We start from the raw sequence: 72,089 nt of genomic DNA, 5'->3' as shown, positions 1-72,089 counted from the left end.
GAAAGCCAAATGGCGCTCCTCTCCTTCTGAGTCCTACCACGCGGCCAAGGAACCATATATGGCCAAAGCGGGGGTATTTCCGAACATGGGACAAGCAGCTAAATAAAATATAGGGTGCATTTCTTTCAATATCAGAAGTGATGTACAAAAAATATGCCCCCCAAATGATGCATTTGTGAAAAATTGCAATTTGTAATAATTCCTGCCAAAAAACTATGGTATTAAAATACTCACTGTACCCCCTAGCGAATACCTTGAGGGGTCTAGTTTTTAAGATGGGGTCATTTGGGGGGGGTGTTCCTATGTTCTACTACCTTTTAATTTCTGCAAACCTTGCATAGCACATAAAAAAAAGATGTACTTTTCAAATTTTCAAAATTTTCTAAATTTAAAGTTAAATTGTTAGGCTTCTAACTAATTAAAAATGTTAATTAAAAACTAAAAAATGACGTCAAAATAAAGTAGACATCTGAAAGTATAAGTTTCATAAACTATTTGGTCAGTAAGTATAAATATATGCAACCAATTAGTGTTAAAATAGCAAAAAATCGTAATTTTTTGTAAAAATTTCATGATTTTTTGCATTGTAAAAAAAAAACTACAAATGATACCGACTTACTTTTACTATGTACACGAAGGACAACTTGTGACAAAAAAACAATGTCAGAATTATCGTGATTGGCAAAACGTTACCAGAGTTATTCTCTAATAAAGACAGACATCCCCCATTTGAAAAAACAGGCCTGGTCTTTCAGGGGCGTACAGGTTTATTTGCATTGGTCCTTAAGGGGTTAAACTTGTATCTTGTCTATACAGGTGGCTTACTACCTGCCACCCAACACAAGAGTCAACAAATGTGTTACTCACACAGGTTATAATGTCCCCTTGTGAGGCTGCAAAGTTCCAACTCCCATCAGTGGTGCATGTTCCTCACAGGACTTATGAAAAGTCCATAGAAAGCTAATTCTTGAGAGGAATTTATTATTGGATTTACAATATCATACCCAGCTTTCCCTGAATAAACACTTTCTGAAATCTGGTATCCACATGCTACAGGTACCTTGGGGAAATACAGTGATCTACGATGAGCATTCCTGTCACTTTCACTGTCAATTGTATGGGACCATTGGAGTACGCTGGCAACCTTTTTTTTGACTGATTGCTGACATAGGGCAAAAACCAGATGGAGACATAGCCGTATAATTCATTTATTTATATATCGTCAACATGTTTCACTGCACTGTACAGAGCTTGTCATTCCTGTCCCCATTGCATCTCACAATCCAAATTCACCTATCATTATATATACAAACTCCTTACCGATGTTGTCCTTGGTGGGATTTGAACCCAGGACACACAAGGGGGATGAGGTAACATAGTTCATAAGGTTGAAAAAAAAGACCAGAGTCCATAAAGTTCAACCTATATCCCTAATAAGTCCCTACTGAGTTGAGTTGATCCAGAGGAAGGCAAAAAAAACCTCATACTAGAGTTAAAAATTCCTTCCTGTCTCCAAAAATGGCATCAGAATAAATCCCAGGATCAACGTTCTGTCCCTATAAATCTAGAATCCATAACCAGCGATGTTATTATTCTCCAAAAATGCATCCAGACCCCTTTTATATTCTTTTACAGAGTTCACCATGACCACCTCCTCCGGGAGAGAATTCCACAGTCTCACTGCTCTTACAGTAAAGAACCACCGTCTGTGCTGGTGTGGAAACCTTCTTTCCTCTAAACATAGAGGATGCCCCCTTGTTATAGATATAGTCCTGGGTATAAATAGATCATGGAAAAGATCTCTGTACTGTCCCCTGATATATTTATACATAGTTATTAGGTCTCCCCTAAGCCTTCTTTTTTCTAAACTAAATAACCCTAATTCTGATAATCTTTCTGGGTACTGTAGTTCTCCCATTCCCCGTATTACCCTGCTTGCCCGTTTTTGAACCCTCTCCAGCTCCACTATATCTTTCTTGTACACTGGTGCCCAGTACTGTACACAGTATTCTATGTGGGGTCTGACATGTGCAGTGGTAGAATTATTTCCTTGTCGTGGGCATCTATGCCCCTATTGATGCACCCCAGGATTTTATTTGCCTTGGCAGCAGCTGCCCGACACTGGTCACTACAGCTAATTTTACTGTTAACTAAGACTCCTAAGTCCTTTTCCACTTCAGTCGTCCCAAGTGTGCTACCATTTAATACATAACCCCAGCCCGTATTTTTCTTCCCCATGTGCATTACCTTACATTTATCAGTGTTGAACCTCATCTGCCATTTCCCAGCTTCCCAGCCCAAACCTCCAACCTATCCAGATCCTTTTGTAACAGTTCACTGTCCTCTATTGTGTTTACCGCTTCTGCAAAGATTGCTACTTTACTATTCAACCCCTCTACAAGGTCATTAATGAATATATTAAATAGAACAGGACCCAAGACTGACCCCTGTGGTACCCCACTAGTAACAGTCACCCAATCAGAATAAGTACCATTAATAACCACCCTCTGTTTCCTATCACTGAGCCAGTTACTTACACACCCACTTACACACATTCTCCCCCAGCCCAATCCCTCTAATTTTATACACCAACCTTTTATGTGGAACCGTATCAAATGCTTTGGAAAAATCCAGATATACGACATCCAGCGATTGCCCCTGGTCCAGTCTGGAGCTAAACTCTTCATAAAAGCTGATCAGGTTAGTTTAACATCAGCAGTAAGGACTGTGACACACAGGGGAGATGAGGGGACGTTAATGGCTGTGACACACGGGGTAGATGAGAAGACAGTGATGACTGTGAAATATGGGAGAGATGAGGGGACAGTTATGACTGATACACAGGGGATGATGGGAGAGTAATAACTGACACATGGGGGTGATGAAGGGACATCAATGATTGACAAACAGGAGGGAGCAGGGGTGGACTGATAACACTTAGGGTTCCTGGACCAAAAAAGCAAGGGCCCCTTGGGAGGCTCCACCACTGGTCACACTTTTGCCATGCCCCTATTCCACCAAAATCCCTCCACCACTCCACATCAAAGGACTCACAATTACATATTTTCTGATTAGCTGCGTCCTCTTTCCTTTTCTTCTCCATCCGGATCAGACCGCCATGTCAATCTCTTAACATCTGCAGTCTGAAAGAGAAGAAGGTAGAAGGTGCTCTGTGTGTAGAACCTCAGGGTCAGATGGAGGGGGGGAAGGGAACAATCCACTGCCGCTTACCAGATTAGGTTGTGTGACACACACAACAATGGGTAGCATATGAAGATAGGAACCAAGTCGTCCGCAGCCTTCCTGGAAAGTAGTGAGCAATTGGGTGACTGGAGATACAGGAATGAATCCGGCGCTGGACAAGTAATTGCAGGGAAGTAGCAGGTAATAAAAGCCAGTTAAGTTTATTCAACAAGGATGCAATGCGTTTGCATTCTTGTTGAATAAACCTACCTGGGTTTTAATACCTGCAGCTTCCCTGCAATTACTTGTCCAGGGCCGGATTCATTCCTGTATCTCCAGTCACCCAATTGCTCATTAACATCTGCAGGACAAACATGTTAGACTCAGCATTTTTCCAGTGCCCTCCCCTTCTCTAAAAAATCTTCCCATTTATAGGCCCACAAACTGTAATAAGGTAAAAGGGCAAGTAGGTAGGTAGCCAGGTAGGTAGGTAGCTAGGTGGGTTGATCAGGAACCCAGATAGGTAGCCAGGTAATTAGTCAAGTAGGTAGCCAGCACCCTCTCCACCCAGTTGAAGATCCAGAGTGTTGTCTTGGAGGGGCACTATTAGAATAGTTTATGTTAGCGGACAAAAAATAAGGTGTTGCTTAGGGAAGTTACAGCTAGGTAATGCCCCCAGGTAGGTAGTGTCCTCAGGAGTTAGTGACCCCTAGTAGATCAGGCCCCCAGGTAGTTAATGTTGTCCAGGTAGGTAGTCATTCTCCCTGTAGGTAAATCTTCCACATAGTTGCCCCCTGTATGAAAACCCCCTATGTAGGTAGTAGCTACCCCCCTATTAGTTTGGTCATTTGTGCCCATATTAGCTAGGCAGGAACATAGTAGATAGTACCCCACATTTGGTAGGCAGCAGAGTTCCCCCACAGTAGGTGTAGGCAGCTGAGTTCCCCTACAATAGGTGTGGCAGCAGAGTTCCCCCACAGTAGGTGTAGGCAGCAGAGTTCCCCCACAGTGGGTGTAGGCAGCAGAGTTACCCTCCCCCTTCCCTCCCCAGGATGGAAAATTTTGCTCATCTGATTATGTCCCGTGCAGCGATCTCCTCTGGAGCGCAGCAGGGAACCGCGTCTTTCATCCTCCACAGCGCAGGCGGAGGTCAGGTCTCCTCTCAGTGTAAGCCGCAAATGTGGCTAACACATAGATGAGGCTTTCTGCTGTATGTGTGTGAGCCGTGCATACAGCAGAAAGCAGCGCTGTATGCCTGGGGATCCAGGACAAGTGTCCTGTGTAACACTCACGTTTCAGAAGACAGGAACCCCGGTAGATGTGGATCCACTGGACCTGTGTGGCAGATAACTCAGACCGTACCAGGGAGCGGAGTCTAAGGTGCAGCTGGTTTTCACCAGAGCCTGCTGCAAAGCGGGATGGACTTGCTGCAGCAGGCAGCACCCAGGTTGCTAGCCCTAGCACGGCTCGACCACACAGGCAGCTGAGGAGATGCGAGGGACAGGAGGGATAAGGCAGCTCGTAGTCAGGATGGCAGAAGGTCAGGGAGGCGGCACAGTAGTGTAGTCCGGAACGTAGCAAATGATCAGTAGGCGGGCGGCTAGAAGCAAGGTCAGGTCATGGAGCAAAGGATCAGATGCACAGCAAGGCAAAAACAGGAATGCTTTCTCTGAGGCTGAAGGCAACAAAGATCCAGCAGGGAAGTGAGGAGGGTGGAGGACTTTATCAATGAGCCACAGGTGAATTACACTAATGAGCGCACTGGCCCTTTAAATCTTAAAGCTCTGGCGCCCGCGTGCCCTAGGGGACGGGGACACGCGCGCCGGAGCAGAGAGGCAGGGGCAGGAGAAACACCCGGTGAGTGACGGACTGGGGCTTGCATGCGGGCGCGTGATGCGAGTCCCAGCCCCATCAGCAGCAGCAGGTAAGGGACCATACGCTCGCGGCCAGAGTCTGTCGCCGGAGCGCATAACATAACATCCTGGATTCTCAGTAGCAGCAGCAGTGGCGGGCCCTTTACTCGACCGGGCCCTTGGACCATGTTCTAACCGTCCGGTCAGTCCGCCCCGTGAGAGAGATGTATTGCTTGTGATACACGGGGGAGGTTAAGGGACAATAATGAGTGTGACACACAGTGGGGGTGGGGGGACAGTAGTAACTGACACACGGGGGAGATGAGGGCATAATAATGACTGTAACACAAAGGGGAGATGAAGGGACACTAATGATTGATCAAATGATGTCACAATATTCTATGCTCCTTTTTTTGCTGGCTAGATTCATAACAAATTTGTCAAGCCCTGCTTTAATGGTCTTGTGGAGTCCATGGCCCAAATTTTTCTGAGGAAAAAACTCAGCAGGCAGTTACAGCTCAGCTTTCATTTCATGATCACTACATTTGGTAACTTTTTTGTTGTGTTCCTCCAAACACTCCCTAGTGATCCAAGTCTAAGGACAAGGAGCATTATCCTGTTAAAGGTTGGCACTGTGTTTGGGGAAGACCTCCTAAAGATATGGGTGCAGATGGTCAGCTAAGGCTCCTTTCACACTATACTGTTGCTCCGTTTTAAAAACCCGTTTACAATGCCCTGTTTAGAAAACGGACGTTAAACAATCCCATTCAAGTCTATAGGATTTTTTGATTATCAGTTCTCACCCATTATAGCCCGTTATGAATGACGGACGTTATTTGTGGCGGGAGAAAAATTAGTGCACGTGACGTTTTTTCTCCCGTCACAATTAACGTTTGTTAGTCATAAAGGGCTATAACGAGTGAGAATGGATAATCAAAAAAATCCCAAAGACTTGAATGGGATTTTTTAATGGCCGTTTTTAGGGTTTTCTAAATGGGACATTGTAACGGGTCTTTAAAACGGAGCAACAGTATAGTGTGAAAGGAGCCTAACCAGTTCCTATAATGTTCATCATTCAAGAGTTGTGTTATGATGACAACAGGCCTAGGGTATGTCAGGAAAATGTCTCCCAGATCATGACACCAGCGGTCTGTTTAATCCCAATGGTACACTGTTTTACATTCCATTGCATGCGTTTAGACTGTAGACCACCAAGCTCCACTTGGTGCACCTATGTTTTTAATTGTTTATAAATGGGTTTAAATAGTTGACTTTGTACAATAAAAATTAAATATACACATATTAGTTGCGTCATAAATTTTGTCTAATTGGTGTGTTGCATGAAGCAAGCATTTTGATCTGCATCCCAATTCATCTTTTAGTTACTAGTATTGTTGAGCACGAATATTAGTAATGCAAATTTTTATAGCGAATATTGGCACTTCGCGATTTCGTGAATATTTAGAATATATTGCTATATATTCGTAATGACGAACATTCGTTTTTTTTTTCTTGCACATGCAAATTTTTATGCAAATTTCCCATGCAAATTTTCATGTTTTTTTCACATGCAAATTTTTATGCGAAAAAAAGGTGAATGAACATAGCATATATGCAAATTTTGCGAATATAGGATGAATAATTATCAATATATTTGCAAAATATCGCAAATTCTAATGTGGCTCCTGCTGCTCATCACTAGTTACTAGTATGCCAGTATAAGAGATACAATGTAAATACACCAACACAGGTGGGCTCAGCACTAAATGCCACGGGGTGCAACCAAGTGCATCTCTAATCAACATATGAACACAAGAAAGAAAAAGAGGACACACTATTTGATGCACACCCAAATAAATAAATCACATAATTTTATTGAATCATTAGACATGAAAAGGACATAAGCAATTAAAAACATCTAAAAAGACCCACTGGCCAGCACACAACATGCGGGGACCACTCAAGGCCCCACACAGGACACCTCCGATTGCACAGATATAATTACACTATACCACTGGCCTAATACATATCACAGCACTAAAAATTCATGGTAACGCTGCATCCCTAACAATATTTTACATACAACCTGATCCCAGGATCTAGTATACAGAGAGAGAGAGCGCAGGAACAGTGGTACAAGATAAGTGATAATCAGGCAGGTGTCCCCCTAGACCCCACGCGTTCCGTCGCCTGAGGAAGTTGCCGATGGGCGACGGAACGCGTGGGGTCTAGGGGGACACCTGCCTGATTATCACTTATCTTGTACCACTGTTCCTGCGCTCTCTCTCTGTATACTAGATCCTGTTATCAGGTTGTATGTTAAATATTGTTAGGGATGCAGCGTTACCATGAATTTTTAGTGCTGTTATATGTATTAGGCCAGTGGTATAGTGTAATTATATCTGTGCAATCGGAGGTGTCCTGGGAGGGGCCTTGAGTGGTCCCCACCTGTTGTGTGCTGGCCAGTGGGCCTTTTTAGATGTTTTTAATTGCTTATGTCCTTTTCATGTCTAATGATTCAATAAAATGATGTGATTTATTTATTTGGGTGTGCATCAAATAGTGTGTCCTTTTTTTTCTTTCTTGTGTTCATAGTATAAGAGATACATGCATTATTATAAATATGACAGACACAGCGAGTACTTACACTTCATTCTAATTCTTTTTTGGGCCCAGTACAATATTATACAATGAACAACTTGAGATTTGTACTTATACATATTAGATCACACTTGAATGGGGAATTGTATTATCTTTGTATTAAGTGTATTTGTTATACTTGGACATGCAACAACGTTATACTAGAATGAGTGCAGCTGCAAGTGTGATGTTGGCAGCTCACTAATGATATACCCTGTACTAAGAATCCACATAAAAGCTTGTGAAAAATGATACCCCAGTCACAGAGTGGTAATTAAAAGCTAGGAGCCATAGTCTTACTTGACGATTTAGAGGGGACCAGAGAAAGCTCTGCCTGGTCAACGAAAAAGCCAAAAATCCATGCCAGTAAAAGAATTACCCCTTGGGTCCTGAAAAAATCAGAGAGCAGATGTGCAGAATCTTAATTATAAAAATGAAACAATATAGAAGAGAAAGGAAGCTCAAGAGTAGAGATGAGCGAATTTACAGTAAATTCAATTCATCACAAACTTCTCGGCTCGGTAGTTGATGTCTTATCCTGCATAAATTAGTTCAGCTTTCAGGTGCTACGGTGGGCTGGAAAGGGGGATACAGTCCTAGAAAAGAGTCTCCTAGGACTGTATCCACCTTTTCCAGCCCACGGGAGCACCTGAAAGCTGAACTCATTTATGCAGGATAAGCCATCAACTGCCGAGCCGAGAAATTCGTGACGAATCGAATGTACTGTAAATTTGCTCATCTCTACTCAAGAGCTTTATCTTTAGACTTGTGTTTTTCAAAAGCAGGATGTAGTGATTTTAGTAATTTTGTGTTGTAATCCAATGACAGGCTGAGTTAGGCTATGTTTTCTATTCATCATCCCAACAGCCCCACATGAGATTGCCCCCATTCATCCTATAGGAACAGGAAGCACAGAAGAGGTTAAAAAGGCCCCTCCCCGGATAACCCCTCAGTGTTTCCTGTTCTTATAGGAAGCATAGAGGTCCTGGTCTCGTGGCTGGTGATGGGATCAGCATTTTCTTTGTATGCCAGGCGGTGCAGCGCAGCATCTTTCAAGGTCTCCCTCCTGCGGTTTCCGCTCTGGGTCACCTCATAGTTATGTGCCTCCCGGACCTGGTTTCCCTGCCGCGGCGCTCCGAGAGTTTTGCGGTAGGGTTCATGTTGCAGGGGTCTCGGGCACACCCTTGTGCTTTCCCTGACTTCTTCCGGCCTCTGTGCGTCCCTAGGCTGCGGGTGACGTCAGCATTGTGCACGGCAGTACAGGATTGCCGGAAGTCCTTCCTCCTGTGGCGTGATTTTTAAAATTCTGGGTTTCCAAGGGCGGCGCTGCGTTCCAGCATGGGATTCCTGGCAAGTTCAAATCTTTGGTCACATAAGGTAAGCTTTCGCATATCTCTGTCTGCTTGTCAGTATGGATTCTTCTGCATCCCGCTCTGAGTCTGAGGAGCAGGTTAAGATGTCCAACCCAGTAAGTAGCTGTCCCTTAGGAGTCACTTGCTTATAAAGGGGGGGGGGGGGTTGTTAAGGTTTCCCTTACTTGAAGTTTCTCTCACTTTTAGGGAGACAAGGAGACCGTTAAAAAGCCTAAAGAAGTGTAAAATGTGTACTATGCTCAGAAAAACTGCCGGAAGGATATGTTAGACCCCTGTGTTCCTCCTGCACGGCAACAATTGTCTAGCAGCAAAAACCTTCATTTATGGATGAATTAAAAAATATCATAAATCAGCAAGTTCAGGCATCAGTGGCGGCCACCTTACCTCTCGCCAATAGTGTTTGAACCTCCTCCTGCAAAAAAATCCAGGTGGTTGTGGAAGATTCAGACCCTGACTCGGATCTGCATTTTTCCTCTGATCAAGAGTCCGAGATTGAATTACCCACTGTTTCTGCAAAAACTGCTGAAAAAAAAATAATTTTTTTTTCTGCACAGCATACGGATATTCTCTTGGGTGCAGTTAAGTCCACCATGAATATTGTGGATTCTCCAGTCGCTCAAACCATTCAAGATGAAATGTTTGCGGGACCAAAACCTAAGAAAAAACTGTTTTTCCCTATTCATAAAAATGTAAAGAGTCTCATTTTTGATGAGTGGCAGGAGCCTGAAAAAAAGTTATCCTTATCCAAAGAGTTCAGATCCATATTTCCTTTAATCTGAAGGACATTGAACTGTGAGGAGAAATTCATAAAATAGATATACAAGTAGCGAAAGTTATAAGAAAAAAACATCCATTCCTTTTGAAGATGCCTCCCAATTGAAGGATCCCTTGGATAGGAAAATGGATGGCCTTCTTCGTAAGGATTGGGATTCTTCTACTGCCTTGTTGAATCGTAACATAGCAGCAACCAGCATTGCTAGATCTCTTTTTATGTGGTTAGTTCAGCTGGAAAATCACTTAGAAAATAATACTCCCTATCCCCTATTCCTATGTTGAAGTTGGCTACTGCTTTCCTGGTTGACTTTTCTGTGGAATCGGTCAGAATGGCTGCTAAATCTGCTGCTCTATCAGGCTAAAGAACTGGCATGAACACAACTTCAAAAACAAAATTGTGTGCAATCCCCTTTGAAGGTAAAATGGTATTTGGGAAGTTTCTGGATAATATCCTAGAAAAAGCAGCAAATAGGAAGGAAGCATTCCCTGAAGAAAAATCCCAAAAATACTAAAAATTATTTTTGTCCCTTTAAAAACAAACAGAAAGAATACAAGGGAAAAGGAAAAAATGACCAGGTGGAGCTATCCCAAAGGAGGTAAAGGGAGAGAGTTTTTGCTCAATCTCAATACCTCTGATAAAAAAAACAGCGACAACCCAGTGGAGGTGGGGGGAGACTATCTCTCTTCCTCAATGAATGGAAAGAGATAACCTGCAACCCCTTTATTCTAAATACCATAAAAGTGGAGTACAAAGTGGAGTTTCTCTCTCCCCCCCTCCAAAATTCACCATCACAAATCTCAGTATGGACTGTTTAAATCTACAACTTTTTCAGGGTGTGAAAAATCTTCTTTCTCTAGGAGCTGTGCTTCCAGTTCCGGTGGAGGAACGAGAACGGCCATTACTCCTGCCTTTTTCTCGTTCCCAAGCCAAATGGGACTTTCAGAAGAATAAAAAATCTGAAACATCTCAATCATTTCATTGTGTACAAATGCTTCAAAATGAAGACCCTGAAAACAGCCATTCCGTTAATTCCACAAAATGCCTGGATGGCGACAATAGACTTAAAGGATGCCTTCTTTAATCTTCCTATATTCCCTCTTCATCAATACTTGAGATTTGCAATTTTTCAAAACAACCAATTATTCCATTTTCAATTCACAGCACTGCCTTTTGGGATCGCATCAGCTTCAAGAATTTTCACCAAAGTTATGGTGGAGGTGTTGGCGTATCTCAGAAAGAAAGATATCACCATTATTTCTCATCTAGACGATCTTTTGATTGTGGCCCCAACAAAGGACCTCCTTTCCCGACATGTTCATCTAACAATTCTTTCACCATACCTGGTCAAGACCAGTATATGGAGTGTTAATTTTACAATTTTGTTTTCCTATTGATTGCCCCTAAGGTTAATCCAGTAATACCCTATTTTTCTATATACTTTAAAATCCCATATGCTTTATTGTTTCAATTCTACACACAAATAAAAAAAAAACGATCTTGCTGTCATCCTTCTTATCTGTGATTGACATACACTGTCTATATAGAAATAGACATAGACTGGGAATTGCACTTAAAAAGTTATTTATCTCCAAAGTTATCCATGTACACAACAGTAAAGAGATATACAGAACATAATCACCCGTGGTCTGATTATGTTGAGAAGGGGATACGTGACATACACTGTCTCCATGAGAGCTCACTTTGTTAGTATTGTTGTGCTATGTTCCGTACCAGTGTGCCTGCAGGTCACACTGAAGACAGTCTTGGGTGCAGCTTAGATCTATTTAAAATTTTCCTACTCAGCCCCCCTCGACATGTTTCGCTACGTCAGTAGCTTTATCAAGAGTTTTAGCGGGCATCTGAGCGTGGACGCTAGAGATGAGCAAACTTTTCAAAATTTGAAGTGGCCGATTCGCTGGATTTTCTGAAAAAGTTAGTTTCGATACAAATTTTTTCGTGACTAATCTATATTAAAAAAGGCTATTTCTAGATTACAGACAACCTCAATAGGGGTATAGAACACTTTGCTGTGTTATAAAACGCATATGGAGTGTGCTGGGGTAGTAAAATAATACTGTTATTCAGAATAGCATGCAGATTACCGGCATCGCTTTTAGAATCACTGCTGCACAGCAGCACAATGACAGAGCCTGGTGGTGGCATCAGTGTGAGGAGACCATATAGTGGCTGAATGACACAGCGTGGAGGTGTTGGCAGCATGAGGAGACCACATACTGGCTGAATGACACAGCGTCGAGGTGTTGACAACATTTTTTAAATTTTTGAAGAAGATTTTGGATAGTGCTACCTATGATAAAATTTTAATTCCCAGACCCAGGCCCAGCAGCAGCATCAGTAAACCATATATTGCCTGAATGACACAGCCTGGAGTTGGCTGATGCATGAGGAGGCCATTGAAATGTCGGATTTTTTTATTAGAAATTTAAATCAAACTTTGAGTGTCCCGGATCCCAGCGTGTGGGTACAAAGGACCAAATCCAACAAGCCCCCACAGGGCTCATGTGGCCGTGAGATGTAGGCGCAACGTCTCCATTGCCCTGACCGACCATTGTTTCCAAGACTTTTCGCCAAGGCAAACCATGTGAAGAACAGCTTGACACCGCCGTGCCCTGCACACATGGTATGCTGAAGGGCCACTGAGACTTGTCCGGGCAGTGGAGGCTTAGGACACAGTGGAGGACGTGGAGGCGGAGTCGCACACTGTCACAGGACCAAAGGGCTGACAGAGTGGAGCAGGAAGCAGCATGAGTACAAAAGAGGGGTTCACAACCCCTAAAATTAAAAGGTGAACTTTGAAATATCTATTGAAGATACATGTTAAGTAGTTCTACCATCCAAAAATTTAAGGCCCAACCCAGAAGCATCAGTAAGCCAAGTAATTCCTGAAAGACACAGGTGCAGGCATGAGCAGTACACCCAAGGGTTTCATAACCCCTTTACATTGCAAGATCACTGTTTAAATTTCAATTAAGCTAGTGGTAAATATCACAAAATTTGAGGGCCAAGGCCAGAAGCAGCATTAAGTAAATTAGTTCTGGATAAAAACAGTCAGGAAAAGGCATCTGCAGTACACCGGGGGATTTAATAAGCAAGTCATTTGAGCATTTTAATTATTTAACTCAAGATCACCTGATATCAGATTCTAGACTATACGGTGTCTGCATGCCACATCCTTGAGGTGGCAGAAGCAATAGGAAGCCATTATGGCTCACACACATAGGAAATAGGTCCATCCAAAGAAGCAAAAAGTAAATCCTTTGAGGATTTTAATTATTTAACTCGAGATCATCAGATAGCAGATTCTATCTCAGAAATTCAGAAAGACACTCCAATTTAAATAGAAAGTAAATATGAAAACCTTTAGACACTCTCATTAAAAGTGGATAACAGTGTTGAGTCACATGACACAGCAGTCAGCTGTAGCCCAGTTCCATCAAATAAAGGCTTGCACACACAATTGAGATTCCCCATAGTAAAGAATAGACTGAATAAAAAAAGGCTAACTTCAGTGTTTATTAAAAGGTGTACTAGAAGAATTCAATAGTTCTCTCAGTCAGAAGAAAATATTAAAGTTGTTTTAGTTATGTTGTCTTACGAAATACCTTTGTGTTAGAACAAGTGCATATCCAAGAGTCCAGAAGTCTCTATAATGCATGACGTTGGACCACAAAAAGACATTCTTCTCTAAAGTAATGTGTTCTGACATAAAGAAGCAGAGTTCATCCCTCACCGTGTTATTTTGGGAAAAGTTTAATTAAAATCACACACAACAAGCATTCCATGGTGTCATGGTTAGTACTCTGGAAAATTCAAGTTTACTTCTGAGAAAATTATCAGAAAATTTGAAAAAAACAGAACCCAAGAGGGTTTAATACCCCATACATTGCACCATAAATTTTGAAATTTAAATTAAGCATGTATGTATCTAGTCCAAAAATCCAAAAATGTAAGGCCCAAGCCCAGAAGCATCAGTAATCCAAGTAGTTCCTGAAAGACATAGTCAGGAAAAAGGCATCAACAGTACACAAGAAGATTTCATAACACCTAAGATTGAAAGATCAATGTTGAAATTTCAATTAAGCATGTATGTAAGCTAGTGCAAAACATCCAAATTTAAGGCCCAAGCCCAGAAGCATCAATAAGCCAAGAAGTTTCTGAAACACAGTCAGGAGCAGGCATCAGCAGTACACAAGAGGGTTTCATAACCCCTTACATTGAAAGATCAAAGTTGAAATTTGCATTAAGCATGTATTTAGCTACTGCTAAACATCCAAAAATTAAAGGCCCGAAGCATCATTGAGGCAAGTAGTTCCTGAAAGAGACACAGGATGAGTCAGGAGCAGGCATTCGCAGTACCCAAGAGGGTTTCATAACCCCTTACATTTAAAGATCAATGTTGAAATTTGCACTAAGCATGTATTTAGCTACTGCTAAACTTCCAAAAATTAAAGGCACAAGACCCGAAGTATCAGTGAGGCAAGCAGTTCCTGAAAGAAATGCAGGATGAGTCAGGAGCAGGCATTCGCAGTACCCAAGAGGGTTTCATAACCCTAATTGATAACCCAAGAGGGTTTCATAACCAAAATTGGGAATTGTTGGTGTAGGAGCATGATCAATCTACTCTGAGGCATCTGGCATTGGTGGCTGGAAATCCTAACTGATCCATCCCTGATTCATCTTGACAAAGGTCAGTCACTCCACATTTTTCGTGGATAGACGAGTTTGCCTTGGGGTGACTATGGCCCCGACCGCACTAAATACCCGCTCTGATGGCAAACTACTCTCCGGGCAGGACAGCTTTTACAGGGCAAACTCTGCTAGTTGCGGCCACAAATCAAGTTTGGCTGCCCAGAAGTCCAGCTGATCTTCAATGTTTGTTGACATGGCCATGTCAAAATATGCCACCACCTGCTGGTTCAGGTCCTGCTCCATGCCTACCTGCTGCTGATGAGTTGCTTCACTATGTGGGTGAATAAAGCTACTCATCAGCGACTGTAGACTCAGGCTGCTGCTGATGGAGCGGGTACTGCTCCTGCCACCCCTCCCCTCCCCAGCAGCCATGGCAGTGGAAGGTGAGCGCAGAGGGCCCCCCAAGTCAGACCTGCGAGTGGATGGACCATGTCGCCGATAGGCATCGGCCAACTGACTACGTAGGATCTCTCTGTAGTAGGTCAGTTTGTCCTCCCTCTCAGTGGGTGTAAAAAAGGCCCCCATTCTGGAACGGTAGTGAGGGTCCATTAAGGTTGAGAGCCAGAAGTCAACCCGCTGACTAATTTTGACAATTCGGGGGTCACTACGCAAGCAACTGAGCATGCATCGTGCCATTTGCGCCAGTGACTCGGAGGGATTACCTGCCTCCGTCTCCACTGCATACTGCTACGGTGTGTCTGGGTCCTCTGTCTCGCCTTCCTCATAACCCTCTAGCTCTTTTAGCTGCTCCTGCTCCTCCTGTTCAATTACTAGAAACACTGGCCATCTCAGCCAACCTAAACTGTTCTCCACTCTGACCCGCGTGCCCAGCTGCGGGACTCTCGCGATCAGGCATCTTATCCCCTATCCTTTGGATAGGGGATAAGATGTGTAAGCATCGGAGTACCCCTTTAATAGGAATAGGCTTCATAGGAAAATAAAACTTACACCCTTGAATGCCAGAAGCCTAGCAAATAAAATTGGGGAGCTTGAGGCCTTGATACTGGAGGAACATATTGATATAGTTGGGGTCACTGAGACATGGCTGGACTCCTCACATGACTGGGCTGTTAATCTGCAGGGGTTTACATTGTTTCGCAAAGATAGAATGAACAGAAAAGGTGGTGGAGTCTGTCTGTATGTAAGAAGTGGTATGAAAGTCAGTGTGAACGATGCCATAGTGTGTGATGATTCTGAGGATGTGGAATCACTGTGGGTAGAATTACAAAAGGAGAGAAATACTGAAAAAATAATATTTGGTGTAATCTACAGACCCCCTAATATCACCGAAGAGATAGAAGGTCGACTGCATAAACAAATAGATAGGGCCGCCCGAGCAGGTACAATGGTAATAATGGGAGATTTTAACTATCCAGATATAGAGTAGGGTCCAGGGTTGGCTAAAACTACAAAGGGGCGACAATTCCTAAATTTATTGCAGGATAATTTTATGGGCCAGTTTGTGGAGGACCCAACAAGAAGTGATTGATTTGATCATTTCCAACAACGCAGAGCTGGTTGGTAATGTAACTGTGCGGGAAAACCTTGGTAATAGCGACCACAATATAGTTACTTTTGACTTAAAATGTAGAAAACAAAGACAGGCGGGGAAGGCAAAAACATATAACTTTAAAAAGGCAAACTTCCCTGGGCTGAGAGCTGCACTACAGGGCATAGACTGGGGGGAGGTGTTGTCAAATACTGATACAGATGGTAAATGGGACATCTTTAAATCAACTCTAAATAAGTATACAGCTAAATATATACCAAAGGGGAACAAATATAAACGATTAAAACTAAATCCTACATGGCTGACAAATTATGTTAAAAGAGCAATAAACAACAAAAAAAAAAGCTTTCAAAAAATACAAATCTGATGGGTCAGCTATAACAATTAAACAGTATAAGGAGCTTAATAAAATCTGTAAAAATTTTATAAAAACAGCAAAAATTCTAAATGAGAGACAGGTGGCCAAAGAAAGCAAAACTAATCCTAAATATTTTTTTAGATATATAAATGCAAAAAAAAACAAGGACAGAGCATGTAGGACCCCTTAATAATGATAATGGGGGGTTCTTTAGTTCTGTATATACAAGGGAAGAAGGAGGAGCTGACATTGGACAGGTCAGTGCTGGTAACACATCATGTAATCTACTGAATCGGCTTAATGTAGAAATGGTACAAGGTAAGTTAAGTAATATAAATGTAAGCAAATCTCCAGGGCCAGATGGATTGCACCCAAGAGTTCTTAGAGAACTAAGTTCAGTAATATCTGTACCCCTGTTCATGATATTTAGAGATTCACTGGTGTCTGGTATTGTGCCAAGGGACTGGCGCAAGGCAAATGTGGTGCCAATCTTCAAAGAGGGCTCTAGGTCTTCCCCAGGAAACTATAGACCGGTAAGTTTAACGTGCATTGTGGATAAATTGTTTGAAGGATTTATAAGGGATTACATACAGGAATACATAGGGGATAATTGTATTATAAGTGATAGCCAGCATGGGTTTACTAAGGATAGAAGTTATCAAACCAATCTAATTTGCTTTTATGAAGATGTGAGTAGAAGCCTTGACAGAGGAATGGCTGTGGATATAGTGTTTCTGGATTTTGCTAAAGCGTTTGATACTGTCCCTCATAGACGTTTGACACGTAAGTTTAGGTCTTTGGGTTTGGAAACTTTAGTTTGTAACTGGATTGAACACTGGCTCATGGATCGTACCCAGAGAGTGGTGGTCAATGATTCGTACTCTGATTGGTCCCCGGTTATTAGTGGTGTGCCCCAAGGTTCAGTACTGGGCCCGCTGTTGTTTAATTTATTTATCCATGATATAGAGGATGGCATTAACAGCTCTGTTTCTATCTTTGCAGATGACACCAAGCTTTGTAGCACGGTACAGTCTATAGAGGATGTGTATAGGTTACAAGATGACTTGGATAGACTAAGTGTCTGGGCATCCACTTGGCAAATGAGGTTCAATGTGGATAAATGTAAAGTTATGCATCTGGGGACTAATAACATGCATGCGTCGTATGTCTTAGGGGGGATTAAACTGTCAGAGTCACTGGTAGAGAAGGATCTGGGTGTACTTGTAGATCACAGACTACAGAATAGCATGCAATGTCAGGCTGCTGCTTCCAAGGCCGGCAGGATATTGTCATGTATAAAAAGAGGCATGGACTCGAGGGACAGGGACATAATACTCCCCCTTTATAAAGCATTGGTACGACCTCACCTGAAATATGCTGTTCAGTTTTGGGCACCAGTCCATAAAAGGGAAAATGTGGAGCTGGAAAGGGTGCAGAGACGCGCGACTAAACTAATATGGGGCATGGGACATCTTAGCTATGAGGAGCGATTAAGGAGTTACAATTGTTTAGTCTTGAGAAGAGACATTTAAGGGGGGATATGATAAATGTATAGAAGTATATTAATGGCCCGTACAAAAAATATGGAGAAAAACTGTTCCAGGTTAAACCCCCCCAAAGTACGAGGGGGCACTCCCTCCGTCTGGAGAAGAAAAGGTTTAGTCTCAGTGTGCGACACGCCTTCTTTACCATAAGAACTGTGAACTTATGGAAAAGTGTACCTCAGGAACTGGTCACAGCAGGAAAAATTAACAGCTTTAAAACAGGGTTAGATACATTCCTGGGAGATATGAGACCAAAGGTTCCCCAGGGAGTTCAGGGCAAAAATATAATATACAATTTTAGGGACAGGCCCATCAGGACCGCCCTAAACTAGAGACTGCCTCAGTCTAAGTTAAAACTTAGCTTTTATTATTGCTAGTAAAACTATAAAAAAAAAGTGCTCTGGTACCTAAAGTGAGAACTAAACTTTAAAATATGCGGTCACTAACTCTACATGCACTATAGGTGGTAGTCTTTGCTATCACTTATTCACACAGACTTTCAGTGTGTGGTGATTGTCAGTGCTACTGCGCCTGACACCACTCACAACCACACTGAACTACTGTTTGTTAAACTGTTATGTGCTGCTATAGTGCCACCATTAAAAGCATATCGCCTCAACTGACGTTTCGCCCGTGGACCGGGCTTTATCAAAGCAAAGAGGTCTGGCGTACCATGCTTCCCCTACCTATTTATAATACCACTAATTAATGTAGCGCACATGTAATTTCCATGTGCTGTCCAGCGCATCATTTCCGATGCGCTGGAATCATCCTATGGGATAATTTCATACCTTGTGGTACACGCCCCTATTCACCTGGTGGATCGGACCTTCGTATTCTCTGAATGTTTATCTTCCCGGTCAGGTAACAGCGGTCATGTGACACATGCGTGATTTGCCGCGTCCAACATGCTCGCGGATGCGCGTAAACTTAAACTCACCGTTACCTTCTACGCTCGCGCAGGCGCGGGAATTTAGACTCTCAATTCCTCCGGCCTGTACCTGCGCATGCGCGAGAACTTATACTCTGCTGCATCAAAATCCTCTCTTCTGCGCTTGCGTGCAGACCTAGACTTATTCTGTAATCTGCTATCATACTCTAAGCCTGAATTAATATATAGCACAGTAGAGGTCCATGTGACAAGTATATATATTGTCACCTAAACCTCTCTTACTATGGCAAGTGCCGCAAATGTGTGTAACAGGTTTATGATCTTAAGAAATAGATTATTAAGCCAAACTCCTCATTCACTACATAATACATAGCTTATAGATAAGGTACAGGCTAAGTGCCTGTCTTCATCAGATATAATTTCTATTTCTAACCTAAGAGGGGTTAGCATATTGTTCACAGGTCATAGTGATATTAGTGCGATCAGCAGGTGCATGTTCAATCCCTTACATGCAATCTAGTCCGCTCCTGATAGGTATGTTTGTCCGTTCCACCCTCATTCATATAGCATATATTCCTCTTTTTGTCATCCAGAAAAACAGTGTTGCAATAAGTTAATGATGTTTCTAAATTAATCCTAGGTCAAAGCTGTATCAAACCCACTTGTACATCAAACCTCCTATCAGATAAGTAATTATGTAGTATTGAATAACTCTGTTATGTCTACAATTCTCACAAGTTCTTCACTCATTAATAATCACTCTAGAGGTATATTATATGGGCGCTCCCAGGTTGTTATTTATCATGGGGAAATAAAGGTACTACCCGTACTCACTCATATTTACCATGAGCAAATTATTCAATGGATCATATCTTTTATACTATTCTAAAAACGTGGAAAATGAAAAACCTTTGTTGAGTCCATTAGGGCTCAATTTTTTCAAAAGGTAGATCCAACGGGCTTCTTCCTGAAGTAATTTCCTGTCTATATCTCCCTTACGTTCACTGAGTGTCATTCTTCTGAGGCCCCGGAATTTTATGGCAAATTTATGTACTGAATGGTGAGTTCTCATATGTAAGGATAATGGGGTTTCTACCTCTGTTCTAATCGTGCTGACATGTTTACTGATGCGTTTCCGGAACTCTTGTATTGTTTAGCCTACATACAGTTTCATATGGGGACATTTGGCTATGTAGATGATGTTTTTACTGCCACAGTTTATGAATTCCCTGATCTCATATTTCCTGTTGTCCGTAGGGTTCACAAACTCTTTTTTTCTTGGGTACATATTGGCAGCTTGCACAATGGCCACAGGGAAAGGAACCCACCGTAGGGGCCCCTAACCAAGTAGATTGTCCCGTAATTGGTTGTCTTGATAGTTCTTTATGATGACTATGGACTAATTAGTCCTTCAGATTTGTTCCCCTTCTATACGTTATGCTAGGCTTACCTCCCAATCTGTCCCTCAAATCTGGATCAGATAATAAGATATTCCAATGATCCTGTAATATTTTTTGGATTTGTTAGGAGTATGGATTGTACCTTCCGATGCATCCGATGATTTCATCATTTTGTGGTTCCTTCCTCACATCATTTAAAAGAGCTGTCCTACTTGTGTTCTTTACACGATTGAAGGCTTTTCTCATATGTTGTGCCGGATAGCCTCTCTTTTTGAATCTATGCATAAGTTTTGCACTTTCTGTGAGAAACCTTGAGCAATTGCGCTTAGTTCTCAAGTATTGGCCAATCTGTATACTTCTTCTAAGGGAGGCTGGGTGCCAGCTATCCCATTGGAGAAGGCTATTTGTCGCCGTTTGCCCGTGATCATGTCCCGCAGCTATTACGCCTCCTCCCGTAGGCTTGCATTGAGGGGCGGAGCATGACGTCACACGGGGGCGGGGGCGTGACGTCACAAGCCGCCGGCCCTGCGGTCGACCGTAATCAGATCCGGAGCGATCACTCTCCGGATACTGATTACAAACAGGGTGCCGCGTGCATGATCACGGGCGTCCCCAGCTGGGGGACTCCCGCGATCAGGCATCTTATCCCCTATCCTTTGGATAGTGGATATGATGAGTAAGGCGGATAAGGGGGGGGGGGAATTGTACTCATGGATAAACATTATTATTTACAGGAGAGTTGTAAAATATTAAATGATCCAAACTATTATTGAAAGATAAAAGAAGATCCCACAGATATAACCCAAAAAAAAAAAAAAACAGCTAGAGGCTTTGGTCCAAAAAGGTTTTAATGATGGTGTTCTGAATAAAAAGGAGAAAGATTATTTGTATATCAGTAATCTGGCAATACCGCATTTCTATATTTTACCAAAAACTTGGAAAAATCTGAAAACGCCCCCGGGGAGACCCATCATTGCAGGAGTGGATTCCCTAACCAGCCATTTAGGGGAATACATAGACCGTATACTACAACCCTATGTTATTGCATTACCTTCGTTCCTGAGAGATTCTGGACAACTGTTGGGAGAAATGGAAAAAAATACCTGGAGTGAGAAAATTTGGCTGGTTATTTAGACATGGTATCATACTCAAATATTACCCAGAAAAAAGGAGTACAAATAATTGCAGACATTTTAAAAGAGGATCTGTTAATGCCAGAAACTCAAAAAAGTTTTTATTATAGAAAGTTTGGATTTTATTCTTACAAAATTTTTTTGGTTTTTAATGATGAATTTTTTTTTACAGCATAATGGTACGGCAATGCACGCCGGTTTTCACAAATTTATATATGGGGGCGTTTGAGAGAGTTTTTATAGAAATAGTGTTTTTATTTCGCATATAACATTTTTTAGGAGATATATTGATGATCTTATTGTATGGCAAGGGAGTAAAAACATTTTTGATGAATTTTTTTAACAGTGTTAAACAAAATGATTGGGGAATCAAATCTACAGAAAATATTAGTAAGGAGAGTGTTACTTTTTTAGACCTGGAAATTTTTATTAAAAATAATTTATGCAACACTAGGACGCACTTTAAAACAGTTGATGCAAATGGCTATTTGCACTTTAAAAGCGAGCATCTAAAAAGCTGGAAAACAAATATCCCGTTTGGGCAATTGACAAGAATAAAAAGGAATTGTACAGAAGAAACAGATTATAAAATCCAAGCTAAAATTATAGAGGACCGTTTTTTGGAAAAAAATTATCCACTACACATAGTAAAAGGAGCTAGAAGGAAAGCCGATCAAATAAAACAAAAGGAACAAAATATAATAAAGATTAGGACAAAAATATAAACCACCAAAAACTGAAAAATAAGAAACAGCATTTATTTCCCGTTACTCCAGCAACACCAAACAGATAGAAAAAATAGTTTTAAAACACTGGAATATTTTAGAAAGTGACCCTTTTCTGAAAGAAGCCTTGGGAGAAAATAAAGATAGACCTAGATTTATCTATAGAAGAGCAAAAACGATCTCTCAGCAAATTGTTCCCTCCTATCCCTGTATGAATAAAAAAGAAAATAAAAACGTGAAAAGTCTGGAACAAGGAGTTCATAAATGTGGACATAAAAATTGCGGGACATGCAATAGCATTAAACAAGGTGCAAAGTCTATCATTAGTAAATCCACTGGAGAGGAAATAATAATAAATCATCTCTAAATTGTAGCTCTGTTTACGTCATATATGTGTTAGAGTGTCCATGTGGCATCCAATATGTAGGGAGGACATCGCAAACTTTAAGGAAAAGAAGAAACTCACATAGGTTTAATATCCGACACCGCATGTTTTTACACAAAACATAGTGTATCCCGGCACTTCTCTGAAGTGCATAATGCAGATCCTGAACTCCTGACAGTGATCCCTATAGAGTAGGTAGAAAAAAGTCTAAGGAGCTTTTCAACATTATGTAAAAGAGAAAGCTTTTATATATTTATGTTAGATACGCTAATTCCTAATGGTTTAATGGGAACGGGTATGGATTTTTTATGGGGAAAATTTTATGTGCATTATTTGTTCTGTTAAAGCCACACCTTAGGTGCAGAATTCAATTCAGGTGGGAGTGGGTTTTTTTCAGAGTAGAAATAGCAGGACTCATTTGTGATTTGGTTATCCGTGAGGAAGGAGGCAACTCCGCAATGCGTCTGATAAATAGTTTTATGTTTGTTTTAAATAAATTGCACTTTTATTATTAGTCTCTGTTCACACATCATTTTTGAGCCAGGATCACCATTTTAGCCTAAGAAAGAAAAGAAGGAAGAAACCTGAAGCTCACCTGTATGCGGGCGTATTCCACAAGTTCACCGGAACGAGGGGAGCAGGACGAACTCAGCTCTCCTCGGTGAAATAAGTTCCACCGGTGAAAGTATTCAAAGTGTGTATGTAGACATAAAGATCATAGGTGTGTCCGCTCCTCATTGTTTTTTTTCCTTTCATTCCAGTGTATAGATCGGGCGGTAATATTCCACCAGAGAGGAGTGCAGTGGCAACCACAGAAGTTCTCCTTATTCTAAAACAATAATTCAAAGCAAGATAAAGTGGTCTGTTTTTTGGCCACTCACAGAGTGTAAGTTCCTTATTTATTTATTTTTTCTGTTCCTCTAGTGAGAACTGTATGGTAATAGAATTGAAACTGCATCCACTCCCCAGTTTTTTCTTTTATTGCTTTCTGATGAGGGCAGAAAAATTAGCAACAATATGCAGAAAAAATCAGTATTTTTGTAAAACACCAGCCATTGAGTACTATTGTTTGGACTTTCACAATATGTAGGCCCTTGACAGATTAACAGGTACAAAATGGTACACTACTTGGATGTACGTATGCGATGTGCACTGATGAGGGCAGAAAAATGCGCTACAATACGCAGAAAAAAATTGTATTTTTGAAATACACCAGCAGGTGATTACTTTTGCCAGGACTTTCCCTGTATCTAGACTTGTTACAGATACAAAATAGTAGACTGCTTTGATTTAGGTATGTGGTATGCACGTATGAAGTCAGACAAATGACAGTCCGCTGAAAAAATTTATTTGTGAACAGCAGCAGGACACAACAGTGCAGCACCACAAAAATAAGAAAACAGGGATTAAACCATAAATTGCACTCTGCCACAAAGTGTTAAGAATGGTGTGCACTGGTTTTTATACAGTCTACACACAATTCTAACCAGCATATGGTTTGGGGAGCAAAAAAAGGTGATAAGATGGTTCATAAAGTTCAGGCAGCTTGCCCCTCTCTGATGAAATGCTTAACGTGAAAAGGAGGTTTATATATCGTAAGATCCTTCTCAGTGAGAACACCAAAGCACTACACTCCTGTCTGTCCTCAATGCTGATGTGACTAGCAGTGGTACGCTGTGGTATAAGCAATTCACACACACGCAGCCCGTCTTCTCTCTCTCTCTGAGTGTATGGATGAAATGAGCGGCAGCAAGATGGCTGCCGATTATATAGGGCTGTAACATCACAGGGGTCAATGAATGCTGATAGGCTGCATCTCGCATGTGATTCAGGGTCATCCCGCCTACCTCCCTTCCCGCCGTACTTTCCCGCCCTCCCATAATTCCCTGCCCCATGTACTCACATGTGGATCCACCATTTTAGGTATCCTTTAGCCGGGAACGCTGTAAAATTGAATCGTGGCGATATTCGCATTGATGCGAATCAAATATTTCATGAAATTCTCATCTCTATTAAGGACAGCACCCAAAAAAGCCCTTTTTAGGGCTCAAACATCTGTCTGCATTTTTTTTCCCCCTGTGTAATCTAATTGCATTTGCCTACCTGGCAGCGTGTGTGGCAGGCTCACAGCGTATATTGTGCCCACTTGCACCTCCCTTCCCGCCGTACTTTCCCGCCCTCCCATAATTCCCTGCCCCATGTACTCACATGTGGATCCACCATTTTAGGTATCCTTTAGCCGGGAACGCTGTAAAATGGAATCGTGGCGATATTCGCATTGATGCGAATCAAATATTTCATGAAATTCTCATCTCTATTAAGGACAGCACCCAAAAAAGCACCCAAAAAAACATCAGTCTGCATTTTTTTTCCCCCGGTGTAATCTAATTGCATTTGCCTGCCTGGCAGCATGTGTGGCAGGCTCACAGCGTATATTGTGCCCACTTGCCCAGTGCCACCACTCACCATAGCAGTAATATAGCAGTCAGTTTCTTTCACATGTGTGTTTTGCAACAGCTGGAGACACCCTGCTTGGGAACCACTGGTTTAACTCCTTGGGGACGGAGGGCGTATGCATACGCCCTCGCGTCCCGTCACTTAAGGACGCGAGGGCGTATGATCCGTATTTACGATCACCGCAGTTCGCCAGGCGGTGATCAGAAGGGGATGCCTGCTGAAATCATTCAGCAGGCATCCCGTGACATCGCCCAGGGGGGTCATGAGACCACCCCATATCGGCAATCATTGCAAATTGCTCGTCAAGAGCGATTTGCAATGATTTCGATCCCTGCCGCTCGCCGGGCGGTGATCGGAACGGGATGCCTGCTGAAATAATTCAGCAGGCATCCCAGCACATCGCCGAGGGGGGACCCCCCCCCCCCCCATATCTGCAATCGCCGAAAATCACAGTTACAACCTACCTGAGTGATTTGTGGGGTTTTCCGGCCATTCAGACCCGGTGACCCAGATGTAAAGGGCACACGTGACCTAGCTGGCCTCAATGTTAGCTGTGAGAGGAATCAATGATGATCCTCCCACAGCCCTTTGATTGGATGGTATGTACGACCATCCGATCAAATGTAATGGCGGGTGGGGAGCACCCTCCCCTTGCCCTCCAGATGCCCCCAAATCACCTGAAAAGTACTGCTCTGCCCACCAAAAGCTTGTAGTTGGTGAGCAGAGCAGAGACTGAGGTGAACTACAAAATCCCCCCCATACTGTACCCTTAGAACCCCTCTGTAGCCCTCTGTAGTCCCTTGTCCTGTGAGGGAAAGTTGTCTTAGGCAGGGACAGCGTCTTATATGTACATAAAAGTAAAAAAAAATATTTTTTACTCCCACCCGACAGTGCCCTGGGAGCCCCCTGTCCCCTTGTCCTGTGAAAAAAAATTTTTTTTGCAGTGTGGGGCGCTGTGGCTTACCCCCATATATTTTTTCTGGGGTGTAAGCTTTTTTTTCCCCCTTATTCGAGTGTCCAGCCATTGTTAGCGAATCGTCCACCCCACTGCGTTTTTTTTTGGGGGTGCAGCATTTTTTTGGGTTAATAAAAGTTTTTTTCTTTTTTTTTTATAGCACCTTTTTTGGGGATTTGCGGTCAGTGCCACCAGCAGCAGGTCCGTGCTGTTTGGATGGACCGTACCCCTGTGTGCGCCTTCCCTGATAGCTGACAGTAATATATAAATGATTAGCATTTTTTTTTAGGGTTCAGGCAGGTGCTTTTTTATTCCCCCTCCCTTTTTGGTGTCTTCTGCGCCCCCTGCTGCCACTGAGCCCTAATCAGTGGCGCACACAACTGATAAGGTATACGCTCTTTGGTGCAGGGTTTTTTGCATTAGAAGCACACACTTTTTTTTTCTTTTCCTTTTTTTTTTTCTTTTCTAGGTTGGTATAAGGTAGAACCTCCCCCCCCCACACACACATATACACAAAGTAAAACACTCACACACACATATACACTCCCCCCCCCTTACCATTAGGAGGAATATGCCTTACTTGCCTCTGACTCTGAAAGCGCCATTGAGGGCGAGGAAGACCCCACTTTCCTGGTTTCTTCCTCGCTCTCCTCATCATCTAGTGATGATGAGCCCCCAAGGCGGCGGAGACGCCGCCGTGTGAGACCACAACCCCCCCCCCATGCAACTGACCCTGTGCCCCATACTAGTACTAGTGTTCCTGTCCAGGCAAGTCCACCGGTACCCTCTACCGTTGAATCTTTCTGGACTACCCCAGAGAACTTTGTGCCCGTGATTCCTGGGTTTGTTGGCAACCCAGGAATCCAAATTGACATCGCCGGGTTCACTGAAATAGACTTTTTTAGTCATTATTTCAGTGACGACTTTGTCAACATGATGGTGACGCAGACAAATCTGTATGCCCAACAGTTTGTCTCCGCTCACCTGGGCTCGATTTTGGCTAGGCCCAATGGCTGGTCTCCAGTCGATGCAGCCAAAATGAGGACATTTTGGGGCCTCGTGCTGCATATGGGCCTTGTCAAAAAGCCTAGTGTCAGGCAATTCTGAAGCGGGGATGTCCTCTACCAGACCCCGCTGTACAGTATGGCCAAGGCATGGGAACGTTTTGAGGCAATAAGGAAATGTTTGCATTTCAATGACAATGCAGCATGTCCTCCCCAAGGTGATTGTGCCTATGACCGCCTGTACAAGATACAGCCGGTCATAGATCACTTAGGAGCCAAGTTTTTGGAGGCCTACGTTCCCCAAAGGGAGGTCTCAATTGATGAGTCTGTCATCGGTTTTAGGGGGAAACTTGGGTTCCGCCAATATATCCCATCCAGGAGGGCGAGATATGGCGTGAAGCTGTATAAACTCTGTGAGAGTACCTCCGGGTACACTTACAAGTTTAGAATATACGAGGGTCGAGATTCCCGTATTGAACCCCAAGAATATCCCCCCATTCTGGGTGTAAGCGGGAAGATCATGTGTGACCTTTTGCAGCCACTACTAGATAAGGGTTACCACCTTTACATGGATAACTTTTATACTAGTATCCCTCTGTTCAAATCCCTCACCGCCAGATCTACATCCGCTTGTGGGACCGTGCGGAAAAATCAGAGAGGCCTCTCGACCTATCCCCTCAAGGCACCAATCCCCAGGGGTGAGTCCCGTGCCTTTTCCCATGAAAACCTGTTGCTGGTCAGGTATAAGGACAAGAGGGATGTCCTTATGCTCACCACAATTTATGGAAACGGCAGCACCCCTGTCAGTGTCCGAGGTACCGCAGCACCGGTCCTCAAGCCTGATTGTATTCTGGACTACAATCAGTATATGGGGGGAGTTGATCTCTCTGATCGAGTCCTCAAGCCATATAATGCCATGTGCAAAACCTGGGCATGGTACAAAAAGGTTGCAATCTACATGTTCCAGGTTGCCATGTACACTGCATTTGTACTATACCGGAGCGCTGGAAAAACAGGGAGATTTCTCAAGTTCCAGGAGGTGATCATAAAAGAACTGATCTTTGGCGGTCAGGGGGGGAGCGGCACCAAGCACTTCCGGAACTGGAGGTGCCAGGATCATCCCTGGTCAACACTTTCCAGGTGAGGTCCCACACACTGGAAAGAAGGGGCGATCCCAGAAAAAATGCAGAGTGTGACACAGGAGGGGGATTCATAAGGACACCACCACTCAGTGCGACACTTGCCACGATCATCCGGGCCTCTGCATTAAAAACTGCTTCAGGGAGTATCACTGTTACGATTCGGCAGGCTGGATGTGGATCCTCTGTGTCAGCGAGGGATTGGCGTGGACCGTGTCGGTGGACCGGTTCTAGGGTTGCTACTGGTTTTCACCAGAGCCTGCCGCAAAGCGGGATGGTCTTGCTGCGGCGGTAGCAACCAGGTCGTATCCACCGGCAACGGCTCAACCTCGCTGACTGCTGAGAAGGCGTGGGACAGAAGGACTAGGCAGAGGCAAGGTCAGACGTAGCAGAAGGTCGGGGCAGGCAGCAAGGTTCGTAGTTAATAAGGATAGCAGGAGATCTGGAACACAGGCTTTGGACAACACTAAACGCTTTCCCTGGCACAAGGCAACAAGATCCGGCAAGGAAGTGCAGGGGAAGTGAGGTAATATACACAGGGAGCAGGTGGAAGCTAATTAGACTGATTGGGCCAGGCACCAATCACTGGTGCACTGGCCCTTTAAATCTTAGAGCGCTGGCGCGCGCGCCATAGAGAGCGGAGCCGCGCACGCCAAAACATGACAGCCGGGGACCGGGACAGGTAAGTGACTTGGGATGCGATTTGCGAGCGGGCGCGTCCCGCTATGCGAATCACACCCCCGCCGGCAATGTCAGTGCAGCGCTCCCGGTCAGCGGGTCTGACCGGGGCGCTGCAGAGAGAGAGACGCCACGAGCGCTCCGGGGAGGAGCAGGGACCCGGAGCGCTCGGCGTAACAGTACCCCCCCCCCTTAGGTCTCCCCCTCTTTTTGTCTCCTTGTCCCTTCAAAAGAGACGAGAACATAGGGGACGCCTTTTGAGTCTCCTTCTGAAAAAAGAAGTCCTGGGTAGCTATACCAGGTAGTTCAGAAGAAGTGGGAATGGGGAGGGGGGGCAGAGGGTGAAGCTTGTCACGGGGCAGAGTGTCACCAGGACGGGGGCTATGAGGAGGCACGGCACAGTCCAGATAGGCCTTGGGGAGACCAGGCACAGGAGGAGACACTGAGGCCCGACAGACGGGACTGGGAGCAGATGTGAGGCATTTCTTACGGCAAGCAGAACCCCAATTCTTGATCTCCCCAGTGGTCCAGTCAAGGGTGGGAGAATGATGCTGGAGCCATGGCAGACCGAGGAGGACTTCAGAGGTGCAGTTGGGAAGGACGAAAAATGCAATCTTTTCGTGATGGGGTCCAATGCACATTAAGAGGGGTTCTGTGCGGTAACGCACAGTACAGTCCAACTTCACTCCGTTGACCGAAGAAATGTAGAGCAGCTTGACGAGACGGGTCAGCGGGATGCAGAACTTATTCACCAATGAGGCCAGAATAAAATTTCCAGAAGAACCAGAGTCCAAGCAGGCCACGGCTGAGAGGGAGGAGTTGGCAGAAGGAGAAATCCGCACGGGCACAGTGAGACGTGGAGAAGCAGACTTCGTACCAAGGGACGCCACACCCACGTGAGCTGGGTGCGTGCGTGCGTTTCCTAGACGTGGAGGACGAATAGGGCAATCCACCAAGAAATGTTCGGTACTAGCGCAGTACAGACATAAATTTTTTTCCCTACGGCGAGTCCTCTCTTCATGGGTCAGGCGAGACCGATCCACTTGCACAGCCTCCTCGGTGGGAGGCACAGGGGTAGATTGCAAAGGATACTGTGAGAGAGGTGCCCAGAGATCAAGGTCTTTTTCCTGGAGGAGCTCCTGGTGTCTCTCAGAAAAACGCATGTCAATGCGGGTGGCCAAATGAATAAGTTCTTGCAGGTTGGCAGGAATCTCTCGTGCGGCCAGCACATCCTTGATGTTACTGGATAGGCCTTTTTTAAAGGTCGCGCAGAGAGCCTCGTTATTCCAAAATAATTCGGAAGCGAGAGTACGAAATTGGATGGCGTACTCGCCTTCTGAAGAATTACCCTGGACCAGGTTCAGCAGGACAGTCTCGGCAGAAGAATCTCGGGCTGGTTCTTCGAAGACACTACGGACTTCAGCGAAGAAGGACTGGACTGTGGCTGTGGCAGGATCATTGCGGTCCCAGAGCGGTGTGGCCCAAGACAAGGCCTTTCCAGACAGAAGACTGACTACGAACGCCACCTTAGACCGTTCTGTAGTAAATTGGTCCGACAACATCTCCATATGTAGGGAACATTGAGACAAGAAGCCACGGCAGAGTCTAGAGTCCCCATTAAATTTGTCCGGCAGGGACAAGCGGAGGCTAGGAGCGGCCACTCACTGCGGAGGAGGTGCAGGAGCTGGCGGAGGAGATGGTTGCTGCTGTAGCAGTGGCAGAAGTTGCTGTAACATGGCGGTCAACTGTGACAGCTGCTGTCCTTGTTGGGCAATTTGCTGCGATTGTTGAGCGACCACTGTGGATAGGTTAGCGAGACTTGGCAGCGGCACCTCAGCGGGATCCATGGCCGGATCTACTGTTACGATTCGGCAGGCTGGATGTGGATCCTCTGTGTCAGCGAGGGATTGGCGTGGACCGTGTCGTAGGACCGGTTCTAGGGTTGCTACTGGTTTTCTCCAGAGCCCACCACAAAGCGGGATGGTCTTGCTGCGGCGGTAGCAACCAGGTCGTATCCACCGGCAACGGCTCAACCTCGCTGACTGCTGAGAAGGCGTGGGACAGAAGGACTAGGCAGAGGCAAGGTCAGACGTAGCAGAAGGTCGGGGCAGGCGGCAAGGTTCGTAGTCAATAAGGATAGCAGGAGATCTGGAACACAGGCTTTGGACAACACTAAACGCTTTCACTGGCACAAGGCAACAAAATCCGGCAAGGAAGTGCAGGGGAAGTGAGGTAATATACACAGGGAGCAGGTGGAAGCTAATTAGACTGATTGGGCCAGGCACCAATCACTGGTGCACTGGCCCTTTAAATCTCAGAGCGCTGGCGCGCCCGCCCTAGAGAGCGGAGCCGCGCGCACCAGAACATGACAGCCGGGGACCGGGACGGGTAAGTGACTTGGGATGCGATTCGCGAGCGGGCGCGTCCCGCTATGCGAATCGCATCCCCGCCGGCAATGTCAGTGCAGCGCTCCCGGTCAGCGGGAGACGCCGCGAGCGCTCCGGGGAGGAGCAGGGACCCGGAGCGCTCGGCGTAACAATCACACTTCCATGGAGTACTAAATTTTAAAATCATCTTTCCCCATTTTAATTCCCCTTGATTTAACCCCAATGTACCTGACCAGAGTACATTGTCCTCCAAATTTTAACCCCCCCAAAAAAAACAAACAAACCCAATAACATAATATAAGACCTCTGGTGGTATTGGGTCATGTGTCAGAGTAATTTGCATTGGGGCTTTTCAGGTTGCCTCAAATGCGCAGCGCACTCTCTACACCTAAGCAGAGTGCGCATTTGGGGTAACAGAATAGGGACGGCCACACACATCACATTCCCAGAACGATGAATCAGAGTATAGGGTTTGGGGCGGGCATAATTTTTACTTTTGGCTATACTCTGGGGCATAATTCTGAGTACCCAATTTGCTAATTATTATGAAAATTGCAATTTTCATTTTTTAAAAAACTACACTTGATCCATTCCTGGAAAAAAAATCTAGGAAACGCCCGTCCATTCAAAATATGGTCACATGTGGCTGTTTCTTTATTTTTTCTCTCCTCTGAATGTATGTAACCGTCAGACCTCAAATGCGCAGTGTTCTCTCCTCCCCTGAGTGGTGTGCACATTTTCAGGTAACCGTTTAGGGATGGCCACCCAAGAAAAAAAACATTCCCTTAATGATGAAGCAGAGCATAGGGTTTGTGACGGGCACACATATTACGGCCCACTGTTCTAAAAGCCTGTGAGTTGTAAATACTCACTGTACCCCTTGTTACGTTGCTTGAGGGATATACTTTCCAAAAAGATGGCACAGTTGGGGGGGGGGGGGGGGGATCCTCTGTTCTGCCACCATGGTGGCTTTGAAAATGCACATGGCCCCTAACTACAATCCCAGCCAAATCAGTGCTCCTTCTCTTCTGAGATAAGGTATTTACTTATTCATGAGAAATTGGGCTACAAATTTTGGGGGGGATTTTTGTTCAATTACACCTTGTTAAAATGAAAAATTTGGGATAACACAAAAATTTTCTGTGTTAAAAATCTAATTTTTCACTTTTACAACCCACTGTTCAATAAACCAGTGAGGTATAAGTTCTTACTGTAATGCTTACTACGTTCCTTGAGGGATATAGTTTCCAAAATGAGGTCACATGTGGGGGGTTTCCGCTGTTCTGGCACCACGGAGGCTTTTTAAATGCACATGGCCCCCAACTTCAATTTCAGCAAAATTCTCTCTCCTACAGCCAAACAGCGCCCCTTCTCTTCTGAGACCTTTAGTGCGCTCGTCGAGCAATTTATGTCCACATATAAGTATTTACTTATTCATGAGAAATTGGGCTACGATTTTTGTTCAATTACACCTTGTTAAAATGAAAAATGTTTCACTTTTACAACCCACTGTTCAATAAACCAGTGAGGTATAAGTTCTTACTGGACTGCTTATTACGTTCCTTGAGGGGTGCAGTTTCCAAAATATTTCATGTGTTTTTTTTTTTTTTGCTGTTCTGGCGCCATGGGGGCTTCTTAAATGTGACATGCCCCCCTAAAACAATTCCAACATAATCCTCTCTCCAAAATTGCAAAGCTGCTCCTTCCCTTCCAAGCCATGTTGTGCGTCTGCAGAGCACTTAACATCCACATATGAGGTATTGCCATAATCAAGAGAAATTGGGCTACACATTTTAGGAGTCTTTTTTTTTCCTTTTACCCCTTGTAAAAAGTCTAAAAATGGGGCTACAAGAACATGTTAGTGTAAAAAAAATTGATTTTGATATTTTTCCTCCACTTTGCTGCTATTCATGTGAAACACCTAAAGGGTTAACAAAGTTTCTGTATGTCATTTTGAATACTTTGATAATGGGGTTCATAATGGGGGTTTCTCACAGAAAGGCCTCTCAAATCCACTTCAAACTTAATTGGTCCCTGAATAAATCATATTTAGAATTTTTCATGAAAATTTGGAAAGTTGCTGCTAAATTTTGAAGCCCTCTAATGTCTTAAAAAAGTAAAAACATGTTAACTTAATGATGCCAACATAAGGTAGACATATTGTATATGTGAATCAATATATAATTTATTTGGAATGTCTATTTTCCTTACAAGCAGAGAGTTTAAAAGTTAGAAAAATGCTAAATTTTCAAAATTTTCATGACATTTTGGAATTTTTCACCAAAAAATGATGCAAGTAACGCCGAAAATTTACCACTAACATAATGTAGAATACAGATTCTTCTAAAAAAATTAGCACATTGTGCTAAAGTTAATTATTTTCCATAATGTAATGATAAAAATTAAACGTTCATATATTTTAGATTCATTGCACACCAACTGAATTATTTCAGGTCTTTTATTGTTTAAATACTAATGATTTTGGCATACAGCTCATGAAAACCCCAAATTCCTATCTCTAAAAATTTGCATATTTCATCCGACCAATAAAAGAAAAGTGTTTTTAATACAAAAAAAAGTCAACCTTCAAATAATTATGTTCAGTTATGCACTCAATACTTGGTTGGGAATCCTTTTGCAGAAATGACTGCTTCAATGCGGCGTGGCATGGAGGCAATCAGCCTGTGGCACTGCTGAGGTGTTATGGAGGCCCAAGATGCTTTGATAGCGGCCATAAGCTCATCCAGAGTGTTGGGTCTTGCGTCTCTCAACTTTCTCTTCACAATATCCCACAGATTCTCTATGGGGTTCAGGTCAGGAGAGTTGGCAGGCCAATTGAGCACAGTAATACCATGGTCAGTAAAAGATTTACCAGTGGTTTTGGCACTGTGAGCAGGTGCCAGGTCGTGCTGAAAAATGAAATCTTCATCTCCATAAAGGTTTTCAGCAGATGGAAGCATGAAGTGCTCCAAAATCTCCTGATAGCTAGCTGCATTGACCCTGCCCTTGATAAAACACAGTGGACCAACACCAGCGGCTGACATGGCATGTTCAAAAGTGGCAGCTGACATGTTTCTGGTTCAAAAGTGGCTTGACCTGGGGAATGCGGCACCTGTAGCCCATTTCCTGCACACGCCTGTGCACGGTGGCTCTGGATGTTTCTACTCCAGACTCAGTCCACTGCTTCCGCAGGTCCCCCAAGGTCTGGAATCGGTCCTTCTCCACAATCTTCCTCAGGGTCCGGTCACCTCTTCTCGTTGTGGAGCGTTTTCTGCCACATTTTTTCCTTCCCACAGACTTCCCATTGAGGTGCCTTGATACAGCACTCTAGGAACAGCCTATTTGTTCAGAAATTTCTTTCTGTGTCTTACCCTCTTGCTTGAGAGTGTCAATGATGGCCTACTGGACAGCAGTCAGGTGGGCAGTCTTACCCATGATTGCGGTTTTGAGTAATGAACCAGGCTGGGAGTTTTTAAAAGCCTCAGGAATCTTTTGCAGGTGTTTAGAGTTAATTAGTTGATTCAGATGATTAGGTTAATAACTCGTTTAGAGAACCTTTTCATGATATGCAAATTTTTTTAGATAGGAATTTTTGGGTTTTCATGAGCTGTATGCCAAAATCATCAGTATTAAAACAATAAAAGACCTGAAATATTTCAGTTGGTGTGCAATGAACCTAAAATATATGAAAGTTAAATTTTTATCATTACATTATGGAAAATAATGAACTTTAGCACAATATGAAACAAAAATTTAGCCAGCACCTAGCCCAACGCGGCTGTGGCAAGTACAAGACATGTAAAAAAAAGAAAATGGCAGCAGCACACTTGGTCAACAAAATGGAGGCTCTTAGCGCACTTTTTGATCAAAACGTGTCCCCCATCCACCACGTGGAGGTGGCCTCATATAGGATGGGACCCTAACATTCACTCACTCAGTTTAGCACAATATGCTAATTTTTTGAGAAGAACCTGTATGTCACGAAAAAACTATCTCGGAATCAGAATGAAAAGTTATTAATGCTTAAAGTGACAGTGGTCAGAATAGCAAAAAATGCTCCAGTCCTTAGGGTTATAATGGGCTCCGTCCCCAAGGAGTTAAAGGGGTACTCTGCCCCTAGACATCTTATCCCCTATCCAAAGGATAGGGGATAAGATGTTCGATCGCCGCGGTCCCGCTGCTGGGGACCCCCAGGATCCCCGCTGCGGCACCCTGCTATCATTACATCACAGAGCGAGTCTGCTCTGTGTGTAATGATGGGCGTTACAGGGGACGGAGCAGCGTGATGTCATGACTCCGCCCCTCGTGACATCACGGACCGTCCCCTTAATGCAAGTCTATGGCAGGGGGCGTGACGACCGCCACTCCCCTCCCATAGACTTGTATTGAAATGGGTGGGCCGTGACCTCATGAGGGGCAGAGCCGTGACGTAATGATGCTCCGGCCCCTGTATTGCCCGTCATTACGTGCAGAGCGAACTCGCTCTGTGCTGTAATGATAGCGAGGTGCCGCAGCGGCGATCCCAGGGGTCCCCAGCAGCGGGACCGTGGTGATCTTACATCTTATCCCCTATCCTTTGGATAGGGGATAAGATGTCTAGGGGTGGAGTACCCCTTTAAAGGGGTACGCCGGTGAAAAACTTTTTTTCTTTCAATCAACTACAGTATTCAGTGTCCACTAAAGTCCTGAAGGACTCATCTGATCTCTGCTGTAAGGACAGCACCGCAAAAAGCCCTTTTTAGGGCTCGAACATCAGTCTGCATTATTTTTTTTTCCCCTGTGTAATCTAATTGCATTTGCCTGCCTTCCAGCATGTGTGACAGGCTCACAGTGTATACTGTGCCCACTTGCCCAGTGCCACCACTCATATCTAGTGTCACAATAGCTTGCATTTAAAAAACAAAAAAAAAAAAACCTTTTTGGACTGTGAAATAATAACAGTTTCCTTCACACAAGTGCGTTTCAGGGCCTGCAAGGCCACAGTGTCACCCCAGTGCAACTCATATATGGTGTAACAGTAGTGTACATTTAAAAAAAACAAAAAACTTTTTTTACTGTGAAATAATAAGTCAGTTTCCTTCACACAAGTGCGCTTCAGGGCCTGCAAGGGCACAGTGTCACACCAGTGCAACTCATATAAGGTGTAACAGTAGTGTACATTTAAAATAAAAAAACTTTTTTGACTGTGAAATAATAAGTCATTTTCCTTCACACAAGTGCGTTTCAGGGCCTACAAGGCCACAGTGTCACACCAGTGCAACTCATATATGGTGTAACAGTAGTGTACATTTAAAAAAAAAAAAACTTTTTTGACTGTGAAATAATAACAGTCAGTTTCCTTCACATACCGTAAGTGCATTTCAGGGCCTGCAAGGGCACAGTGTCACACCAGTGCAACTCATATATGGTCTAACAGTAGTGTACATTAAAAAAAATAATGTTTTGACTATAATAGATTGAATAGCAGTTATTTGTATGCAAGCGTGTGTGTCAGGCCTACAGTGTCTACTCTGCCAACTTCTGCCAGTGCACAGTGCCACTCGTATCTGTTGTCACAGTAGCTTGCACACATAGTAGCAGTAATCGGAAAAAAAATAACAGGCAGAGGCAGGCCACCCCGCAGGGGCCGTCGTGGTGCCGTGATTCCCTTTGGCCCTAGAATAATGCCCAGTGTTCAGAGGCCACGTACCCTGAACTCGAAAAGTTCTGAGGACATAGTTGACTGGCTAACACAGGACACCCAATCTTCTACAGCTTCCGCTCGGAACCTTGACGCACCATCCTCCTCCAGCTTAGCTTCAGGCACCTCTCAAGCTACCACTCGCCCACCTGCCGCCACCAACACTAGCACCACAGCCGCTTTACTTGATCCGTCAGAGGAGTTATTTACACATCAGTTGGAAGAAATGAGTGATGCGCAACCATTATTGCCAGAGAATGTAGATAACAGGGATATGTCTCAGTCAGGCAGCATTACACACATGAACGTACGGTGTGATGATGATGATGTTGTACCCGCTGCTGCTTCCTTTCTTGAGTTGTCAGATACAAGTGAAGCAGTTGATGATGACGATGCATCCGTGGATGTCACGTGGGTGCCCGCTAGAAGAGAAGAAGAACAGGGGGAAAGTTCAGATGGGGAGACAGAGAGGAGGAGAAGACGAGTTGGAAGCAGAGGGAGGTCGTCGCAAGGAGCTAGTGGCACAGTCCGACAGCATGCACGCCAATCAACGCATGCTGTTGCCAACACCAGAATGCCGTCATTGCAGAGCTCAGCAGTGTGGCATTTTTTTTCTGTGTCTGCCTCTGACAACAGCGATGCCATTTGCAACCTGTGCCAAAAGAAACTGAGTCGTTGGAAGTCCAACACCCACCTAAGTACAACTGCTTTGCGAAGGCACATGATCTCACATCACAAACGCCTATGGGATCAACACATGAGTACAAGCAGCACACAAACTCAAAGCCGCCATCCTCCTCCTCGTCCAGCATCTTCAGCTACGTCAACCACTGCTGTCCTCCTTGCCCCCTCTCAACCATCCGCCACTCCGTCTCTCGCCTTGAGCAGTTCCTGCTCATCTGCCCACAGTCAGGTGTCTGTCAAGGACATGTTTGAGCATAAGAAGCCAATGTCACAAAGTCACCCCTTGCCCGGCGTCTGACAGCTGGCTTGTCTGAACTCTTAGCCCACCAGATTTTACCATAAAAGCTGGTGGAGTCTGAGGCGTTCCAAAAATTTGTAGCTATTGGGACACCGCAGTGGAAAGTACCCAGCAGAAATTTCTTTGCACAAAAGGCAATCCCCAACCTGTACTCGATTGTTCAAAAGGAAGTAATGGCCTGTCTGGCACACAGTGTTGGGGCAAGAGTCCATCTGACCACTGATATCTGGTCTGCAAAACATGGTCAGGGCAGGTATATCACCTACACTGCGCATTGGGTAAACCTGGTGACGGCAGCCAAGCATGGAATGCGTGGCTCTGCAGAGGAGTTGGTGACACCGCCACGACTTGCAGGCAGGCCTGCTGCCACCTCCTCTACTCCTCCTACTCCATCCTCTTCCATAACCTCCTCGGCTGAGTCCTCTTCTGCTGCTGCGTCTTGCTCCACATCAACGGCATCCCCCCCAGTTACCCAGGTGCCATTCCACATCCCGGATACGGCAGTGTCACGCCGTCTTGGGGTTGACTTGCCTGAAAGCAGAGAGTCACACCATACCAGCACTCCTGTCCGCCCTGAACACACAGGTGGATCAGTGGCTGACTCCGCACCAACTGGAGATCAGGCAAAGTGGTTTGTGACAACGGAAAAAATTTGTTGGCGGCATTAAATTTGGGCAAGTTGACACTTGTGCCGTGCATAGCACATGTGTGTAATCTGATTGTGCAACGCTTTGTGCATAAGTACCCAGGCTTACAGGACGTCCTGAAGCAGGCCAGGAAGGTGTGTGGCCATTTCAGGCGATTCTACACGGCCATGGTGCACTTTTCAGATATCCAGCGGCGACACAACATGCCAGAGAGGCACTTGATTTGCAACAGCCCGACACGTTGCAATTCAACACTCCTAATGTTTGACTGCCTGCTCCAACAAGAAAAAGCCGTTAATGAGCATTTGTATGACTGGGGTGCTAGGACAGCCTCTGCGCAGCTGGGAATTTTTTTGCCACGTCACTGGACGCTCATGCGCAATGCCTGTAGGCTCATGCGTCCTTTTGAGGAGGTGACAAACCTAGTCACCATCAGCGACATCATACCATTTGTTTTCTTCCTGGAGCTTGCCCTGCAAAGAGTGCTGGATCAGGCCATAGATGAGCGTGAAGAGGAAGAGTTGTGGTCACCATCACCACCAGAAACAGCCTTATCAGCATCGCTTGCTGGACCTGCAGCAAGAGGAGTCAGAGGAGGAATGTGGCTTTGAGAAGGAGGAGGAAGACCAACCACAACAGGCATCCCAGGGTGCTCGTTGTCACCTATCTGGTACCCGTGGTGTTGTACGTGGCTGGGGGGAAGAACATACCTTCAGTGAGATCACTGAGGAGGAGGAACGGGACATGAGTAGCTTGGCATCCAACCTTGTGCAAATGGGGTCTTTCATGCTGTCATGCCTGTTGAGGGACCCTCGTATAAAAAGGCTTAAGGAGAACAACCTGTACTGGGTGTCCATGCTACTAGACCCCTGGTCTTAGCAGAATGTGCCTGAAATTCTACCGGATTACCGCAAGGCGGAAAGGATGCAGCAGGTCCAAAATAAATTAAAAAGTATGCTTTACACAGTGTATAAAGGTGATGTCACAGCACAATGGGAATCTAACAGGGGAAGAGGTGAAAGTAATCCTCCTCCTCCCAGGACCACGCCGGCAAGGACAGCGCGCTTTACAGACCTAAAGTTGATGTAGGACATGCAGAGCTTTTTAAGTCCTACGCATCGCCACAGCCCTTCGGGGTCCACCCTCAGAGAACGACTTGACCGACAGGTAGCAGACTACCTCGCTAACTGCAGATATCGACACTCTGAGGAGCAAGGAACCCCTTGACTACTGGGTGTGCCGGCTTGACCTGTGGCCTGAACTATCCCAATTTGCGATAGAACTTCTGGCCTGCCCCGCTTCAAATGTCCTGTCAGAAAGGACCTTCAGTGCAGCATTTTCACTGAGAAGAGAAGTCGCCTAGGTCAAAAAAGTCTAGATTATCTCACCATTATTAAGATGAATGAGGGATGGATCCCAAAGGGACTGACAGTGGGCAATACATTCGACTAAACAAGGCCTGATGAGATGAGCTGCTTTGGGCTAAAATTGGTCCACACGCTGCTGTATATTACCTCTGAATTCCGGATGACTCTCGTGACTTATCCGCCACCAACTAGGGTTCAAGCCGCAATGTTTTAGGGCACTTTCTGCCTGGGAAACAAACATCAATTTTTCTGGAGCAGCGGCTGCAACAATACCTAATTTTTGAGGCATGTGTACAATTTTTCTGGCTTCTGGTGCTGTACTGTGGCTTCAAAAACCAAACCCCCAAAAAAGCACATAACAGGTATTAAACTGATAAGAATAGAATTACTTAACACACCACTGCTATCTGGTGCCACAATAGCTTGCATTTAAAACAAAAAAATGTTTTTGACTGTAATATAATAGTTAGAGATGAGCGAAAAATCCATATTAAAAAAGGCTATTTCTAGCCTACATACAGCCTCTATAGGAGTATAGAACACTTTGCTGTGTCCTAAAACGCATATGGAGTGTGCTGGGGTAGTGAAATAATACTGTTATTCAGAATAGCATGCAGATTACCGGCATCGCTCTTAGAATCACTGCCGCACAGCAGCACAATGACAGAGCATGGTGGTGGCATCAGTGTCAGGACACCATATAGTGACTGAATGGCACAGTGTGGAGGTGTTGGCAGCATGAGGACACCATATAGTGGCTGAATGGCACAGCGTGGAGGTGTTGGCAGCATGAGGACACAATATAGTGGCTGAATGGCACAGCGTGGAGGTGTTGGCAGCATGAGGATACCAAATAGTGGCTGAATGACACAGCTTGGATGAGGCTGAAACATGAGGACACCATATAGTGGCTGAAGGACACAGCGTGGAGGTGTTGGCAGCATGAGGAGACCAAATAGTGGCTGAATGGCACAGCGTGGAGGTGTTGGCAGCATGAGGACACCATATAGTGGCTGAATGGCACAGCGTGGAGGTGTTGGCAGCATGAGGACACCATATAGTGGTTGAATGGCACGGCGTGGAGGTGTTGGCAGCATGAGGACACCATATAGTGGCTGAATGGCACAGCGTGGAGGCGTTGGCAGCATGAGGACACCATATAGTGGCTGAATGGCACAGCGTGGAGGTGTTGGCAGCATGAGGACACCATATAGTGGCTGAATGGCACAGCATGGAGGTGTTGGCAGCATGAGGACACCATATAGTGGCTGAATGACACAGCGTGGACATGTTGGCAGCAAGAGGAGACCATTTAATGGCTGAATGGCACAGCGTGGAGTTGGCTGATACACTAGTACACTACACACCAGGGCTTCACAATCCCCCCCCAAAAAGCAACACAATATATGAAATTTTTGACAAAGATTTCTCATAGGTAGCAACCGTAGCACTATCCAAAAATTAGAAATTTCCAGACCCAGGCCCCACCTCTGCGGCATCAGGTACCCATATATTGCCTGAAGGACACAGCCTGGAGTTGGCTGATGCACCAGTACACACCCGGGCTTCACAATCCCCTCCAAAAAACAACAACATTTTAGAATTTTTTTTAAGAAATACCTTTGTGTAAGAACAAGCGCATATCCAACAGTTCACAAGACTCTATAATGCAGGACTGTGGACCACCCAAAGACATTCTTCTCAAAAATAATAAACCACACAATGTTTGAAATTTTTTTACAAAAACTAAGTCAATATGTGTGTAAGCGCATCTGTCTCCAAAAGATCAGATCACCAAAGGACTTTTTTCGCCCAAAATGATGAAGCAGGGTTAATCCCTGTCCGTATTTTATTTTTTTCTTTCATTAAAAAATCACAAGCAACAAGTGTTCCATTGTGTAACGATTAGCATTCTGGAAAATTCAATTTTATTACCGATAAAATTATCAGTAAATAAAAATAAAAAAACACTACCCAAGAGTGGTTAATTACCCCATACATTACACCAGGAGCAGTCAGGAGTAGGCCTCAGCAGTACACAAGAGGCTTTAATAACCCCCTACCTTTGCACGATCAATTGCGAGATCGAGCAATACCAGGTGTGTTATGCCTTCAGATTTCCCTCCCTCGTAATAACCCTCCAGCTCCTCTGGCTGCTCCTGCTCCACCTCTCCTGTCCAATGACCAGAAACACTGGCCATCTCATCCACCGTAAACTGTGCTCTACTCTGCCCCTCATCATCCTCCTCCAGTTCATCCCTCACAGGACTCATGTGGCCTTCTGATGTAGGCGCAACGTCTCCATTGCCGTGACCAGCCATGTTTTCAATCATTTTTTGGAGTAAATGTAGGAGTGGAATTACGTCGTTCATAACAAAAAATGTGGCTTCCTCAAAGGGCCTCAGCAAACGGCAGGTGTCACGTATGAGCTGCCACTCGTTCACATTGAAGTTACACAGGGGAGTACTCCTATCTGCTTGTATCATCAAAAAATCTGTGATGGCTTTTCTTTGTTCGTATAGTCTGTCCAACATATGCAGGGTGGAATTCGAACGTGTGGCAATGTCACAAATGAGACTATGTTGTGGGATATCGTTCTGACGCTGCAGCTCAAGCAAAGTGTGCTTAGCGGTGTACAAGTGGCTGAAGTGCATGCACAGTTTCCTTGCCATTGTCAGGACGTCTTGCAAATGGGGTGAAGACTTGATGAACTTCTTGGCAACCAGATTCAACACGTGTGCCATGCAGGGCGAATGGTTCACACTTCCTTGTCGCAGCGCGGCCACAATGTTCTTCCCATTGTCGGTCACCATGGTTCCCATTTCCAGATTTAGTGGAGTAAGCCATACTCGGATTTCTTCCCTAATGAACTTCAGCAGTTCCTCCCCTGTGTGACTCCGTTTGCCAAGGCAAATCATGTGAAGGACAGCTTGACACCGCTGTGCCCTACACACGTGGTACGATGAAGAGCCACCGAGATTTGGATGTGCAGTGGAGGCCGAGGACACGGGGGAGGAGGAGGCGCACACTGTAAAAGGACCAACTGCCTGGGAACGAGAACGTGGAGGAGGACGCGGTGTGACCTGTCCAAGTTGCTGCTGTGGCTGTGCAGGAACAACATTTACCCAGTGGGCCGTAAAAGACATGTATTGTCCCTGCCCGTAGTTACAGCTCCACACGTCGGCGCTGCCGTGCACTTTTGAACACACCGACAGGCTCAAGGACTGGCTCACCTTCTCTTGTACAAACTTATGCAGGGCTGGTACTGCCTTCTTCGCAAAGAAATGACGGCTTGGGACTCTCCACCTCGGCTCGGCACAAGCCATCAATTCCCTGAAAGCTGCAGAGTCCACCAGTTGGAAAGGGAGGGACTGCAACACCAGCAACTTGGACAGGAGCACATTCAACTTCTGCGCCGTTGGATGAGTGGGCGCATACTGTTGTCTCTTGGACATGGCTTCACTGATCGATTGTTGGCGGAATGGCTGACTACGAGCGGAGGAAGCAGGAGCGCAAGAAGGATGGTTTGACACAATGCTCCCTTCGGCTGAGGTGGTGGAGCCTTGGCTGGATGAATGAGGGAGCGGATGGCCACTGGGTGATGCGGCAGGCTGGACCACTACCTCGGAGCCACGGTTATCCCAGGCCGCTTTATGGTGGCGAATCATGTGTTGACGCAGGGCCGTGGTGCCGAGATTGGGACCCTGGCCACGCTTCACTTTCTGCCCACAGATTTTGCATGTGACTACGCTAAGGTCCTCCGGATTCTTTATGAAGAACAACCACACCGCAGAGTAGCTGATTTTCCCACCCGTAGTTTGCACTATTTCACTGCTATTGGCCCCGTCTCCAGGAACCCCTGTTCCACTACCTCCCTGAATGGTAGCTTGCCGCGAAGCAGGTGGTCTCCCCCTGGCACGTTTGGCTCCTGAATTTCCACTACTGCCACCACCATGCTGATTGCCAACCGTGCTACCGCTTTGCTGCCTCATAGACAAAGAACAAATCTCTTCTCCTGATGATGATGAAGCCCCGGCTTCTGCACCCGGCTCCCAATTGCGATCGGCTTCATTATCATCAAAAGATGTGTGCACGTCACTGATGTCCTCCTTGTGTTCCACAACAGTGTCTGCCTCAGGACCCTGAGCAATTGAAACACCGCCTCCCACGTCACTCTCCGCATCACTACTTGGCCGCCTTGCGGAGCAAGGACGCATGTCTCCTCACATTCTTGGCTGCCCATTAGATGCTGACTGTCCTCTATTACATTGTCCTCGCTAAATAGTGGAGCTGAACCCAAAGCATGAGATACTTCTTTGGGAGACGGAACAGCATAGGACAAAGGCAATGGGATTACAGGGACTGCTCCCGGGCCATGCCAATTGAGGGTTGTGTCTGAGGAACCCACCGACTCTTGACTGGGGTTGTCAGATGTCGCTTGTGATGATGGGGATGAGTGTGCAAACCAATTAACGAGGAGAGATGGGTCGACGATACGACCGCTGGGTGTTAACGGGAGTTCAGGCCTATTGCTGCGACTCCTGCTGCCACTCGCCCCAAGTCTGCTGCCAACTCTGCCTGACGTATGTAGGCCTCTGCCCCTTCTCTGTGCATGTCCTGGCACTTCCCTGCCTGACATACTTAGTGCGTTTATGAGGGTATAGAACAGCAGCAGGCGATTACTTACGCTGTCCTTTCAAAGTATATAGGCCCTAGACAGAATAACAGTTACTAAATAGTACACTCCTTTGTTGTATGTACGCCCTTTGCAATGATGAGCGCACTGTTAAGTGTATTTATACGCAGAAAAAAACTCTTTTTTTGTTGTATACACCAGCCAGTGTATACTAATGTGTGGAATAGCACTGAATTTAGCACCGAGACAGAAATACAGGTACTAAATAGTACATTACTTGGTTGTATGTATGCCCTTTGCAATGATGAGCGCACTGTTAAGTGTATGTGTACGCAGGAGAACCTTTTTTTTTCCTTTAATACACCGGCAGGTGTATAACGTGTGGTATAACATTTAATTTAGCACAGAGACAGAAAAAAAGGTGGTATATGGTACACTATTTGCTTGAATTTAGGCCCTTTGCAATGATAAAGCCACTGAAAAAGCGTATTTTTACACAGGAAAACCTTTTTTTTCTTTAATACACCGGCAGGTGTATAACGTGTGGTATAAAACAGAAATACAGGTACTAAATAGTATGCTATTTGCTTGTATGTAGGCCCTTTGCAATGATAAGGTCACTGTTAAGCGTATTTTTACGCAGGAAAAACTTTTTTTTTCTTTAATACACCGACAGGTGTATAACGTGTGGTATAACACTGAATTTAGCACAGAGACAGAAAAAAAGGTGGTATATGGTACGCTATTTGCTTGTATGTAGGCCCTTTGCAATGATAATGCCACTGAAAAAGCGTATTTGTACTCAGGAAAAACTTTTTTTCTTTAATACACCAGCAGGTGTATAACGTGGGGTATAACACTTAATTTAGCACAGAGACAGAAAAAAAGGTATTATATGGTACGCTATTTGCTTGTATTTAGGTCCTTTACAATGATAAGGCCAATGTTAAGCGTATTTGTACTCAGGAAAAAAAAAATTCTTTAATACACCGGCAGGTGTATAACCTGTGGTATAACACTGAATTTAGCACAGAGACAGAAAAAAAGGTGGTATATGGTACGCTATTTGCTTGAATTTAGGCCCTTTGCAATGATAAGGCCACTGTTAAGCGTATTTTTACGCAGGAAAACCTTGTTTTTCTTTAATACACCGGCAGGTGTATAACGTGTGGTATAACACTTAATTTAGCACAGAGACAGAAAAAAAGCTAGTATATGGTATGCTATTTGCTTGTATTTAGGCCCTTTGCAATGATAAGGCCACTGTTAAGCGTATTTGTACTCAGGAAAAAAATAATTTCTTTAATACACCGGCAGGTGTATAACGTGTGGTATTACACTGAATTTAGCACAGAGACAGAAAAAAAGGTGGTATATGGTACGCTATTTGCTTGAATTTAGGCCCTATGCAATGATAAGGCCACTGTTAAGCGTATTTTTACGCAGGAAAACCTTTTTTTTCTTTAATACACCAGCAGGTATATAAGGTGTGGTATAACACTTAATTTAGCACAGAGACAGAAAAAAAGGTAGTATATGGTACGCTATGTGCTTGTATTTAGGCCCTTTGCAATGATTAGGCCACTGTTAACCGTATTTGTACTCAGGGAAAAAAACATTTTCTTTAACCCCTTAAGGACCCAGCCTAAATATACCTTAAGGACCCGGCCATTTTTTGAACATCTGACCACTGTCACTTTAAGCATTAATAATTCTGGGATGCTTTTACCTTTCATTCTGATTCCGAGATTTTTTTTCGTGACATATTCTAGTTTATGTTAGTGGTAAAATTTTGTCGATACTTGCATCATTTCTTGGTGAAAAATTCCCAAATCTGATGAAAAAATTGAAAATTTTTCATTTTTTTTACTTTGAAGCTCTCTGCTTATAAAGAAAATGCATATTCCAAAAAAATTATATATTGATTCACATATACAATATGTCTACTTTATGTATCCATCATAAAGTTGACATGTTTTTACTTTCGGAAGACACCAGAGGGTTTCAAAATATAGCAGCAATTTTCCAATTTTTCACAAAATTTTAAAAATCGGAATTTTTCAAGGACCACTTCAGTTTTGAAGTGGATTTCAAGGGCTTTCTTATAAAAAAAAAATACCCCATAAATGACCCTATTATAAAAACTGCACCCCTAAAAGTATTCAAAATGACATTCAGAAAGTTTTTTTAACCCTTTAGGTGTTTCACAGGAATAGCTGCAAAGTGAAGGAGACAATTCAAAATCTTCATTTTTTTACACTCACATGTTCTTGTAGACCCAGTTTTTGAATTTTTACAAGGGGTAATAGATGAAAAATCCCCCCCAAAATTTGTAACGCAATTTCTCTCGAGTAAGGAAATACCTCATATGTGGATGTTAAGTGTTCGGCAGGCGCAGTAGAGGGCTCAGAAGGGAAGGAGCGACAATAGGATTTTGGAAAGTGAATTTTGCTGAAATGGTTTTTGGGGGGCATGTCACATTTAGGAAGCCCCTATGGTGCCAGAACAGCGGAAAACCCCCACATGGCATACCATTTTGGAAACTACACCCCTCAAGGCACGTAACAAGGGGTCCAGTGAGCTTTAACACCCCACAGGTGTTTGACGACTTTTCGTTAAAGTCGGATGTGTAAATGAAAAAAAAAATTTCACTAAAGTGCAGTTTTTCCCCCAAATGTGTCATTTTTACAAAGGGTAATGGGAGGAAATGCCCCCCAAAATTTGTAACCCCATCTCTTCTGAGTATATAAATACCCCATGTTAGTACGTAAAATTCTCTGCGAACGAACTACAATGCTCAGAAGAGAAGGAGTCACATTTAGCTTTTGGAAAGCAAATTGTGCTGAAATGGTGTTTGGGGGGGCATGTCGCATTTAGGAAGCACCTAGGGTGCCAGAACAGCAAAAAAAAAAAAACACATGGCATACCATTTTGGAAACTACACCCCTCAAGGAACATAACAAGGGGTACAGTGAGCCTTAACACCTCACAGGTATTTCACGACTTTTTGTGAAAGTTGGATGTGTAAATGAAAAAAGATTATTTTTTCACTAAAATGCTGTGTTTTCCCCAAATTTTACATTTTTACAAGGGGTAATAGGAGAAAATGACCACCAAAATTTGTAACCCCATTTCTTCTGATTATGGAAATACCCCATGGTTGGACGTCAAGTGCTCTGCTGGCACAATACAATGCTCAGAAGAGGAGGAGCGCCATTGAGCTTTTTGAAAGAGAATTTGTTTGGAATGGAAGTCGGGGGGCATGTGCGTTTACAAAGCCCCCCGTGGTGCCAGAACAGTCAACCCCCGCACATGTGACCCCATTTTGGAAACTACACCCCTCACAGAATTTAATAAGTGGTGCATTGAGTATTTACACCCCACTGGCGTTTGGCAGATCTTTGGAACAGTGGGCTGTGCAAATGAAAAATTTAATTTTTCATTTTCACGGATCACTGTTCCAAAAATCTGTCAGACACCTGTGGGGCGTAAATGCTCACTGTACCCCTTATTACATTGCGTGAGGGATGTAGTTTCCAAAATGGGGTCACATGTGGGGGGGTCCATTGTTCTGGCACTATGGGGGCTTTGTAAACACACGTGGCCTTCAATTCCGGACAAATTTTCTCTTCAAAATCCCAATGGCGCTCCCTCTCTTATGAGCATTGTAGTGCGCCCGTAGAGCACTCACATCCACATATGGGGTATGTTCTTACTCAGAAGAAATGGAGTTACAAATTTTGGGGGGCTTTTTTCCTATTTTCCTTTGTGAAAATGAAAAATTTAGGGTAACACCAGCATTTTAGCGGAACTTTTTTCTTCTTCTCATTTTCCCATCCAACTATTTTGTCAAACACCTGTGGGGTGTTAAGGCGCACTATACCCCTTGTTACGTTCCTTTAGGGGTGTAGTTTCCAAAATGGGGTCACATGTGGGTATTTCTTTTTTTGTGTTTATGTCAGAACCGCTGTAAAATCAGCCACCCATGTGCAAATCACCAATTTAGGCCTCAAATGTACACAGTGCGCTCTCACTCCTGAGCCTTGTTGTGCGTCCGCAGAACATTTTACGCCCACATCTGGGGTATTTCCGTACTCAGGAGAAATTGCGTTACAAATTTTGGGGGTCTTTTTTTTGCTTTTACCGCTTGTGAAAATAAAAAGTATGGGGTAACACCAGCATGTTATTATAACATTTTTTTTTATTTTTTAAACTAACAGGCTGGTGTAGACCCCAACTTTTCCTTTTCATAAGGGGTAAAAGGAAAAAAAGCCCCCCAAATTTGTAGTGCAATTTCTCCCGAGTACGGCGATACCCCATATGTGACCCTAAACTGTTTCCTTGAAATACGACAGGGCTCTGAAGTGAGAGAGCACCATGCGCATTTGAGGACTAATTTAGGGATTGCATAGGGGTGGACATAGGGGTATTCTACGCCAGTGATTCCCAAACAGGGTGCCTCCAGCTGTTGCTAAACTCCCAGCATGCCTGGAGAGTCAGTGGCTGTCCGGAAATGCTGGGAGTTGGTGATTTGCAACAGCTGGAGGCTCCGTTTTGGAAACACTGCCGTACAATACGTTTTTCATTTTTATTGGGGGGAACAGTGTAAGGGGGTGTATATGTAGTGTTTTACCCTTTATTATGTGGTAGTGTAGTGTAGTGTTTTTAGGGTCCGCAGCCCAAACTTGAAGCAGAAAACTAACTGTAAACCTACCTGTGTGAATGTACCCTGTACATTCACATGGGGGGACAAACCTCCAGCTGTTTCAAAACTACAACTCCCAGCATGTTCTGACAGACCGTGCATGCTGGGAGTTGTACTTTTGCAACAGCTGGAGACACACTGTTTGGAAAACCTTCAGTTACCTAACTCAATATTTTCCAACCAGTGTGCCTCCAGCTTTTGCAAAACTACAACTCCCAGCACGTACTGATCGCCGAAGGGCATGCTGGGAGATGTAGTTATGCAACAGATGGAGGTACACAGCTACAACTCCCAGCATGCCCACACAGCAGTTTGCTGTCTGAGCATGCTGGGATTTGCAGTTTTGCAACATCTGGAGAGCTATAGTTTAGAGACCACTGCACAGTGATCTCCAAACTGTGGACCTCCAGATGTTGCAAAACTACAAATCCCAGCATGCTCAGACAGCAAACTGCTATGTGGGCATGCGGGGAGTTGTAGTTTTGCAAGATCTGGAGAGCGACTGTATAGAGATCATTGTGCAGTGGTCTCAAACTGTAGCTCTCCAGCTGTTGCAAAACTACAAATCCCAGAATGCCTAAACAGCTCTCTGGGCATGCTAGGAGTTGTAGTTTTTCCAACATCTGGAGGGCTACAGTTTAGAGACCACTCTATAGTGGTCTTAGACTGTAGCCCTCCAGATGTTGCTAAGCAACTCACCGGCTTCCATAGGATCCACGGAGCGGTTCTTCCGTCGCCCGCTGCCGTCGCCGATGGGTGAGTGGATCTTCGGCGCCGGTCCTGTGTCGTTTCCCCGTTCTGCCCCGCCTATTGTGGGTGGGCAGGACGGGGAAACCGAAAGTAAAGCCCCCGCCCCCGATCTGCTATTGGTCATCGCGTCTTGATGACCAATAGCAGTGATAGGATGGGTGCAGGGGGATCGTGGGTGTCATGGACACCCGCGATCCCCCTTCTATTCCGGGTCATCGGGTCACCATAGACCCGAATCGGCGCAAATCGCAAGTGTGAATTCACACTGTGATCGCCGACATGGGGGGGTCTGATGACCCCCCTGGGCATTTGCACGGGGTGCCTGCTGATCGATATCAGCAGGCACCCCGGTCCGGTCCCCGCCCGGCGTGCGGCGGGGACAGAAATTCCCACGGGCGTATGGATATGTCCTGGGTCCTTGTGTACCAGAAAGCCAGGGCGTATCCATACGCCCTAGGTCCTTAAGGGGTTAATACACCGGCAGGTGTATAACGTGTGGTATAACACTTAATTTAGCACAGAGACAGAAAAAAAGGTAGTATATGGTACGCTATTTTCTTGTATTTAGGCCCTTTGCAATGATAAGGCCACTGAAAAAGCATATTTGTACTCAGGAAAAAATTTATTTTCTTTAATACACCGGCAGGTGTATAACGTGTGGTATAACACTGAATTTAGCACAGAGACAGAAAAAAAGGTAATATATGGTACGCTATTTGCTTGTATTTAGGCCCTTTGCAATGCTAAGGCCACTGAAAAAGCGTATTTGTACTCAGGAAAAACTTTTTTTTCTTTAATACACCGGCAGGTGTATAACGTGTGGTATAACACTTAACTTAGCACAGAGACAGAAAAAAAGTTAGTATATGGTACGCTATTTGCTTGTATTTAGGCCCTTTGCAATGATAAGGCCACTGTTAAGCGTATTTGTACTCAGGAAAAAAAAAATTATTTAATACACCGGCAGGTATATAACGTGTGGTATAACACTGAATTTAGCACAGAGACAGAAACAAAGGTGGTATATGGTACGCTATTTGCTTAATATTAGGCCCTTTGCAATGATAAGGCCACTGTTAAACGTATTTTTACGCAGGAAAACCTTTTTTTTTCTTTAATACACCGGCAGGTGTATAACATGTGGTATAACACTGAATTTAGCACAGAGACAGAGCAACAGGTGAAAAATGGTAAAAAGGCACTAAAATCCACACTAATATGACTTATTTCTGAACAGCAGCAGGACCCAACAGTGCAGCAACACCAACAAAAAAAATCCATTGCACTCTGTCACACAATTCTGAGCAGCAGAAGATTTGTGGAGAAAAAAAAAACTCAATAGAGCTGAAAAATGAGGAGATAAGATGCTTCAGAAAGTTCAGGCAGCTTGGAAATCTGTATGAGGCAGCTGACAGCTATCTGCCCCTCTCTGCTGAAATGCTCAATAACGTGAATAGGAGGTTTAGCTATCAATGATCCTTCTCAGAGTAACAGCACAGCACTCTGCACTCCTGCCTTTCCCTAATGCTGATGTGACTAGCAGTTGCAGTGTAACCCTGTGGTATGAGCTATTCACACACAGTCCCGTCCTCTCCATTTGAGTGCATAGATGAAATGAAGTGAGGCAAGATGCTGCCGATTATATAGGGGCTGTGACATCACAGGGGTCAGTGAACACTGATAGGCTGCATCTCACATGTGGTTCAGGGTCAGCCCGCCTACCTTCATTCCCGCCACTGTTTCCCATCCTCCCATAATCCTTTGCCCCATGTACTCACATGTGGATCCACCATCTTAGCTCTAAAATAGCCTGGAACGCTGTAAAATGGAGTTTAATGAAGCGATTCGTGCGATAGAATCGCGTCAATATTCGTATTCGTTGCAAATCGAATTTTTCATGAAATTCGTAACGAATTTGGGTTCGTTAAGTTCGATTCGCTCATCTCTATTTATAATCACTGTTTAATAAGTGTGTTGCACATAAAAAGGTGCACTTTTTGGTCACTTGCTACTGTATGCTTGATAAAGACCGTTAAGACGCTTGAAACGTATCACTGTTTGAAGAAATAAACTTCACTTCATTCACTGGAAACCAGAATATTATAAATTGTTATATTGTTATATATATATTGTTAAAGGAATAATGTAGTGCAAAATTCGAAGGATAGGGGATAAGTTATAGATCGCAGGGGTCCAAATGCTGGGAGCGCATGATGCAGTGGCTGACATGCCCCCTCCATGTATCTCTATGGGATACATGGGAGGCGTGTTGGCCGCTGCATCATGCTGGGGACCGACACGCCCCCTTCCTGCTGACTGCCAGGGCCCCGTTAATTTATTTTGCATTACAGTATTTATTTAAGATGTTCTTCTGGAAGACCCAAGATCTTGGACGCAAACCCAGCTTTCTGACACTGGGCTGTACAGTGCGACCCAAAATCCATTGGTAATCCTCAGATTTCATGATTACTTGCACACATTCAAGGCACCCAGTGCCAGAGGCAGCAAATCAACCCCAAAACATCATTGAACCTCCACTATATTTCACTGTAGGCACTGTGTTCTTTTCTTTGTAGGCCTCATTCCCTTTTCGGTAAACAGTAGAATGATGTGCTTTACCAAAAAGTTCTATCTTGGTCTCAGATGTCCACAAGATGTTTTCCCAGAAGGATTTTGGCTTACTCAAGTTCATTTTGCCAAAATGTAGTTTTGCTTTTTTATGTCTCTGTGTCAGCAGTAGGGTCCTTCTGGGTCTCCTGCCATAGCGTTTCATTTAATTTAAATGTCCACGGAAAGTTTGCGCTGACACTGATGCTCCCTGACACTGACAGCTTGAATATCTTTGGAACTTGTTTGGGGCTGCTTATCCACCATCTGGACTATCCTGCGTTGACGCCTTTAACACATTTTTCTCTTCCGTCCACACCCAGGGACATTAGCTACAGTGCCATGAGTTGCAAACGTCTTGATAATGTTGCGCACTGTGGACAAAGGCAAATCTTGATCTCTGGAGATGGACTTGTAACCTTGAGATTGTTGATATTTTTCCACAATTTTGGTTCCCAAGTCCTCAGACAGTTCTCTTCTTCTCTTTCTGTTGTCCATGCTTAGTGTGGCACACACAGACACACAATGCAAAGTGAACTTCTCTCCGTTTTTATCTGCTTTCAAGTGTGATTTTTACATTGTCCACAACTGTTACTTTCCCCAGATGAGTTTAAAAGAGCATCATGCTTAAAACAATCTCATTTATCCACAATTTTGAAAGGGAGCAAATTATTTTGTCCAGCCCATTTTTGAGTTTGGTGTGACATTATGTACAATTACCTTTTTTCCTTCCTTTTTTGGTTTAGTTCCAATACACACAAAGGGAATAAACATGTGTATAGGAAAATGTGTTACTGCATTCCTTTTTTTGTGAGAAATACTTCATTTTCTTGAAAAATGTCAAAGGTACCAACATTTAGGACCATGACTGTATATATATACACCGGAGATCATGAATATAGGTACACAATCGGACACTGGAAGTATTGTAACTTGTCACTTTTAAGTGGGGATCTACACTATATGGTTATTGAAAGATGTTATTGATGTATATGTATTTTTATATACTGATAGATCACTGTGAGTGAGATTGTTAAATCTTTGTTTACTATATGACGTCACGGGATTGTGATAGTTTTTGACACCTCCCCCTCATCAATGTGTGTTAATTGAGGGGCCTATAAATATATTGTGCATTTCACTTGTGCTTGTGCTTGAGAAAGGCTCTATTGAGGAGCCGAAACGTTGCGCTTTTCTACAGATGTGTGAATAAATACACCCGCACGGGGTTACACGTATTTGGAGTGCCACTCTCTTTGTTTTGTGGTGAATTCCTTGGGGGCTGAGTCGGACCCTGGAGCTGAGCACCCAACAGGATCTGGAATCCTTGGCAACAGCCACGCATGGTGCTTCTTCATTTGGATTGTTTCTTCTATATATATATATATATATATATATATATATATATATATATTATACAAAAAAGGAGGATTGCAGCAGCACACACTGGTCTAAAAATTGAGGCTCTTAGCGCACTTTTTGATCAAAACGTGTCCCCCATCCACCACGGGGAGGTGGCCTCATTTAGGATGGGACCCTAGCACAAATTCTGAGCCTAACGCTCAAATATCCACTCACCTCTGCTGGGCATATGGTCCCTGCTCCTCCCCGGAGCGCTCGCGGCGTTCTCCTGCCTGCAGCACCCCGGTCAGACCCGCGGACCGGGAGCGCTGAATTGTCTCTGCCGGCGGGGATGCGATCCGCGTAGCGGGATGCGCCCGCCCGCGGGTCACATCCCAATCCACTCACCTGTCCCGTTCCCCAGCTGTCACGTCCCGGCGCGCGGCCCCGCTCTCTAGGGCACGCGCGCTGGCTCTCTGAAATTTAAAGGGCCAGTGCACCACTAATTGGTGCCTGGCCTAATCAGTTGTTAATCACTTCCCATTCATATATAAATCCACTTCCCCTTCCTGTCCTCACCGGATCTTGTTGCTTTAGTGCCCTGAGAAAGCGTTTTGTGTATCCCAAGCCTGTGTATCCAGACCCTTGCCGTTGCCCCTGACTACGACCCTTTGCTGCCTGCCCTGACCTTCTGCTACGTCCGACCTTGCTCTTGCCTTGTCCCTGTGTACCGCGCCTGTCTCAGCTGTCAGTGGGGTTGAGTCGCTATCGGGTGGAACGACCTGGGGGTTACCTGCCGCTGCAAGTCCATCCCGCTTTGCGGCGGGCTCTGGTGAAAACCAGTAACCCCTTAGATTCTGTTCCCCTGGTACGGCCCACGCCATCACCTCACTGACACAGAGGATCCACCTCCAGTGTCCTCGCTGCATACCAGTCCGGATCCTGACAGTAGATCCGGCCATGGATCCCGCTGAGGTCCCGCTGCCTAGTGTCGCTGACCTAACCACCGTGGTCGCCCAGCAGTCACAGCAGATCGCGCAACAAGGACAGCAGCTGACTCAACTGACCGTTATGCTGCATCAGCTTCTGCCGCAACTACAGAAGCCAGCTCCTGTATCTCCTCCGCAGCGAGTGGCTGCTCCCAGCTTCCGCCTGTCTCTACCGGACAAGTTTGATGATGATGTCGGACCAATTCCCTACTGAACGGTCTAAGGTGGCTTTCGTGGTCAGTCTCCTGTCTGGAAAGGCCTTGTCATGGGCCACATTCTTCTCTGGAGTACGTAGTGTTTTTGAGGAGCCAGCCCGGGCTTCCTCAGCCGAGACTGCTTTGCTGAACCTTGTCCAAGGGAGTTCTTCCGTGGGTGAATACGCCATCCAGTTCCGCACCCTCGCCTCAGAGCTGTCCTGGAATAATGAGGCCCCCTGCACGACCTTCAAGAAAGGCTTATCCAGTAATCTGTCAGAACTCATCCATTTGGCCACCTGCATCGACATGCGTTTCTTGGAAAGACGCCGGGAACTTCGACAGGAAAAGTATCTTGTTCGCACCTGGTGGTTTTTCTCCCAGGCTCTTCTCTTCCAACGTCCTTTGCAATCTGTTCCTGTGCCTTCCCCCGAGGAGGCTATGCAAGTGGATCGGTCTCGCCTGACCCTACAAGAGAGGACTCGCCGCCGTAATGAGAATTTGTGCCTGTACTGTGCTAGTACCGAACACTTCCTAAAAGACTGTCCGCCCTCCGCGTCAGGAGAAACGCACGCACCTACTTCACAAGGGTGAAACGACTCTTGGTGTGAATTCAGCCTCTCCACGTCTGACTGTACCTGTGCGGATTTCTCCTTCCGCCAACTCCTCCTTCTCAGCAGTGGCCTTCTTGGACTCAGGTTCTGCAGGAAACTTTATCTTGGCCTCTTTCGTTAATAGGTTCAGTATTCCAGTAACCCGTCTCGTCAAGCCACTCTTTATTGGACTGCACTGCGCGCTACCGCACTGAACCCCTGCCCATGAGCATAGGACTTCACCATGAAAAAATTTAATTTTTCGTTCTGCCTAACTGCACCTCCGAAGTTCTTCTCGGCCTGCCGTGGCTCCAATGTCATGCTCCTACCCTTGACTGGACCACCGGGGAGATCAAAAGTTGGGGTCCTTCTTGTCACAAGCGATGCCTCACATCTGCTCCCACTTGTCAAACCCCTGAGGCTTCATCTTTACCGGGCCTTCCCAAGGCTTACCAGGACTTACCAGGATCAGATGTATTCTGCAAAAAGCAAGCAGAGATCTTAACTCCTCATAGACCTTATGATTGTCCCATTGACCTCCTTCCTGGTACCACTCCGCCCCGTGGCAGGATTTACCCTCTGTCAGCCCCAGAAACTCAAGCCATGACAGAGTATATCCAGGAGAACCTAAAGAGAGGTTTTATTCGGAAATCCTCATCCCCTGCTGGAGCGGGGTTCTTCTTACGTCCATGTATTGACTACCGCGGTTTAAATAAGATTACCATGAAAAACCGCTATCCCCTGCCTTTGATCTCCGAACTCTTTGACCGTCTTCGCGGAGCAAGGCTCTTCACCAAACTGGACTTAAGGGGCACGTATAATCTTATTCGCATCCGTAAAGGTGATGAGTGGAAAACCGCTTTCAATACCAGATATGGACATTTTGAATATCTAGTTATGCCCTTTGGGCTCTGCAACGCCCCTGCAGTCTTCCAGGACTTTGTTAATGAGATCTTTCAGAACTTATTGTATACCTGTGTTGTGGTTTACTTGGATGACATCTTGATTTTTTCCTCTAACTTAGAGGAACACCAACGTCATGTCCGTCAAGGGCTCCAAAGACTCTGTGAAAACCACCTGTACGCCAAACTTTGAATGCAACGGTTTTCCTTTCCTAGGTTACCTAGTCTCTGGCCAAGGGCTTCAAATGGATCCAGATAGACTGTCGGCGGTTTTGGATTGGCCACGCCCTTCTGGACTCCACGCTATCCAACGCTTCCTGGGATTCGCCAACTATTATCGCCATTATTCCCCACTTCTCCACCATTGTGGCCCCTATTGTGGCGCTTACCAGGAAGAATGCTAATCCTAAATCGTAGCTTCCACAAGCGGATGAGGCCTTCAATCGCCTCAAAGCTGCCTTCGCCTCATCACCAGTTCTGTCCAGACCTGATCCGTTAAAACCATTCTTCCTGGAAGTAGACGCTTCCTCAGTCGGAGCCGGAGCCATACTTCTGCAAAAAAAACGCTACCGGACGTAACATTACTTGTGGTTTTTTATCAAAGACTTTCTCTCCGGCAGAAAATAACTACTCTATTGGAGATCGTGAACTTCTGGCCATCAAGTTAGCACTTGAGGAGTGGAGACATCTATTGGAGGGTACCAAACACCCCATTGTCATTTACACTGACCGCAAGAATCTGTCTTACCTCCAGTCCACTCAGCGTCTGAATCCTCGCGAGGCTAGATGGTCGTTGTTTTTTGCCCGTTTCAACTTCGAGATACACTTTCGTCCCACTGACAAGAATGTCAGAGCTGACGCCCTTTCTCGTTCCTCTGATGCCTCCGAGTCTGAAGCCCCTCTGCAACATATCATACCGCCTGAGTGCCTTGTCTCCTCTGCTCCAGCCTCACTGGGGCAAACCCCCCCTGGAAAGACTCTTGTTCCACCGTGCCTTCGCCTCAGGATCCTCAAATGGGGGCATTCTTCTCACCTGGCTGGTCATGCTGGCATTAAAAAGTCCTTACAGCTAATCTCCTGTCTGTATTGGTGGCCTACTCTGGAGAGTGACGTCACTGATTTTGTTCGGGCATGTACTGTTTGTGCCCGGGATAAAACTCTTCGCCAGAAGCCTGCTGGACTCCTCCATCCTTTGCCCGTCCCTGAGCAACCATGGTCCCAAATTGTCATGGATTTCATTACAGATCTTCCCGTATCCCATGGCAACACCGTCATCTGGGTGGTCGTTGATCGTTTCTCCAAAATGGCTCACTTCATTCCGCTTATAGGCCTTCCTTCTGCGCCACAGTTGGCGAAGCAATTTTTTCTGCAGATTTTTCATCTTCACGGGCTTCCCACTCATATCGTCTCGGATAGAGGCGTTCAATTTGTGTCAAAATTTTGGAGAGCTCTCTATAATCAATTAAAGATCAAATTAAATTTCTTGTCCTCCTATCACCCCCAATCCAATGGACAAGTGGAAAGAGTAAACCAGATTCTTGGTGACTACTTCGTCTCCTCCCGCCAAAATGATTGGGTCGACCTTCTGCCCTGGGCTGAATTCTCGTACAATTTCAGAAATTCTGAATCCTCCCCCAAATCCCCATTCTTTGTGGTGTACGGCCGTCACCCTCGGCCCACCCTCCCATTCCCACTTCTTCTGGAGTTCCTGCTGTGGATGAAGTAACCCGGGACTTCTCAGTTATCTGGAAGGAGACTCAAAAATCGCTCCTGCTGGCCTTGTCTCGAATGAAGAGACATGCAGATAAAAAGAGAAGAACTCCTCCTGTCTTCGATCCTGGTGACAAAGTGTTGCTCTCTGCCAAATATATCCGGTTTCGTGTTCCTAGCTACAAGCTGCGTCCTCGTAACCTTGGACCATTTAAAGTCAAAAGTCAAATCAACTCTGTCTCCTACAAGCTTCATCTTCCTCCTTCTCTTCGTAATCCTAACTCCTTTCATGTTTCCCTTCTCAAACCTCTCGTTCTTAACCGCTTTCCCCCCAAGATCACCGTTCCTGCTCCTGTCTCTGGCTCCTCTGATGTCTTCGTGGTAAAAGAAATCCTCGCCTCCAAGGTTGTCAGAGGTTAAAAAAAAATTCTTGTTGACTGGGAGAATTGTGTCCCCGAAGAGAAGTCTTGGGAGCCCGAGGACAATATCCTCGACAAGGAGCTCATCCATAGGTTCCTGGGCTCCAAAAAGAGGGGGAGACCTAAGGGGGGGTACTGTTACACCGAGCGCTCCGGATCCCTGCTCCTCCCCGGAGCGCTCACGGCGTTCTCCTGCCTGCAGCGCCCCGGTCAGACCCGCTGACCGGGAGCGCTGCATTGTCTCTACCGGCGGGGATGCGATCCGCGTAGCGGGACACGCCCACCCGCGGGTCGCATCCCAATCCACTCACCTGTCCCGTTCCCCGGCTGTCACGTCCCGGCGCTCGTGCCCCCACTCTCTAGGGCGCGCGCGTGCTGGCTTTCTGAAATTTAAAGGGCCAGTGCACCACTAATTGGTGCCTGGCCCAATCAGTTGTTAATCACTTCCCATTCATATATAAACCCACTTCCCCTTCCTGTCCTCACCGGATCTTGTTGCTTTAGTGCCCTGAGAAAGCGTTTTGTGTATCCCAAGCCTGTGTATCCAGACCCTTGCCGTTGCCCCTGACTACGACCCTTTGCTGCCTGCCCTGACCTTCTGCTACGTCCGACCTTGCTCTTGCCTTGTCCCTGTGTACCGCGCCTGTCTCAGCTGTCAGTGGGGTTGAGTCGCTATCGGGTGGAACGACCTGGGGGTTACCTGCCGCTGCAAATCCATCCCGCTTTGCGGCGGGCTCTGGTGAAAACCAGTAACCCCTTAGATTCTGTTCCCCTGGTACGGCCCACGCCATCACCTCACTGACACAGAGGACCAACCTCCAGTATCTTCGCTGCATACCAGTCCGGATCCTGACAGCATATAGCCTCTGACTGAGTGACATGCTGGATCCATAAACAAATGTAAAACTCCACCTGTGATAAAGGGGATGGGGTGCACAGCTAAAGATGGTGCCATTTCCCCCTGAGTTGTACATACAAGCAAAAAGAAAGATAGCCAGCACAGCAGCCTAATACATGGGTGCACACTGCTATGGCAGATACAGAGTATACAAAAAAAAAGAGGATTGCAGCAGCACACATTGGTCAAAAAATTGAGGCTCTTAGCGCACTTTTTGATCAAAACGTGTCCCCCATCCACCACGGGGAGGTGGCCTCATTTAGGATGGGACCCTAGCGCAAATTCTGAGCCTAACGCTCAAATATCCGCTCACCTCTACTGCGCATATAGCCTCTGACTGGGTGACATGCTGGATCCATAAACAAATTTAAAACTCCACCTGTGAAAAGGGGGAGGGATGCACAGCTAAAGAGGGTGCCATTTCCCCCTGAGTTGTACATACAAGCAAAAAGAAAGATAGCCAGCACAACAGCCTGAGCGTTAGGCTCAGAATTTGTGCTAGGGTCCCATCCTAAATGAGGCCACCTCCCCGTGGTGGATGGGGGACACGCTTTGATCAAAAAGTGCGCTAAGAGCCTAAATTTTTTGACCAATGTGTGCTGCTGCAATCCTCTTTTTTTGTATTATCTGTATCTGCCATAGCAGTGTGCACCCATGTATTAGGCTGTTGTGCTGGCTTTCTTTCTTTTTGCTTATATATATATATATATATATATATATATATATATATATATATATATATACACACACACACACACACATATATATATGATTAAAATCAAGCCCTCTTTTTTTCTAAATAAGCGCCTTTATAGATTTATTATTTTCCAAAAAAGAGTGCCCGTTGTCCTCTTCTTTCTTATCTTGCTGCCCGTGACTGCACAGTGTGCTAATACTACAGTCAGAGAGCTTGTTCGCTCCCTGCCTCTAGCACTGCACATGCGCACTGAGCGCCTTAGAGGGTGGGAGCGAACGCTCACAGAATGAGGGAGCGAGCAATTGCTCTATAAATTCACACCGTCGGCACCCGCACCTCACAGCCAGCAGGGGTGCATGCGCTGTGGATGCACTATGAACTTTGTAAACCCAAAACCACACTTATCTGACTGGCTAACCGATGAATTAAATAATTTAAAAGATTAGAAAATAAGTAAAAACGACAAAGGTTATTCCTGCATTTACTTTACAATCATCATTAATCACATGGTAGCAGTCTGGGGGGTTAAAAATTGATGACAGTTGCGCTTCAAATCGGGGTGCTATTGGGTGCATACCAAAACATGTTTATTGAGCAACACAAGCAAAAAAAGACATCACGTCTAAAAACACTTAACCCCTTAAGGACGCAGCTCATTTTCACCTTAAGGACAGAGCCATTTTTTGCAATTCTGACCACTGTCACTTTAAGCATTAATAACTCTGGGATGCTTTTACCGATTATTCTGATTCTGAGATTGTTTTTTCGTGACATATTCTACTTTATTTTAGTGGTAAATTTTCGTCGTTACTTGCATCCTTTCTTGGTGAAAAATCCCTAAATTTCATGAACATTTTGAAAATGTAGCATTTTTCTAACTTTGAAGCTCTCTGCTTGTAAGGAAAATGGATATTCCAAATAAATTTTATATTGATTCACAAATACAATATGTCTTCTTCATGTTGGCATCATAAAATGGACATATTTTTACTTTTTGAAAAAATTAGAGGGCTTCAAAGTATAGCAGCAATTTTCAAAATTTTCATGAAAATTGCAAAATCTGAAGGGACAGATGTTGCAGAACTACAACTCCCAGCATGCCTGGACAGTCTAGGCATGCTGAGAGTTGTAGTTTTGCAACATCTGGAGGGCTACCGTTCTGGCACCACTGTAATAGTGGTCTCCAAACTGTGACCCTCCAGATGTTGCAAAACAACAACTCCCAGCATGCCCAGACAGCCTTGGGCTGTTTGGGCATCCTGGGAGTTGCAGATTGGCTTCCACTAGGAAGGCAGCAGTAAAGATTGCTTTACTGCCACCTCCCTTCATGCTTCACGCCGTCACCTCCCTACCTGTGCCGCTGATCTCCGCTAATGTCACCGACGGTCCCCACGGCATCTTCTCCACAGGTACCGGCCGCCATCTTCTCCCCCGTTCTGCCCGACATCCAGGGGTGGGCAGAGTGGGGGGTTTCCATGGCAACCCCCCCCCCGTCTTCAACTGCCACTGGTCAGTACTCAGTGCTGACTAATGGCAGGAGATAGGAGGAGGTTGCAGCACTGCATCCTCGCTCCTATCCCTCAGGATGATCGGGGCTGTCACTGACAGCTCCGATCATCCCTATTTTCCAGGCGATCGGGTCACCAGAGACCCCATCAGCCCGGAATAGTAGAAAATCGTATGTCTGAATTGACATGTGATTTTCTTCAATCACCGACATGGGGGGGGGGTCTCAGGACCCCCTTGTCGATGTGCCGGGATGCCTGCTGAATAATTTCAGAAGGCATCCCGGTCCAGTCCCCAACTGGCTAGCGGCGGGGACCAGAATTCCCACGGACGTATCCATACGCCCTACGTCCTTAAGGACACGGGATGTAGGACATACCCATACGCCCTGTGTCCTGAAAAGGTTAAAAAGCTTAAGGTTAAGGAGTTTACCTTCAACTAGAGAGGACCAATGCGGGTCAATCTCTCGACACTGTACACAATGACGAATGCAAACAGCTATACCTCCTATAAATACTGCTACTAAAAATAGCTATAATAGAAAATATGATCACCAGTTAAAAGTAAAGTACACAGGGCAAAAAACCTGGTGAACAAAACACACTAAATAAAGTATGTAAAAGCAATATTAGCGATAGAACTGAACAACTAGTAAGATATACAATGATAAAAGCATACTAGATACTTATAGAGTTAGGAGGATAGCAAATAAAAGAGGTAACCATAATAAAGGTACAGGGTCCACTGAAACCCCACTTTTGCAACGGAATGCATAGGGCTTCAGTGGACCCCGTACCTGTATTAAGGTTATTTATTTTTTGCTATCTCCTAACTCTTTATCGGTACAGTATATGCTAGTCTTTAATCATTGTATGTCTTACTGTTTGTTCATTAAGTGTTTTTAGATGTGATGTTCCTTTTTTTGCATGTGTTACCCAATAAACTGTATTCTCATTTTTATTACAGTATTACTTGTATGTATTGTTTAAGGTTCGTTTTCACTGATACAAATGACTGCTTCATCAGAGTCATGGTAAGTGAGAATTTTCACAATACTACAACAACCACCATCATCACTGCAGGTCCAAACCACTGCCACAGTGTTAGTTAATGGCAGCTGCTGCCAAGGCAAATAAAATCATGGGGTGCCTCAAAAGGGGCATAGTTGGACACAACAAGGAAATAATTCGACCACTGTACAAATCACTAGTCAGACCACACATGGAATACTGTGTACAGTACTGTGCCAGTGTGCAAGAAAATATAATAGACAAGGAGATGTGCAACCAGAGTAATAAGGGAGAAGAATAAGGGTTATTTTTAGTTTAGAAAAAAAGAAGGCTTAGGTGCTACCTAAGAACTATGTATAAATATATCAGGGGACAGTCAGAGATCTCTCCCATGACCTATTTATACCCAGAACTGTATCTATAACAAGGGACCACCCTCGTCTGGAGGACAGTAGGTTTCTACATCAGCACAGATGGGGTTCTTTACTGTAAGAGCAGTGAGACAATGGAACTCTCTGTCAGAGGAAGTGGTCATGGTGAACTCAATAAAAGAGTTTAAAAGGGGTCTGGGTACATTTCTGGTTATGGATATTAGATTTATAGGGACAAAACGATCCAGGGATTTATTCTAATTGCCATTTTTTTTTTTGAGTCAGGAAGGAGTTTTTCCCCTGGTATGGGGCAATTGTCATAAGCCTCAAAGTGTTATTTTGCCTTCCTCTGGATCTACTCAGTAGGGTCACAATAGGAATACAGGTTGAACTTGATGGACTCTTTTTCAACCTTATGAACTATGTTACTATGTTACAAACAAACCATGGTCAGCCTAGTAACTCTCACATAGAGACTGCTTATATACAACCATTGACGCCACTAGGATCCCCTTTAGGGTCAATTCAATACAGTATCCTGCGCATATTTAATGCACAGGATTTGAAGCTGTAGATTTTATGCTGCAGAGTTCAATGTAAACTAAATAACTGAACACCTTCAAATCTGCAGCTTCAAATCCTGCGCATCACATTTGCACAGGATACTGCACTTATTAACAAACCTTTAAAGAAAGAAAATAAAAAGAACATTTAGATGACTTAGCAATAATTTATTTTTACAGAACACAAGTCACACATAATAAACTTTTATAATATACCGTATTTATAGGGGTATACCACGCACAGGCCTATAACACGCACCCTCATTTTACCAAGGATATTTGGGTAAAAAAAGTTTTTTACCTAAATATCCTTGGTAAAATGAGGGTGCGTGTGTGTGCATGTGTATACCCCGATACACTGTTTCTGACCCCACAGAAGCCCCCAGGAAAGGCAGGCGGAGAGAGGCCGTCGCTGCCCGCTTCTCTCCCCCTGCCTTTCATGGGGTCTAGAGCCCTGCTGCTGCCGCTTCTCTCCCCCTAGCTGTCGGTGCCGCTGCCCCATTGCCAGCGCCACTGCCCCATTGCCTCCCCCATCCCCGGTTTTATGATTACCTGTTGCCGGGGTCGGGTCCGCGCTGCTTCTGGCTCTGGTGTGGCGTCTATGCGTCGTTGCTATGTGCTGCGAGGCACAATGACGAGTGACGTTGCGTCACTTGTCATTGCACTTCGCAGCGCATAGCAACGACGTGTAGACGCTACACCGGAGCCAGAAGCAGCGCGGACCCAACCCCGGCAACAGGTAATCATAAAACCGGGGATGGGGGAGGCAATGGGGCAGCGGTGCCGGCAATGGGGCAGTGGTGCCGTTAGCCAGGGGGAGAGAAGCGGTGGCAGTAGGGCTCTAGACCCCAGGAAAGGCAGGGGGAGAGAATCGGGCGGCGACGGCCTCTCTCCCCCTGCCTTTCCTGGGGGCTTCTGCAGGGTCAGAAAAACCGGGGATGGGGGAGGCAATGGGGCAGCGGTGCTGGCAGTCTCTGGACCCCAGGGTAGGCAGGGGCAGAGAATCAGGCAGCGGCGGCAGGTCACTGCAGCAGCTTATCGGCGTATAACACGCAGATAGACTTTAGGCTAAAAATTTTAGCCTAAAAAATGCGTGTTATACGCCGATAAATACGGTACATTACAGTATGAGCTGCATTAATTTGCTAATAAATGTTATCATTAAGATTAAATCAAAAGCACCATAGAATGTAACTAATATACAATATCTCATAATCCCTCAAAGTGAAGGGGACATATAATTTATACATATAATAATTAAGGGAAAACTGCCACAACAGTTAGGAGATATTAGCGACAAGGAAATTATTCACTTATTAGAGACAGTTTTGGTAGATGGCTGTGGTTTCTCAGTGAGTAATAATATGCAGAATTCTCAATGGAAAGGGCATTTGAATGATTCAAGTGAGAAATAATGTCGCAATTAACTTTTAGAAGATTATTACATTCTCGAGGCTGTAACTGGTCTCTGTTACAACTATATACCTCGGCCTACAATGATCGCAAAAATAAAAACTTGCTTTAACTCATGAGGGTTTGGAAACAGTACATCACAACCCTCATCCATTTCGACTGAAATTGAAGTAACATATGCACGAGAGCAATCCCTGACAGTGTGTATCATTAGATGGGGATGTGAGCTGCTCTGGCAGAGGGGCAAACAACTCCATCTCGCCTGTTCTACAGCCCACTTTATGACACACAGTCTGTCCTGCAGTTCTCTTGGTACATTTTATATCTCCTTTGTCAGCGTTGGCAAACTGTTAATCAGTCAGTGACAGCATAAATAAAATTAAAGGGTTTAATTAAAAACTAATGAACAAGCGAGGCGAGAGTCCCAGGTTCTTTTGGAGCCAGCACACAGGCCCCGAGTAATTAAACTGTCAGAGAAAATGAGATGTGGAAGCCAAGTCAGAAAGCTACAAATGCTCAGGAGCTTCATCCTGCATTACAGCACTACATCAGCACAGTGCTTATGTGGGGAGATTATGCAGCTGCAGGTACAGGCCTGTCCACTTTACCCAGCTATTTGCATTATTGTTCACCTAAATAAAACAAAGAAAGCATTCTGCTGGGAAGAAATTTGTGGGGTATATAGGAAAGCACAGCCTGGTGCATTCTCCTATACAGTTGGTCACATATATTTGTTTAAATGGCAGCCTAGGGGTAGCATAGGCATCAGTATGGCATACAATTTGTTGGGGTTTATGTTTGCCACGTCAAGAAAATTTTTAACATAACCATGTAACCCAATGAAAATAAAACTAATAAAATAAGTGATAAAACAACCTTAATCCCATTCTACTGTAAGGATATGTTCACACTATGGAATCTCCGTCCGGAGATATTCCAGGCAGAGATTTCATCTGCAGCAGCCACCACCGAAACTTATCGATGATAGAACCACATGAACCTAGCGCTTATGGATTTTGGCTGCAGCTAGAAATACTACAGTCTGGATGGGTCAACGAAAAATCCATGTGGAGATTCAATGTGAACATAACCAAAGTGTACGACATGGGCTGAGGCAGTGGGCAGCAATGGGAAAGTGCCAAATCCTCACCTGTTAAAATCTTCATTGCATAACAGTTAAAATAACAGGAATCTACACTACACCATAATGCCAAGATCACCTTCTGTGGCTTTCTGACCAATCTTGATCATTTTTACTGTTATACAATTAAAGGGGTACTCCACTGGAAAAAAAAAAAGAAATTTTTAATCAACTGGTGCCAGAAATTTAAACAGATTTGTAAATGACTTCTATTAAAAAATCTTGATACTTCCAGTACTTATCAGCTGCTGTTATGATCCACATGAAGTTCTTTTCTTTTTTGAATTTCCTTTCTGCCTGACCACAGTGCTCTCTGCTGACACCTCTGTCCATTTTAGGAACTGTCCAGAGTAGGAGCAAATCCCCGTAGAAAACATATCCTGCGCTGGACAGTTCATAAAATGGAACTGAGGACAGCTGAGGACCAGAGCTGGTTACATGAGCCACCGTTGGAGCACAGGAGATAAGTGAATGTTTGTTTTTTTAACTTGAATGTTAACTGCCTAAGTCCTGAAAAAAAACTCCCACTGGATACACCTTTAGCTAATGTACTAAAGGAAGTAAGAGCTCCTATTTATCTATCCCAAATCTACCCCCAATTTAACCAAGAATGAATGTGTAGCTGTCACGTATGGACAGGGAATTAGTGAGGCCCCGTACTCACCCGTAGCCCCTGTCCCTGCCTATTGCGTATCCCCCCTAAGCGACAAATCCACAATGCATGAAGACGATCCTTGCCTGACTAAGTGCTGGGAGCATCCAGTCAAAATAACAAATTACAAAAAAACACAGTCAAGGGACTGGGAAACAGTCTGGCAAATGCACAAATGAACAAAAGGTAAATGCACACTATAACAATACTCAGGGGTGACAAACAAACACAAAGGATTGTCAACAAGCAAAGTCCGAAAACAAAGAGGACAGATATGAGCAGACACTAAAGCAAGATAGAATATCCTAAGACACAGCCGGGGTCACAAAATACCAGGTAATCAAGAGGAATAGGTCAAAGTTTAACCTCAGCAACTTACTCAGAAAACAAAACAGAAAATTGAAAGAGACGCTGCTCTTACTGTAGCGTTGGAATGGCTGCAATCCAGAAATATTATAATAGTGATGCCAGCTGATAAGGGTGGGAATATAATGAATAATAATGAATTATCTCGAGAAATCTTATCATCAACTTAGTGACACCTGTTCATATGGACCCTCATTGAACAATTCCACCAATGGTTATATTTGCCAAACTCAGTCTATCTTAAGGAGGGGAGTGGAAGGCAGTTTTATTCGCAGAAAGACTTTGATACCTTTACCCTAATGTGCATATTGGTACTAGGTACCTAAAATCCATAAAAACACAAAATGCCCCATAGCTGGCCCATTGTGGCCAGATAGAGTTTGGTTATGGAACCCATTTAAAAAAATTTGGACTGGGTACTTTACCCCTTCCTTCACGGAATTCCCTCATATCTACACGATACAGAGAACCTAATGACCATTTTGCAGAATTCTGAATGGGACAAAAGGCTATTAAAAATCAGCTCATGCAAGCAAAAGTAACGATAACCTATTTGTGGACTTCCTCTGTGAACCACTTTCATTTGTTCTGAGCCCAAATGCTTTCCAACTCAACCAGAGATGATACAGGCAAAGGTTGGGAGCAGCCATGGGGACTCCGGTCGTCCAAACATTTGCAAATCTTTTCTTGGCTAAATTTGAGATTGATTGAGATTGAGGTTTTCACAACGGATAATCCCTATGTTAATAACATCACCATATATTTACATTGCATAGATGATGTTTTAGTCATATGGTCTGGTTCTTAAACATCTTTCTACCAGTTTGTACTATACTTAAACATCAATATGTTTAATATAGCATTTACCAGTGTGTTTGTTGGTCTTTCACTTGTTTCATTAGATGTTCAACTTGATGCCAATGCGGGCAATTTGCTTACTGAGAGATACAGAAAACCCACATTTTTTTATTTCATCTTAAGCTACTCTAGTTATCACGCAAATCATGTAAAAAAATTTGTACCTACCATACAGTCAATTTGTGAGACACATTATTAGTGACAATACAATATTTCATTCTCAGGCAAAGAATCTGAGAATCTAGTACCGCTTAACGCTCCAGTTAACTCAAACATTCTGATCTATTAAAAAAGAACATAAAACTATTTGGACCACCACAAGGAAGTGTAAAATAAAGTTAAAAAACATAGATTTTTTCTTTTTAGTACGCTCCTATGGACATTAGGATTAGGAAGACCATTCTTAATAACTGGTATCTTTTGGGTAATGAGGAGATTTTACATGAAGCCACAAAAACTAGACCCATTACATTCCGTAAAAGCTGTAGTCTTAGGAATTAGCTAGTGTAGGGATGCTTAGGGGATCAAAGAAATTATGCTAATTGATTAATAAAACATAGCCCAAAAGGACATTTTAGATGTTGCTCTTGTATATTTTGTACCCAGTTTATGGACTACCTGTAATATATTTCTAGAGGTAAAAAAAATTGTGGTCAACCAGTACATTACCTGCTGCCCAAAATTTGTGCTGTATTCCATATCATATGCCTGTGGTTTTTACATCAGCGGCAAAAAACCTCTTGCAGATGTATGTTAGAATTTCAGAACATGTAAGAAAAGATTTCTTTCTTCTGATTAACATGTAAGACAGGTGCATGCAGGCAACAATAAGGACTTACAGTTTATGGGGCTAATTTAGAATGATGGAATACCGGGAGGAGGGGATTATAACACGTTGCTATGGAAAAAGAGAGGGATGGGATTTTATATTTCTTCATAATGTTATTTTGTTCCAGGAATGTATCTAACCCTGTTTTAAAGCTGTAAAATTTTCCTGCTGTGACCAGTTCCTGAGGTAGACTGTTCCATAGGTTCACAGTTCAGAGCATGTGTTAAAAAAAAAAAAAAGCAAAATGTAGGGAAGCATTGGTAAATACAGTTGAAAAAAATTGTAGAGAATTAAAAACCACAAAGAAAACTACACTCCACTCTTAGTAAATCAGGGCCAATGTGTAATGTTTATCGAAAAGTGCACTGCGTAGAAGCAAAAGCCCCCAAAAGTTACAAAATGGCGTTTTCTTTTTCAATTTCCCCCCCCACAAATATATATTTTTTTGGTTTTGCCATGGATTTTGTTATGAAATGATTGATCATTACAAAGTACTGTTGGTGATGCAAAAAGCAAGCCCTTATATGGGTCTGTAGGTGCAAAATTGAAAGCCTTATGATTTTTAGAAGAGGAGGAGGGAAAAACAAAAGTGCAAAAGTGAAAATTGGCCCGGTCCTTAAAGGGGTATTCCCTTGGAAAACATTTCTGGTGCCAGAAAGTTATACAGATTTGTACATTACTTCTATTTAAAAGTCTTAACCCTTCCAGTATTAAAAATCAGCTCATGCAAGCAAAAGTAACGATAACCTATTTGTGGACTTCCTCTGTGAACCACTTTCATTTGTTCTGAGCCCAAATGCTTTCCAACTCAACCAGAGATGATACAGGCAAAGGTTGGGAGCAGCCATGGGGACTCCGGTCGTCCAAACATTTGCAAATCTTTTCTTGGCTAAATTTGAGATTGATTGAGATTGAGGTTTTCACAACGGATAATCCCTATGTTAATAACATCACCATATATTTACATTGCATAGATGATGTTTTAGTCATATGGTCTGGTTCTTAAACATCTTTCTACCAGTTTGTACTATACTTAAACATCAATATGTTTAATATAGCATTTACCAGTGTGTTTGTTGGTCTTTCACTTGTTTCATTAGATGTTCAACTTGATGCCAATGCGGGCAATTTGCTTACTGAGAGATACAGAAAACCCACATTTTTTTATTTCATCTTAAGCTACTCTAGTTATCACGCAAATCATGTAAAAAAATTTGTACCTACCATACAGTCAATTTGTGAGACACATTATTAGTGACAATACAATATTTCATTCTCAGGCAAAGATTCTGAGAATCTAGTACCGCTTAACGCTCCAGTTAACTCAAACATTCTGATCTATTAAAAAAGAACATAAAACTATTTGGACCACCACAAGGAAGTGTAAAATAAAGTTAAAAAACATAGATTTTTTCTTTTTAGTACGCTCCTATGGACATTAGGATTAGGAAGACCATTCTTAATAACTGGTATCTTTTGGGTAATGAGGAGATTTTACATGAAGCCACAAAAACTAGACCCATTACATTCCGTAAAAGCTGTAGTCTTAGGAATTAGCTAGTGTAGGGATGCTTAGGGGATCAAAGAAATTATGCTAATTGATTAATAAAACATAGCCCAAAAGGACATTTTAGATGTTGCTCTTGTATATTTTGTACCCAGTTTATGGACTACCTGTAATATATTTCTAGAGGTAAAAAAAATTGTGGTCAACCAGTACATTACCTGCTGCCCAAAATTTGTGCTGTATTCCATATCATATGCCTGTGGTTTTTACATCAGTGGCAAAAAAACTCTTGCAGATGTATGTTAGAATTTCAGAACATGTAAGAAAAGATTTCTTTCTTCTGATTAACATGTAAGACAGGTGCATGCAGGCAACAATAAGGACTTACAGTTTATGGGGCTAATTTAGAATGATGGAATACCGGGAGGAGGGGATTATAACACGTTGCTATGGAAAAAGAGAGGGATGGGATTTTATATTTCTTCATAATGTTATTTTGTTCCAGGAATGTATCTAACCCTGTTTTAAAGCTGTAAAATTTTCCTGCTGTGACCAGTTCCTGAGGTAGACTGTTCCATAGGTTCACAGTTCAGAGCATGTGTAAAAAAAAAAAAAGCAAAATGTAGGGAAGCATTGGTAAATACAGTTGAAAAAAATTGTAGAGAATTAAAAACCACAAAGAAAACTACACTCCACTCTTAGTAAATCAGGGCCAATGTGTAATGTTTATCGAAAAGTGCACTGCGTAGAAGCAAAAGCCCCCAAAAGTTACAAAATGGCGTTTTCTTTTTCAATTTCCCCCCCCCACAAATATATATTTTTTTGGTTTTGCCGTGGATTTTGTTATGAAATGATTGATCATTACAAAGTACTGTTGGTGATGCAAAAAGCAAGCCCTTATATGGGTCTGTAGGTGCAAAATTGAAAGCCTTATGATTTTTAGAAGAGGAGGAGGGAAAAACAAAAGTGCAAAAGTGAAAATTGGCCCGGTCCTTAAAGGGGTATTCCCTTGGAAAACATTTCTGGTGCCAGAAAGTTATACAGATTTTTACATTACTTCTATTTAAAAGTCTTAACCCTTCCAGTACTTATCAGCTGCTGTATGTTCCAGAGGAAGTTCTTTTTTTTTATTTTTATTAATATTCTGTCTGAACACAATGCTCTCTGCTGACACCTCTGTCCATTTTAGGAACTGTCCATAGTAGGAGCAAATCCCCATAGCAAACCTATCATGCTCCGGACAGTTCCTAAAATGGACAGAGGTGTCAGCAGAGAGCACTGTGGTCAGACAGAAAGAAAATCCAAAAAGAAAATAACTTCCTCTGGAACATACAGCAGCTGATAAGTACTGGAAGGATTAAGATTTTTAAATAGAAGTAATTTACAAATCTGTTTACCTTTCTGGAACCAGTTGATTAAAAAGACATTTTTTTTTTCCAGTGGTGTAACCCTTTAAGATCAAAATAGTCCTTAAGGAGTTAATCCAAATTGTAATCACTTCCCCTCTTTTTTTACATTATATGAATAAAAAAATGTAAAAAAAAGAAATAAAAATAATTAAGCATATTTGGTATTACCGCAAGCACAAATGTCCGAACTGTTAAAATATAATGTTTGTGATCCCACACGGTGAGCAGTGTAAGCTTTAAAAAGAA

The sequence above is a fragment of the Hyla sarda genome, chromosome 7, assembly GCF_029499605.1.
Source record: "Hyla sarda isolate aHylSar1 chromosome 7, aHylSar1.hap1, whole genome shotgun sequence".
Classification (NCBI taxonomy): Eukaryota; Metazoa; Chordata; class Amphibia; order Anura; family Hylidae; genus Hyla; species Hyla sarda.
The sequence above is the reverse complement of the archived record's forward strand: the minus strand, read 5'-3'. Positions refer to the sequence as shown.